This window comes from Arachis hypogaea, chromosome 16 (genome assembly GCF_003086295.3).
Source record: "Arachis hypogaea cultivar Tifrunner chromosome 16, arahy.Tifrunner.gnm2.J5K5, whole genome shotgun sequence".
Lineage (NCBI taxonomy): Eukaryota > Viridiplantae > Streptophyta > Magnoliopsida > Fabales > Fabaceae > Arachis > Arachis hypogaea.
This window is the reverse complement of record NC_092051.1, coordinates 113387328-113459416: the sequence shown is the minus strand read 5'-3', so window position 1 is coordinate 113459416 and position 72089 is coordinate 113387328. Positions and strand designations below refer to the sequence as shown.

General features: G+C 36.2%; 4 protein-coding genes across 7 annotated transcripts in view; 2 read left to right on the top strand and 2 right to left on the bottom strand.

Annotated features, from left to right (window-relative positions):
* Window positions 1-1300: 1300 nt before the first annotated feature.
* On the bottom strand, window positions 1301-5164 carry LOC112754678 (uncharacterized). Of its 3 annotated transcripts, none has more exons than XM_025802388.2 (7): window positions 4826-5164; window positions 4648-4714; window positions 4193-4300; window positions 3961-4059; window positions 3205-3330; window positions 2383-2509; window positions 1301-1958 (listed from the first exon to the last, which is right to left on the bottom strand). In XM_025802388.2, the coding sequence occupies exons 1-7, from the start codon at window positions 4853-4855 to the stop codon at window positions 1955-1957; spliced, it is 561 nt and encodes a 186-aa protein (XP_025658173.1). In that variant the 5' UTR covers window positions 4856-5164; the 3' UTR covers window positions 1301-1954. The 3 variants fall into 3 exon arrangements, with proteins under 3 accessions (XP_025658173.1, XP_025658171.1, XP_025658172.1); XM_025802386.2 differs by having other exon boundaries at window positions 1301-2018; window positions 4826-5159; XM_025802387.3 differs by lacking the exon at window positions 1301-1958 and having other exon boundaries at window positions 2109-2509; window positions 4826-5159.
* A 6946-nt stretch (window positions 5165-12110) lies between these two features.
* Window positions 12111-15365, top strand: LOC140180185 (uncharacterized). The gene is made up of 5 exons (XM_072220611.1): window positions 12111-12155; window positions 12450-12613; window positions 13131-13522; window positions 13811-14803; window positions 14890-15365. The coding sequence occupies exons 1-5, from the start codon at window positions 12111-12113 to the stop codon at window positions 15363-15365; spliced, it is 2070 nt and encodes a 689-aa protein (XP_072076712.1).
* Window positions 15366-54416: 39051 nt separating this feature from the next.
* On the top strand, window positions 54417-57172 carry LOC112754676 (dihydrofolate reductase). 2 transcript variants are annotated; one of them, XM_072220950.1, is made up of 6 exons: window positions 54417-54719; window positions 54871-54963; window positions 55068-55166; window positions 55884-55925; window positions 56040-56266; window positions 56565-57172. In XM_072220950.1, exons 1-6 carry the CDS (start codon window positions 54597-54599, stop codon window positions 56566-56568), a joined length of 588 nt encoding a protein of 195 aa, XP_072077051.1. In that variant the 5' UTR covers window positions 54417-54596; the 3' UTR covers window positions 56569-57172. The 2 variants fall into 2 exon arrangements, with proteins under 2 accessions (XP_072077051.1, XP_025658169.1); XM_025802384.3 differs by having other exon boundaries at window positions 56040-56271.
* A 14318-nt stretch (window positions 57173-71490) lies between these two features.
* LOC112754674 (COP9 signalosome complex subunit 2) overlaps window positions 71491-72089 on the bottom strand; it is a 6315-nt gene continuing 5716 nt past the window's right edge. The window contains exons 12-13 of the mRNA XM_025802380.3: window positions 71994-72089; window positions 71491-71897 (exon numbers count right to left, since the gene is read on the bottom strand). The exon at window positions 71994-72089 is cut by the window's right edge and continues 17 nt beyond it. Coding sequence (XP_025658165.1) covers window positions 71810-71897; window positions 71994-72089 — 184 coding nt within the window. The 3' untranslated portion in view covers window positions 71491-71809. The remainder of the gene's footprint in view (window positions 71898-71993) is intronic.

The window sequence follows — 72089 nt, the reverse complement described above, 5'->3', positions numbered from 1 at the left end:
CCTTTTCTTCCTTCTTGATTTTGTCCTCAAATACTTCAGAAAAGAGTTGGATATGGGCCTCAATGAGCTCAGAAATCGCCCCCAGCGTGTTTCTTTAATGAGGTCACATGACAAGTGTCACGCGTACGTCACATGGTAGATTTCTAAAACTTTATTTCTTCATGAATTTTCCATTTTACATGCCTTTTTTTTTCACTTCTTCAATTTAATATTTGCCTTATAAACTGGAATCACTCAACAAACATATCATGGTATTGAATAGAATTAAAGTGAATTAAATTTAACAATTTAAAGGCCCAAAAAGCATACTTTTAACTCTTAAGAATAAATTAGGAGAAATTCACAAATCATGCTATTTCATTGAATAAATATAAGATAAGTTAATAAAATCTACTAAATTCAATACAAGATAAACCACAAAATTGGAATTTATCAATAACCTATAAACTGTGTTTATTGGGATACATATTTATATATTTCCATTTTCTTATTTGAATTTAGATCTTCTAAATTTTAGATTTTTACTTTAGAGGATAAAGTGAGATTTCTTACCATTGAATATTCTCTCTCTCATATTTTTTCTTGGTCCCATTTATAAAATAAATGGTGATAGATAATACTTTACTCTCTAAAGTGAGATTCAAAATTTAGAGGATCCAAATTCTTAGAATTTGGCCTCTTGTACCTAAAGAGGAGAGCATTCTATTTCATGTATGCAATCTTATGAAGCGTGTGTTGGTTGGGATACATATTTATATATTAAGGTGAGAAGAATTCTTTAAAAATTTAAAATTGGGGTGAGTTAACCTTCTTGCGGCATTACAGTCCAGACCACTATGTTTATATAAAGATGGAAGAGAAACCAAATTCGTGAGCAAAATGTGAAGCAATGAGTGATGATACTTCAAGAATTCATGTTCATCTGCACATTAATATTGTTATGGTGATGCCATGCATACGAATAACCAAGTAGGAAAAAAAAACAAGTTGTACAAATGTATTCGACTATTCATGTAAATTAGCTGATATACAAATATCAAATTGCTATAATTATCGTGCATATTGTTTGTTTATGTTGTGAATATTACGCACAATAATGATTGTTAAGGTAGGATTTTTGTGTTTCGGTGTCTCAATTTATTTTACAGCTATTCAAGCAAGTAGCTTTTTTATGGTCGCACCCGTGCAACTCTCAGATTCACACACTAGTTAATATATTATATGGTTGCAATGTTTATTTTATCAAGTTCATTACACCCCCCAAAAAATGATAATAAATTAAAAGCCAAAAGAACAAAACTTGTGGAGCTCCGGTTTCTTTCAAGATTTCATTGAAAGAAATTGGGAAATAAAAATAGAACTACCATCACTTTACATGAATCCTTAAAAGTAAAACATTAGCAACTTAAATAATTAGTATCTGTCGTATCTTATTGACCAATAACACTAAACATTTAGTAAAGAAGTGTATGGTAAAGTAACTATTCTGCTTAAATAAAATTTAAAATATTTATTTTAAATTTTTTAAAATATGCCTTCAAAATAAAAATTTCCCTTTTATTAAAAAAAAAATAGAAAGAAAAGACAAGAAAAGAAAAAAAAAGACGAGAATACCACTGATGATTCTGTTAAATGATGCACAAAGTTCATGTTCCCCACCATGCTAGAAATGTGCTTGGGCCTTTGCTATTGAAGAGGAATTCATGAGCCTGATCTAAATATATGATGTTTTTGTCCTGTATTAAGCATAGCCTCCAGTTCTTATGGAACTGATGATAATTATGTGGATGAGTAATTAATCTGGGAAATGGCTTGGTTACAAATAAAAGAGGAAACAGAGGCGCTCAGTTGTCCGGCGCTGTAGATTTGAGAGGGTTAATGGTGATGGCCATGTTGCATACTTTCTGATGTAACTTCACCAGGACCTTTCTCAGTTTCTTGGTCTGCAACTTCTTTAACTACCAAGCAAAAATATTTGCATCCAGTTCGAAATTCCGTCAATTTCTTCATACGAAACCCTTGTTTATTTAAAGGGTTGATCAAAACAAGAATGAAGCAATTTATTATTTATTTTTTTCTTAGCAAGAAAAAGAAAGCATACCAACAAAGAATAAAATATTTTTACAATTTATCAAGGTTGGCAACAAATAACAAGAGTCGCAAAATCACCAAAAAATTAAGTAATCCCAAAACAAAAATTTAATTGAACCATAATCCTATAAGATTTGGTCAAAAGATTTGAGATACAAGGCAATTTTCACTCTTCCTAAGGAAACTCCTTTGTGGCCAACTTACTTTCTCTCATACAATTATTTCAAGCTTTCAAGACAACAAAAGAAAAAGGCAAGCTCCTCAACTATAAATCATGAAGACAAATCATACCTCAGATCCTGGAACCTCTTCAACAAGCTCAACTTGAATTTCTCAACTTCTGCATCCTCAAGTGAATTTGGTGCAGACCTAATGATTGAAATGGCCCCAGCATTGTGCAGGGATGCAAGAACTTTATCTACAATGAAGTTTATTATCTCAATCAAATAATCAATGGAAAAATGAAAACAAAGTAGAAGACTAGTGAAGCAGAATTGATTTAGTTGTACTCTTGCATATCTTTCAACCTCAGCTGTAATACCCGTTACACTTGAGTTCATTCTTTTCCTTTTTTTAAGGTATTAAAAATGGGATTAATAATAATAAGTAGATTGACACAGAAAAATGAGATGTTATGCACTATGCTTATGACATTCCAATGTGTAACAAAGCCTTTTGGCTTCATTAAGTTCAAGTTTCATGCTACTGAAGAAATTGATATAGGATGCTTCTTCCCTCAAGGTTTAGAAAAAGGAAATTTTCATATTTCAGAACCTAACAACATTTAGGACAAGCATCCATTCCCAACAAAACCACATGAATGTACGAATATAAGCTTTTAATTAATCAATGGACAGATTGTCTTCCTCCCTACATACTCATATCAGTTGAATAACTTCAAACAAAATTAGTAGATGGCTGGAAATTGGTAGTTTAAGAGAGTTAAGACCACAAAAGTATGATTCATCTTTAATAAGATAGGAATACCTTTCCAATGGCATGGTCATAATATTTTTTTCCCTCAAAAATAACGTTAAAAAGAAATCCAGGTGATAACTAATGAACAAATGAACCCATGAATAACACATTTAGAATAAGACTTTAAAGTAGAACCTGATTGTGACAGTGCAGCAAGAGCCTCCAAAGCTGCTTTTCGTGTGCGGTCATCCTTAGCCGTGCTTAACATATTTAAGAGCTCTTCAGCTCCACCCATCTTGAGTATCTTCATCCTTCTTTCATCTTTCAGAAAATAGGAAGTGAAAATTTTTTTTGTATGAACTTATGCAGTAGGTAGTGAAGATCCAAGAAAATAATGCATCATAGGATACTATTCTAAATCAGTTTCATGAGCATCATTATTCACTGCCACATTGCAAACTATGGATAGATAATTGCAAACATAGAATACTCAATAAAGGTACAAACAAGCAAAAAGTGTCAACTGTTAAGACAATTTCTCAGTTATTGAGCAAAATTCAGTTTTGAATAACTGAAACATATGTCTTTACTCAAGAAAAATATACAAATAAAAATAGAGTAGCTCTTTCACCTATAAGACCAGCCACTGAAGATCGGTAAAAATCTTAGTAACTATGCATAATCAGTTCAAAAGAAATCCATAACACTGTTCTCAACCAATTCAAAGTCTCATAAACTCTTCCCCATAATACAAAGCACAAGGACAACAAAAGTATGCTAGTCGCGAGTTATAAGTCGTAAGAAATGGAATCTACTCGGCAAAAACATTTAACCCTATAGAAAAAAAGAAGGCAAATACACCACGAATAGCTTCCATTTATTTCCACATAAATGTGTCATAAAATATTAATCGCAAGCAATAGAGAGGTATATAGATAGTAGAAAAATTACCATCTATTGCGAATCGAGTCAACCTAGAAGCTCCCATCCTTTTATACAAGGGATCCCTGACGCGCAAAAGTGAAACTGACTGCTGCATCAAGTTCTCTCCTGATTTTCCATTTTCAAAATTTTAACCACAATGTCAGCAGGTTTGAACCACCACGAGTAAATGAATGCCTGATTACAATTTGAAAATAGTTGCAAGATAAAAAAAATGCTGGTAGTCTACTAAAAATGATACCCATATAAGGAAAGAACTGGTATCCTGCGGCTGCAGCTGTGGCGAAAAATATCGTCTTTAATAGCCATCCAACTTTTCTCTCAGCTTCTTGTTCAATAGATAGCTCATCTGGAAATCCAAATAGCAAGTGAAGAAGTTATGCAACATAATTGCAGCTAACAAAATGAAACTAAACCAGTCCGTGTATATTATACAATCTAGATTTGTTCCTCTCACTCTAATATGAAACCATTCCTCTCGGTGTATACATCCCTAGATACATAAGCCCAAAATCAGCAATTCAGCAGGAAAAGCATATATCTATCCAGATGTGATATATGCAAACCATTTTTTAAACTCTCAACCCTAAACCCTAAATCCAAAATCAACATGAAACCATATATCCGTTTCTACAAGAATTAGTACCTATAGCTTTCTCTATAAAGCAAAAATACCGATAAAATAGAAACTCATACCTTTGCCACTATATGATGAAAAATTACGAGATTGAACACTGATCACAGGTCTCCTCTTACATAAATACTACCAAACAAAAAAGAGAAATAAAATGAATTAGCTAATGAGTAGCTATTAAGCATTAAAAAGAATTGGAGAATAGAAATGGCAAAAATGAAGGTTAAGATTGGAGGTTACGTTAGAAAAGCGAGCAGCTACGGCGCGCATGGTTGCAAAACGTGGATAAGCTGAAGCTCAGAGGTTACAGTGTTCCCTTTCAAGGTAGCGAAGATTGCGTTAAAATCGCATCCTTCCGCATCGGCTGAAATCGCCGTCCAAGAATGGTGATGGCAGCGTGCGCCGGCGACCTTCAAAGGAGCAACAGAGCTTCGTCCAGATTCCAAAATTGAAAGCTTGAGACGAGAGTTTCGACTTCAGAGCTCAGCCTTCAGAGGCGGAGTCTGAAGGATCCATATCCGAGTTTGTTATCCGGTTCGGATCCAGTACCCATGCCCGAATAAAGCCCACGAACTGCACTAGAAAACATATCATTGTGAATTTAATAAGCCCACCTTCTCCCACAGCGGCCTTCTACAACGTGATTTGGTGACCAGGCCCAATATTATATGCCGAAAAAGGAAAGACAAGAACCAAAAATTTAATGTTCCAAAAAAAAAAAAGAATCTATAGTTGGATAGACATGCTAATTTGGAGGAATGTTATTTTCATATTATATATTTTAGGGTAGATTGTTATTTCAGTGTCAAATCTTTGTGTCAAGTCTTAATTTGATCTATAATATTTTAAATATTTTATTTCAATCCCAAAATAATTTAAACGAATTTAATATTGTCTCATAGTTAAATTTAACACTAACAATTAGTATATTAAAGAATTAATAACGTTTAATATTCAATACATAATCAATTTACTAATGATTATCTGTATAAAAGGTTTTTTTTTATTCTAGAGACCAATTGATGGATAGAATTTGAGATTTTGTATAAAAAAAACAAAAAAATAGAATGTTAAAAAAGATTTTGATATGTTTTTTTATAGAATAAGAAGAGATGACTTAACTAATAATATTAACGTTCCTGTCAATCATTTTATTAATTATTTGTGTCAAATTTATTAGTCGGATAATATTAATCTCGCTTGAAAATTTTTGAGATAAAAATAAGACATTAAAAAGGTTAAAAAATAAATTAGGATCTCACAAAAACGTAAAAATTAAAATAATATTTTATCTTATGTTTTAATTTAATATTTTTTCAGATTGGGCCAGGGTGAGTTATTCCTTTGGTCTCATGGCATCGGTTGTAACCGCAAAAAGGCATCAAATTAAATTAAAGCGAGCTTTTCAGTGTAGATATTAAGATTTCATCTACACATGTAGATAAGTGTTGGTAGTTTTTAAATGTGACAAGTGTTGATAGAGTTTAGACATTTTATGCACACTTGCAGGTTGTTGTAGTTGTTGCAGACATACTTAAAGGGTTTATACAGTAATTAATAACTTATCTGATAATAATTATGCCTTGGTAACATAGACTTCTTTTGTATTGTTTATTGTTTGAAATGCATAGTATTAGGCCCATTGAAAAAAGGATACAACTAATATTTTTAATTAAAAGTATTAGTGGTAGTATTTTTTTAATGGGCTTAATACTATGCATTTCAAACAATAAACAATACAAAAAAAATTCCATATTACCAAGGCATAATTATCATGAAGATAAATTATTAATTACTGTGTAAACTTTTTAAGTATGTACCTTGCAACAACCTGCAAGTGTGCAGAAAATGTCTAAACCTTATCAGCACTTGTCGCACTTAGAAACTGCCAACGCTTATCTACACATGTAGATGGAATCTTATTATCTACACAGGAGAACTCACCTTAAACTAAATGATACAAAACGTAACTATCTCTTTACCTTTCAAATGCAATGTCTTTGGAAATGAGGCTTGGAAAAGACCTAATAATCACTAATCAGCACAGAATTTTCATTCGGCAGATTTTGCACGTTGCAAGGAATTAAAGAGATACCATGAGACAAAACATGTGTCAATGTCCTATAATCTTTTTTTTTAGATTAAAGTGACAATTAGATCCTCAAAGATGTTGACTTTGGATTAATTTATTTTTGAAGAAAAAAAAGTATCAATTAAGTTCTCTAAGATAGCAAATGGTAGACATGTATCTCCTTCTATCAATAAATAGTACGAAATAAAACTGAATTATCCATGTATTTCGTTATTTATAACGGTAGACATTTTTTATTTCTTCTTCTTCTTTATTTGAGTTCTTTCTCTTCTTTTTTGTTTATATTCTTGTTAAGATGATGAAATAAGAAGAATTATGAAAGGGTGATGATGATGATGAAGAAGAAGAGGAGGAGAGTTTTTGAATTGTATATAATTTATCAGAAAAATAGCACCAAAATTTTTTAATTGTGATAAAAAAATTTCTTAATTTTGACACTAACTTTTTAACCATGACACATGTTCTTGTTAAGAGGGTAATACAAGATGATGATGATGATGATAAAAGAGGGTAAAACAAGATGGAGGAAAACTTTTTAATTGTGACATAAAAAATTTCTTAATTTTGATACCAAAATTTTTTAATTATGACACAGTAATTTCTTAATTGTGTTATTTCTAATTAAATAATATATTTTTCTTATCATTGAACTAATTGAGTGGCATTAAATTCATATATAAGAGGTCTAGTCATTTCTGTATTATTTGTAACAAATAAATATATTTTTTTTAATTCTAAAACTCATTTGAATAGTTGGTCTAGTGAGTTTATGTTTTGGACTTGTGATTCTTTAAAGATTTCTTATTTCATTTACTGAAAATTTCTGTATAAGTTTTAACTAAATAATTTGTTTTTATTACCACTGAATTGATTGAGTAGTATTAAATTAATATATAAAAGATTTAGCTATTTATGTGCCATTTGTAATAATTTAATGTGTCTTTTGATTCTAAAATGCATTTAAATGTATTTTGTTAGTTGAGTGAGTCAATTTTGAATTTGTGACGACCCTTTAAAGATTTTTTATGCCATTCAACAAATTTTTTATATCTACCAAAAATTCTTATGTCATTATAAAAAATTTTGGTGTCATTTATAACTAAATGATGTGCTTTTGTTATTATTAAACTAATTGTATGACGATGATGATGATGGAAAAGGATGAAAAATAAAGAAGAGAAAAAATTAAATGAGAACAGAAGAAAAAAGAGAAAAAAAAATCAAATAAAAAAAGAAGGAGGAGGATGGAAAAGAAGAGGAAGTGGTGGTGGTGGTGACAATGACGACGATAATAATGATGACGATAATGAAGAAAAAAAAAAGAAGAAAAAGAAGCAGGAGAAGAAAAAAAAGAAGAAGCAACAATAGCACATACACAATGAGTTGATTAAATTTGGTTTAAAAAATTATTTAATTATCTAACTTTTTTGCGTCCTTAAACCTTTAGAATTTATTAACAATTAATAAACTAAGTATAATAAAATAATAAATAAAATATAAATAAACACATTGAAACATAATTATAATCTAATATAAATTTTAAAATATCATCTAAATTAAAAGAATTAGATCAACCACAATATTATAATATCATTCAAATATAAACTCAAAAGTCAAATAACAAAAAAAAAAACAACTAAATATAAAATACCAACATCAAAATTTGCCATCAATCATCAAAATACCCAAATACATAATCTAAGATCAAACAGCAACCCAATGACAAGAAGTCAAGAACAATGAATTAGTCAAGAATAATGAATTACATTGATTGATACTATCGTCTAGCCAATAACAAAATTTAGTTAACAACAACCAATGACAAACAACAATAATAAGATCAAAATTAAGAACAACAATCCACAACAAAAATAATTTACCAAATTATCAAAATGTCAAGAACAGCACAACATCCTAACAATCACAAGTTATCAAATTAACAAGTGAATAAGATCAACAACATAACAAAACAAGTTAACAAATACAAGTTAATCCAATTGAAACAAGAACTGGAACTGCAACCTACTAATTAAAACAACAACCAGCTAAAATAAAAACTGCAACCTCCATCCAGTCATCCTTTCAAAGCATATATGGTTCTGTGCAATTATCCCAAATTTAACCAAATGCCCAACTAAGTGATTCCGCTGCACCAAAAAAACTAAGCAAGATCTTCAATGAATAAATTAAATCATACTAATCTAACCAAGCAAAGGAGGGAAGGAACGTCTCTGAATCTGAACAACAAATGAACAAAAGAAAAAGCAAGAAAACAACCATTACTTTTGGTATGAGACTCTGAGCAGTGAGCAATGAGCAGAGTTTGAGGGAGGCGAAGCAAGGTTCACAGATTATTCAACAATTATTCAACCCAGTAACAACAGCAAGGTTCACAGATTAACTAATAATAATTACCCAAATTATCCACAATCCTAAAAAAAAAATCACAGCTCACAGATTAACTAGCAAGAAGAAAAATTAATAGTTCACAGTTCACAAAATTAACAACATAAAAAATTAATAGTTCACAATTAACAAAATGAAAAATTATTCAATTATAGTTACAAAAAAAATTTTTGAATATCGGGGACTGGGAGTGCAGAACAGGGCAGAGCTGGCGCAAGAGGGGGACAGGGAGCAGTGGAGCACGATCGAAGGCTGAAGGTGGAACAGAGCTGGCGCCGGCGGGACGACTGCATGACGAAGGCTTCGACGTTGCGACTATGGCTGCACGATGGAAGGGAAGGAAGTTGCGACGGTTGCTGCGCGACAGAGGGGAAGGAAGATGCGACGCCGCGACGGTGGCTTCCAAGTTCGCAGTTGCGTCGGCAGTGATAACAGGCGGTGGCTGGACTGAAGTGACGTTGGAGCAGGAGCTCGATGGGAGGAGCTCGGACTGGCTGAGCGTCAGAGAGGCAGGAGCGCGTTTTCGTTAGGGGGCAGGGGCTTAGGGCTGGGGCTGGTAAGGGTTACCTACCTTGCCCTAATGTGCTACAAAACAGCGCCGTCTAAGCTTAATTCAAAAAACCGGCCAGTTCACGATTCAGTTCGACCAACCGGTTTTCAGCCAGTTTGACGGTTCAAGAGCGGTTTTTGAATTTTCCGGTTTTGGCATTTGACTGATTTGCTTTTCCCTTCGGTTTGCGGATTTGAAGATCTTGCTTAGTTTTTTTATTTGGTGCAGAATCACTTAGTTGGGCATTTGGTTAAATTGGAGATAATTGTGTAGAACCATATATGCTTGAAAGGATGATTGGATGGAGGTTGCAGTTCTTATTTTAGCTGGTTGTTGTTTTAATTAGTAGGTTGCAGTTCTAGTTCTTGTTTTGATTGGATTAACTTATTTTGTTATGTTGTTGATCTTATTAACTTGTTAATTTGATAACTTGTGATTGTAGGATGTTGTCCTGTTCTTAACATTTTGATAATTTGTTAATTTGGTAAATTGTTTTTGTTATGGATTGTTGTTCTTAATCTTGATCTTATTATTGTTGTTTGTCATTGGTTGTTGTTAACTAAATTTTGTTATTGGCTAAATGATAGTATCAATCAATTTAATTCATTATTCTTGACTAATTCATTGTTCTTGACTTCTTGTCATTGGGTTGCTGTTTGATCTTAGATTATGTATTTGGAAATTTTGATGATTGATGGCAAATTGAGGTTGGTATTTTTTATTTGGTTTTTTTTTTTTGTTATTTGACTTTTGAGTTTATATTTGAATGATATTATAACATTGTGGTTGATCTAATATTTTTAATTTAGATGATATTTTAAAATTTATATTAGATTACAATTATGTTTTAATGTGTTTATTTATATTTTATTTATTATTTTATTATAAAACAGTTATTTCAGTTGAACCATCGGTTGAACTGATTGAAGCAATAAACTAGTGAACCAATAACTAGAACGGTTTGATGACAAGTTAGGTTTTCAGAACCTTTGGATATCACAAAGATTAAAGAGCTCCAACTGAATTTAATCAAACTTAATTAGACGTTGTGTTTTCACCTCATAAAGAGAGGCAAAAATCCAAGGTTCTGAGAACCGGACCAGTTATCGAACCGCTCTAGTCACTAGTTCACTAGTCTAATCGGTCCAACCGTGATTTAACCAGAAAATCGTTTTAGAATAAAATAATAAATAAATTATCAATAAACATTCTAAAATAAAATTATAGTCTAAATATAAATCTTAAAATATCTTCCAAATTTAAAACACTACATGAAATGTTATCTTCCAAATTAATAATTTACAAATTTGTTATCAAACTTTACACAAAGTGTATTCCAGAAGATCACTGACTTCAATACTAAAGAATGATATTAGAGGCTAAAAAAACATCATAAATACAGTTTCATACCCTCTAATATATGCATGCATTATTGCATTTACGCAGTTTTCCTATCATCTTTGTTTCTTTTTATTATGGCAGTCATTTCTTTTTGCTTGTTATTTGTGATTTGTTAGAAAACTCAAGTTACAAGTGTATTGAATACATTAATATAATTAGGGGTGGTAAAGCTGGGCTTTCTCATTGTCAAATAGATATGACAACTCGAACCGGAGAGGAAAGCATATATATAATACACAATATTTTATTATTAAATCAGAGCAGCAGCAGCATAGCAGAGCCAAATATCAAATAATCATTCAACAAATAATAATCTGTAATTGAAATCAATAAATCAACGTCACAGTAAAAAACAGCAGCTCTCGTTAACACAATCAAAAATACCAGCCGCACAACAGAACCAGAAATCAAATAAATCATCAACAAAAATTCAAAAACAGCAACAAATAATCAACAAAAACCATGAAATCAATAAATCATCAGCAAAAAATTAAAAACAACAGAGCCACAAATTCAAAAACAGCAGCAGCACAGCAAAGCCATTTTTTATCAATAATTTTAACAAAAACACAAAACTCCTGTAATCTTATCCATTATTTCAATTTCAGAAACAGAGTTAATCAACTAAGAACAAGAACAAGCCAGTAATTGAGTTAAAATTCATTATCAAGCAGTGAACAAACCTAATCAACCAAGAACATGCCAGTAACAGAGTTAAAATTCATTATCAACCAGTGAGCAAAGCCAATCATCCAAGAACAAGAGCTGAACAATTCTAGTGCATCCGAGGCATTACCGTCGGCGAGGGCAGGGAGCTGAGATTTGACGGAGATCGACGGACGACAGGAAGCTGGCAACGAACACTGGCGAGCTGGCGACAGATGACGGGAGCTGGCGACGAACTCTGGCGAGCTGACGAACCCGACGGACAGACGACGAGCGAAGAGCTACGGAACAGGACCTGGAGACGCTAGCGTTGGACGAACGCGAGGAGGGCCTTCGAGCACGACAAACCAGGAGGATTGGCAAACGACCACCACGAACCAAGCAGCGACGGTGAGACGAGCGGTAGCGCTATGGAGGCTAGGGTTTTCAAGGAAGACTTGGATGGAACTATGGAGGTTAGTGGGTGGACGGAGCAAGTGATGCGATTCTGAGGGAGTGAGGGAGGACTGAGGAGCTCGAGAGGAAGGAAATGCTGCTGAAGAGGAGGCTAGGGTTAGGCTTAGTTTGGTAAAGCTTTTACTTTTCAAAAGTAGCTTATAAAAGTTAACTTTTAAAAGATGGTTTTTTAAAAGTTGTAGCATTTATGTTTGGTAAATCAAATCAAAAATAGCTTTTAATAAACATAAGCAGGTTGATTTTTTTAGATATGATTTGGGGGTGTGAGTTATGCTGGGATATGATTATTACAGGTGATTTACACTGTTATGACGGCGTTGGTTTTTTGGAATTTTGGGGGAAGAAATCGGAGCCACCGATTTCAAGAGGGAGGAATCGGTCCCACCGATTTGTGTGAGGGAGAGGTTGATGGATATGAAATCGGTGCCACCGATTTGTGTTTGAGAGAGGCTGACGGGTATGAAATCGGTGCCACCGATTTGTGGTGCAAGAAAACGTTAGCTAAGAGTGCAATAATCGGTCCCACCGATTACTGGAGGCAGAGAATTTTATTTTAATACGGGGTGCACCAATCGGACCCACCGATTTGGGGGTGCAACGGTCGGTCCGTCCGATTTGCCATTAGTCCATACAAAAAGCGGATGGTGGAAGCCCCATTTTTTCCTCGCCAGTCTCAGCTAATGTTCATCCTCTCTTCCTCCTCTCTGTTCTCTTCTCTGATTCTTCTCCTTCATTTTTGTAAAAAAAATTCGTGTGAGGTTGAGAATAGTTAGTGTTATGGATGATAGAGTTGTATTGAAGATTTATTATTACGGGTAGATTTTATTGCAAACATATGAGGGAGTTCAATTTGTGTGTGAAAATCTATTAGATGTTGTTATTCCGTTCACGTTGTCATTTGAGGAATTGAAAGGTGTGATTTGTGAGAAGATAGATTCTCAAAGTTGTAGGAGAGTATCGTGTATTTTGTACAGGTATCCTTTACCTGTGTTTGGTGGGTTTGTTCAATTTCAGACCAAGTATGTGATGGACGAAGCGAGTATGCATGAAATGTTTTCAATGTACATGGAAAATCGCGACCGAATGTCGTGCATCGAGTTATATATTGAGTTTGAGCAATCTGAAGCGGACCGTAACATTGAATTGGAAGATTATAACAGTGAAAGCGAAGATGAATTTGAAAGTAACTATGAGATCATCGGTCAAGGTGAGGACAAAGAAGAAGCTGGCGGCGCCATGAACGCAGATGTGGCGGAAGTTGCAAATGCACTAGCAAACCCGCATCCATTTCAGGAGCCTTCTTTCATGCGGTCGTTGGATTTGGAGGCTATGCACGCACCGGAGTTTCCGCAATATATGAATGCAGGTGCGTAAACCTAGGTAGCTATGTGAATCTCTGAAGTAGCAGATCGATAAGTCGGATGAGTAATGTATGTGATATGTGACCAGGCATTTGTCACCATAGCGTTTGATTTCTTTATTAATTAATAGTTCTTTGTTGTGAATGATATTTAGTTGTTGTTTACGTAGATGGAATAACGAAAAATAAGACTATAACGATCTTACATAGTATAGTGTGATTGTTAATTGAGTTGTAATGAAAGACTTCTTACTGAGTACATAATGAAGCATTTATTACTTTTGATGTATGCAGCCCCTGCTGTTGTGGCGGATGGTGAGTTCATAGTGGGGATAGAATTCAGTTCAAGGGAGGCAGTAATTAAGGCAATGAAAGATTATACCATCCGGAGAGGTGTGGACTATCGGGTATATGAGTCGGAATCGACGACATTCTATGCCAAATGTACAGAATATGGGAATGGTTGTGACTGGTTGATAAGGGTAACGAAAATGCAGAAGAAGTACTGTTGGGAGATAAGGAGGTACAATGGAAGTCATACTTGTACCAGGTCTACTATTTCTCAAGACCATTCGAAGCTGGATTCTAAGACAGTTGCAGAAGCAATCAAGCCGTTGGTAGAGGTTGACTCGTCTATAAAGGTGAAATCAGTAATTGCTGATATCCAGTCAAAGTTTAACTACACCATCAGTTATCGCAAGGCTTGGTTAGCAAAGCAGCAGGCGGTCAAATCAATTTTCGGAAGTTGGGAGGCATCGTATGAAGCTTTGCCGATATGGTTTGAGGCAATGTGCCACAAAGAGCCATCAGCAGTGGTTCACTTTGAAACAATGCCAGCTTACCAGGAGGATGATTTGGTTCCTGATATACGTGTTCTACATAGAGTCTTTTGGAGTTATTACCCCTGTATAAGGGCCTTCAGACATTGCAAGCCAGTGGTGCAGGTGGACGGGACTCATTTGTATGGAAAATACAAGGGTTGTTTATTGGTTGCAGTCTCACAAGATGGTAATAACAACATCGTGCCTATTGCATTTGCCATAGTGGAGGGAGAGACTTCTGATGCATGGCACTTTTTTCTGAGCAACCTGCGTCAACATGTGGTGAAACGTGATGGTGTCGGACTTATCTCTGATCGACATGATTCGATTAGATCAGCTATTGAACGAAGTAATGGGGCGTGGTCTCCTCCTAGAGCTTTCCATATGTTTTGTATCCGGCATATTGAGTCCAACTTCTTGAGGAAGTTCAAGGCACCTTACCTGCAGAAGCTTATCGTCAACATTGGTAAGTTTGAATAGAATGAACTTTGAATTTATTGTAAGTACGATCAAATAGAATGGTGTTCATAGTTGACTGAATGTTTTTCATAGGATACTCGAGGACGACCAAGGAGTACCAGATGTGCTATGAACGATTAAAGGAACGGGGTGAGGCTTACACCAACTGGCTTGATCGGATCCCTCGTGAGCAGTATGCTTTGGCCTTTGATGGTGGTTACCGATGGGGTCATATGACCACCAATCTTGTGGAATGTATCAACTCCGTCTTAAAGGGTGCACGCAATCTTCCAGTCACTGCACTTGTTAAGGCTACATTTTACAGACTGAATGAGTTGTTCACTAGGAAAAGAGCCGAGGCTGAAGCTCGAATCAGTGCTGGACTTGTGTTCTCTGAGATGGTAACAACCAAGCTGCATGCAAATCAACGAGCATCAGGTAACATACAGGTTAGCTGTTTTGATAGAGAAAATGAAGTCTTCGAAGTACGCGAGATGCCTAGTGGGGTTGAGTATGCAGTTGACCTACGCCACCATCGGTGTGACTGTGGTGAATTCCAGGTTGACTGAATTCCGTGTCGATACGTGTTTGCGTGTTGTGCAAATCAGAGGTTGGATTGGCAAGTGTACGTTAATGACGTTTACAAGATGGACCAAGTTTGACGAGTATACAGAGCTAGATTTCGACCACTGGGAAATCCGACAACGCGGCCTGCTTATCATGGACCTAGATTCATTGGAAACCCGTTCCTCAGACGGGTAGCCAAAGGCCGGCCAAAGATGACCCGCTTCTTGAATGAGATGGACACTCGAATGTTGCGTCGCCCGAGGCGATGCAAGCAATGCGGGGCCGAGGGCCATAGTCGCAGTAGATGTCATCAAAGTGGTGGACCGAGTGCAGGTCCAGCCGAAGAGTAATTGTTACCTTTTTTTACATTTCGTTTGGATTTACATTTATGTACGACATTGACATTTGAATTGACCAACCGGTGCTTTTATTCATTTCAAATCTGATTAACATACACGATAGAGAGTGGGCTTAACAACCTAATTAACATATTAGATAGGCAAAAAGTAATAACAACGTACGTAACATACTCAATAAGTAACTACTAATAACCAAATTAACATAGTCAACGATAACAACCTAGTTAACATACTCAATAAGTAAATAGTACACATTATTTCTTAAATAGTAGTAAGAACCTAATAAACATTCTCAACAATTAAATAGTTACAACGTCACTTCCTCGGTGCCCACCTCATATCTTTGTATAACTTTCTGCACTTCTTTGCAATCCTGTTAAAGGCGGATGGTGTATACCGGTTTGCACTCCGACGTGGAGGATCAGCTCTGAGGTTGTAACCTTTACCTTTTTCACTTGTGGCCGTACCTATGAAAACACAACAAATACAAATACAAGTTCATTGTCGAATACAAATACGAATATAAATATAAATACAACAAATACAAATACAAGTTCATTGTGGAATACAAATACAAATATAAATAGAAGTTCACCATGAAGCTACTAATAGAAATTCAAGCCCTAAATCATTACTAACAGTTTATTTTACCTGCACTAGGCGCTGGATCCTCGTTAGCGGCATCGTCATCCTCATCATCACCCTCATCCTCTTCCTCATCCTCATCCTCATCCTCATCATCATCCTCATCCTCATCCTCAGCCTCATCCTCTGGATGGTCGACTAAGTAGTTATCAGTTTCCTCATGAGGAAGAGTAATCGGAATACGTCTAGGGTTTCCACTTTGTATGATCCCTCCCGCCGCTTCAGTACTTCTACTCGAGTCAACAGACATTCTGACACCAGAATTATCAGATGAAGTGCGAACCCGAGATCTCAAATCGAATGACCTCCTAGCTGGAGTAATACCACCCAAATGTGCTTGATGGTCGGTGGGAATGTCAACATAATTACCTGAATATGTGTGGTGCGACCCTGATGCCATGAAACCAAGCAGCTGATTGAATGAAGGTTGCTCTCCATACTCAAAATGTGGACCACCCCAAAATTGTTGATGTGACGGGACTGGCACTGAGTAATAATCAGACGGATGCGTGTTAGGAACATATGGTGCAAAATACTCAACCCCTTGTTGAGGCGGTTCCGGTGGCGGTGGTGGTGGAGGTACGGCTGCCGGTTCCGGTTCCGGTTCTGGTGCCGGTGGTGGTGGTGGAGGACCTTCTGGATTCTCTTCAAAAACAAGGTTCGACAATTGCAAGGGGTCACCATATGCATCTCGGTACCAATGCATGTAAATTTCCAACGGATAATGTAAATGCTCCAAGTCTTCAGATAGAATGTGACTATATCGATTGGTCCATTGCATCACCCAACGCGAGTGGGTATTGGCCCAATCTTGATTCTTAGGCCCAGTTAGAACTTCGCCGTGTGATGCACCTAGATCCCGCTCTTCACTAGGAACACCCTGTGTCAATCCAAATTGCCTCCTGACTCTATCAGTTGCATGCCACTCGATGCATTCAAAAGATATAAGTGGCACTGTGGCACTCCACATAACCGAATTATGACGGATGGCTAAAGGAATTACGTCCGGGTCGATGTACCCAATGCCATAAGCCTGCCAAACTAACTGGACACATCGAACCAGTCAGATGATTACACAACAACTACTTCACTTAAGAAGTTACATAAGGTACTTGTATTTTACACAATACCTGTCCTTCTTGTAGATCATCCAACAACCTCCTGTAGTGCGCAAGCGTTTTATATCGGTAGGCATAGTTTTGACGGTCCCAGTTATGCCACCTGCAGACGGACAATCCATTTGTTAACTTATCTTACCATAAACAGAATACAATTTCTATCAATTCTTTCAATGCATACTTTAATCAAAATGACCTGTTTGCAATTGGGAACACTCGGGGATTGCCAGGAATCGGCGCTAGAAATGGTAGCCGGATCCAAGCCCAACTGACCAACAGTGTCAGTGGACCGTCCATCTCCTTGCAGTCGACACGAGTTGCCCTACACAATGATCTATACAAGTGTGCCAGGCATGCCGAACCCCAACTAAACTGTATGATCCCACCGAAGTTACGGAGCAAAGGTAAAAATTTTCAGTGCACCGTTGCACCTGACTTATCTGCAAACAGAATTTTCCCAAATAACAACATTATGTGACACTTTACATACATCTGCATGTGCACATCATCATTCAACACTATACGATCTCTCACACCCCTAAACCACGTTAATTTTATAAAGCTCCCTCTACAGTCATTTTTGCTGGGTGCAACTCCAAATTGGTGCAAGCACTCGGCTTCCAATGCCTCGAAGCTACTCATGGTCGGACCTGTAACCGGAAGACCATTTGTTGGCAGGCCGAGAATTACCGCCACATCCTCCAAGGTCACGGCACACTCACCAACCGGAAAATGAAAAGTATGAGTCTCGGGCCGCCATCTCTCAATCAGAGCATTAATCATTGCTGACTGGCCTTTAATAACTCCAATTTGGGATACATAATAAAATCCAGTCTCGCATAACTGTGCCTCAACAATTTGGTTATATGGATCCGGCGAGTGTAAATGATCGCACATCAACATCCTCAAAGCCTACAATACCACATTTTCCAATATAAGAACAAGTATAATATAACTATATTATTCAAAAACACAATTATGATTAACATGTCCATTAAAACTAATTCCCAGCATAATCGCAATTCAAACATACACATTAAATCTGTTATACAAAAATTCTTCAATCATATGCATTACCTTATAACAGAAATCAATTAACCTTACACAGTAAATCAGCCTCTATTATTATTATTATTATTATTATTATTATTATTATTATTATTATTATTATTATTATTATTATTATTATAAACAAACAGCATACTAATCTTTCATTATTATTAGTATCATTATTATTATTATTATTATTATTATTAATTATTATTATTATTATTGTTATTATTATTATTATTCATATAAACAAACAGCATACTAATCTTTTATTATTATTATTATTATTATTATTATTATTATTATTATTATTATTATTATTGTTATTGTTATTATTATTATTATTATTCATATAAACAAACAGCATATTATTATTATTATTATTATTATTATTATTATTATTGTTATTATTATTTTTATTCATATAAAAAAACCTACTAATTAATTATTATTATTATTATTATTATTATTAATTATTATTATTATTATTGTTATTATTGTTATTATTCATATAAAAAACCAGGATACTAATTTTTCATTATTATTATTATTACTATTATTATTATTATTATTATTATTATTATTCAAATAGCATTCTAATTCTAACTAACTTTTCTGTTATTATTATTATTATTCAAACAGCATATATACTAAATTTTTCTATTATTATTATTAGTATTATTATTATTGTTATTATTATTATTATTCATATAAACAAACAGCATACTAATTTTTTATTATTATTATTATTATTATTATTATTGTTATTATTATTATTAATTATTATTATTATTATTGTCATTATTATTATTATTCATATAAAAAAACAGCATACTAATTTACTATTATTATTATTTTTATTATCATTATTATTATTATTATTATTATTATTATTCAAATAGCATACATACTAATTTTTCTATTATTATTATTATTATTATTATTATTATTATTATTATTATTATTATTATAAACCAAACAACATACTAATTTATTATTATTATTATTATTCAAACAGCATACACTAATTTTATTATTAATCATAATAATTAACGATCATAACTAAAATAATTAATAAAATTTTTATTATTAATCATAATAATTAATTTAATTCAATTACTAATACTGATAATAACAACAACAATATATCAATATCTCCCTATTCCAATCTAATATGTACAGATCTTATTTTTTTTTTCTCTTTCATTCATTATTTTTTACAAACACTTATTTTTTCTTTTTTTTTTAAATAATATACATAAAAAAAAAACCCAGTTCATCCTCCCACACCGGTACAAACATTCATCTTCATCTTCATACATACATACAAGGTTTATTCCTATTTTTATTTCTATTTCTAACCACCTAATAATAAAATTATACATACATACATGTTTAATTTCTAATTTCTACTTAGTGCCATTATAATATATATAGTTAATAAAATCTAAAATTATCACTATTATTATCATTAAATAAAATTATTAAAAAAAAAACTTACATAATTTGGATCTCCAAGATAATTAACAATATGAAGTTTCGATTGATTTACTTCCTTGGTTTTCCTTTTTTTTGGCATTTTTATTGAAATTTTTCACTGAGATAAAGGTGGTCCAACAATGGTGAAATGGTGGGGTTGAGAGTAAGCAGAAAGGGAAAGTTATTGTGAGGAGTGAAAGAGATAGTGTTGGAGGGTGAAAGAGATAGGGGTATCCGGTTTTGAGTGGGTGAAACGCATAAGGAGTCACGGGCCACCCAAGAGCTACCTGCATGCGCGACGCGTGGCAAGGGGGTCACTAATCGGTGCCACCGATTTGCGCACCTCTCCCTCCCTGAAATCAGTCCCACCGATTTCCTTACCCCCGTCGGTGCCACCGATTTCTTCAACAACGCCGTCACATCTCCGTCAAACACCCCAAAAGCCCATAACGCTGCCAAACACCAGCACCTTCCCCATATCAAAATTAAAAAACTCACATAAGCAACATCAATTGTATTTGGTAAAATAGTTTTTAAAATTTAGAAATACTATAATAGACATAAACGCAAACATTAAATTTGAAAATTAGTTAACATATGAGGTTATATTAGACTTTTAAATTTTGAAAAGCACAAGCCAACTTTGAAAAGCTCTATCCTAGGTGCTTTCAAAAGTACCCCGATCTTTTAAAAGCTACAAGCACAAGCACATAATCTTTTTTATTTACCAAATACAAAATGAGGAGCTTGAGCTTTTAAAAAGCACAAGCACCTCTCCAAAAAGCTTTACTAAACCAAGTCTTAGTGGGTTACCGTTTCTCCTTCCTTTTTTTCTTTTTAAGAACGAAACAGCGTCGTTTCCATTCAAAAGGTGAAAACCGGTCTTATTGCGGTTCGGTTCGACCGACCAATTTTCAGCCGGTTCAATTGTTCAAAAACGGTTTTTAAATTTGGCGATTATAACTTCTAACCGAACCGTAATTCTTGTCCTCCCGGTTTTCATAACCTGAACTAATCCATCAATAGAAATTTTAAAATTGAACTCATCCATATTCTTAACAAATCAAGTCAATAATATTCAATAAGAATAAATTTCTACCTCAAAGTCATAACTCTAACCAAGTCTAACCAAGTATTTTAAATTTACGTGCACATGTTCACTGTCGTCGCTTCTATTTTAAATTCATGCGCGCACGTTCACTACGGTCGCTTCGCGCACGCATGTTCTTCTTCTTCCCGATGTTGCTTCTTCTTATTTTCCCTTTTTGTTATCTTTCTCTTTTATTATCGTCATCACTAACAACACCAACATTTTGCTATCATCTTTATTGGTTCTGATTTTCTCTAGTGTCATTATTAAATAATTTCGGTTCATTTTTTAGTTTATTTGAGGTTCATTTGGATCCGGAAATGAATTGGATGTGTTTTTATCAATGATTGAGTCTTTTGATTGCTTGTTCAAAGCTGAACTAATTTCGATTCATTTGTGTGTTAATTGAGGTTCATTTGATACTGCTGATAAGTATTGACCAAATTTTTTATTCCTTAAGAAATTTCGGTTCATTTCATAGTTTAACTTAGGTTCATTTTGTTTCGTCTCACTTGAATTTGTTGAACTTGTTCATGTGTGGTTGTTTAGTTAGTTTTTGTTCAAATCTGAACTAATTTCGGTTCATTTGTGAATTACCTGAGGTTCACTTGATGTTGTTGTTAAGTATTGATTAAATTTTTTATTCCTTAAGAATTTTCGGTTCATTTTTTAATTTAATTTAGGTACATTTGGTTTCGTTTCGCTTGAATTTGATGAACTTGTTCATGTGTGGTTATTTAGTTGGTTTTTGTTCAAATATGAACTAATTTTGGTTAATTTATGAATTAACTGAGGTTCACTCAATACTGTTGTTAAGTATTGACCAAAGTTTTTATTCCTTAAAAAATTTCGGTTCATTTCTTAGTTTAATTTAGATTCATTTGGTTTTGTTTGGCTTGAATTTCTCCTCCTCATCTTCCGCTTCGTCTTCTTCTTTTTCATTTTTTTTTCTTCATCTTATCCTTCTTCTTTCATTTTCTCAAAATTTTTCTTGATTTACTCTTTTGAGAGGAATAAAACCAAGAAGAAAGACCGCGAAGAAGAAGGAGGAGGAACATGAAGAAGAAGGAAGATGAATGCGAAGAATGAGGAGGAGAATGAGGAGGAGAAGGAGGAAGAGGAGAGAAATGTGGAAATGTTTACATAGTTAGAGCATGTATTCACGCTCCACTGATAAAATTGATTTTTGTTGGGTTTTGGCAAACTTGGTTGGATTTGAGTGCCAAAAAAACTTAGATGGGTAGCAGCTCTCTCACATGTTGCAGCCTTGCCGACATTACATAGCTACGGAGACGGTAGAGAGAGAACAGATAGCACCAGCCACATTGAAGAGGTGAGAGTGATGCAGGACAAAAAACGGGCTGTCGTTCTCGTCTATCGGCAGGTAAGTGAATAGAGATTGGGCTGTGGCCCATACTTATCAGTACCGAACCGGTAATTAACGGATATATGACTGGACACCGATCACTAATTCAACCGATAGATGACTGATTCATTCAATTAATTCGGTCATAATTAAATAAAAATATAAAATTATAAAAAAAATTAAAAGTGAAATTCTTGGAAACTAATAATTTTTAGTATTTTTGATAATCATTTGATTAGTATAAACACTAAATTATCTTTAACAAATAAATTTTACTAATTTATGTGTGCAAACTATAAAAAAATGTGAGTACAAACTATATTTATTACTCTGATAAATATAGGTACACATTATATACTTTTTGTATATAAAATTTTTATAAATATGAGTAAAAGTTATTATCAAATACTGACAAAAAATAATAATATTTACTGATTATATAGTATTACTCAAATTAAAATACATATCTTCACATATATATTAATAACTATCAGGAATCAAAAGTTAAAATGTTTATAGACGATAAAAATCTAACAATTTTCTCTGTGAATAAACAAAAAATCTGAATCACAAATTATTATGTTAATAAGATTCACCTCCTTGTTTTAGGTGGAAATGAAAAAGAGAGCAAATTACAGGTGTCTCGAGAAGTCCCCAATGAAATCATGGATTAACCGTCTGAGAGATGTAAATCCATAACTATTGGTTCATGCTTTCCGGCCAAGTATTCACATGAACCCAAATAGACGCGGGTGTTTGTTAGGCACGTTCGTCTTGGTGTGATGAACAGATCTGATTTGTCAGATCATCCTGTTCGTCACGATGAAGATCGGGATATACATCTTAGAGATAGATCAGACACGGATCGAAGAAGAAGAAATAGTACTTTTATTAATTCATAGGACTCAGCAGGGCTCCTCCCCTCAACCTAGGAGGTTTAGAAACTCATACTGAGGTGTACAACAATGGTGAAAACGAAAATAAAGAGAAAAGTGATGATAAAGTGTTGATGATGCCATTAAAAGTCTCTTAAATACTAAACTAGTAACTAGTAGGGGTATAACAGTCTTTTCAGTGCTAAAATCTACTTCTAAGGCCCACTTGGTAAGTGTTTGGGCTGAATTTGATGAGATCCACATGCTATGAGATCTTTTGGATGTGAAACGCCAGCTAGGGAGTCACTTCTGGGCTTTTGGATAATGGGCTTTGCTTCCTTGGGCGCTGATGCTAGAAAGGGCAGGAAGCTAGTGTTGGATACCAGTTTTGGGCCTTCTAATCAGAAATAACATATGAACTATTATATATTACTGGAAAGCTCTAGAAGTCATCTTTCCATAGTCGTTGAGAACGCTCGATTTGGACTTCTGTAGCTCTAGAAAATCTCTTCCGAATGCGAGCCAGTCAGATTTGGACAGCATCTGCAGTGCTTTCTCTGTCTCTGAATCAGACTTCTGCTCCATCTCCTCAAATTCAGCCAGAAAATACCTAAAAAGGTACAAAAACACACAAACTCAAAGTGGAATCCAAAAATGTGAATTTAACACTAAAACCTGTAAAAAATTAATAAAAATTAAATAAAACATATTAAAAACTATATGAAAACTAAGCCAAAAAGCGTATAAAATATCCGCTCATCACAACACCAAACTTAAACTGTTGCTTGTCCTCAAGAAAATAAAAATAAAATAGGATGAAAAAGAAGAGTAGGATGCAATAAATTTCTAAGTTTCAATGAAGATCAGTCAATTAAATGAGCGGGTTTAGCAGCTTTTTGTTTCTGAATAGTCTTGGCATCTCACTATCCATTGAAGATCAGAATGGCTGGCATCTTTAGGAACTTAGAATCCAGATGATATTATTGACTCTCCTAGTTCAGCTTATTTTGATTCTTAAACAAAGCTTTTTGAGTCTTGGCCGTGACCCTAAGCACCTTGTTTTCCAGTATTACCACCGGATACAATAATGCCACAGACACTTTAACTGGGTGAACCTTTTCAGATTGTGACTTAACTTTGCTAGAGTCCCCAGATAGAGGTGTCCAGAGTTCTTAAGTACACTCTTTTTGCTTTGGACCACGACTTTAACCGCTCAGTCTCAAGCTTTTCACTTGACATCTTCACGCCACAATCACAGGATTAAGGACAAATTAGTTGTGCTGCTTAGGCCAGGATTTTATTCCTTTAGGCCCTCCTAACCACTGATGCTCAAAGCCTTGGGCCCTTTCACCCTTGCCTTTTGGTTTAAAGGATTATTGGTTTTTTCTACTTCTTTTGCTTTTTCTGTATACTCTTTTTTTTTTGCTGCTTTTTCTTGCGTCAAGAATTAATTTTTTTTTAGATTTTTTAGATTATCAATAATATTTTTCCTTTTTTCTTATTCTTTCAAGAGCCAGCATCCTAAAATTCAACTTCAAATATGCACTGTTTATTCTTTCATTCAGAAAATTTAAAGTAATGTAACCTAATCAAATTAATGTAACTATTCTTTATTGGAAAGCTCAAAAATCTATACATCTTTATTTCTTCTAAAAAAATCTACTATTTTATTCATGTTCAATGATGATAAGGGGAATAATTTATAGCTAATTGAAAAAATTAAAATTAATTAATTACTACTGATGCTTATGTAATCCTAAAAATTAAAAAAACATAAAATTTAAATAAAATTAAAAACTTAATTACTACTAGTGATCATGCAACTCTAAATTAGGATAGAAATACGTGAGACAGAAAAACAAGAATTAGATTAACCACAGAGTTGAAACTCAACAACTTTCAGCTTAGGGGATGTTGTTTTCTTCAGGCTGTGGGACACCTGGCTCTTCAACTTGAAAGGCGCATGGTTCTTGAGCTGGAGGGGCGCTGGGCTCTTTAGGGGAAAGCTTCTGTCGCTTCAGCCCCTCAAGATCACGCCCTTGCATCTCTTGCTCTTTGATCAGTTTGCAAATCATGCTAGTTTGATCTTGCTGCTCCTCTCTGAGTTGATCTAGTGTGCTCTGTAAGTGAATTACAGATGCCTTCAGATGGTCCCAGTACTCCATTGGAGGGATCTCTTGGGATGCCTCTGGTGCCTTCCTTTTTAGGTTATCATCTTCTAGTTGGGAGCTCTCCATCACCTGCTTGGTGATTGGTTTTTCCACTCCCTGCTGTCACCATGGGCGTTCAGACGCCCAACAGTCTACCTTTACTGGCATTTAAACGCCAGTAAGCTTCTTACTCCAGGGTATTCTGTTTACTGTTCTATATCATTTTGTCTTTGTTTAAGCACTGTACAAGATCACTGACACTAAAATTAATTGAAAACATAATTAAAACAAATTAAAAAGAAAATTAATGAGAATGAAAATAACTAGATAAATTAATAAAGTATGAGTATTTATTGGGTTACCTCCCAACAAGCGCTTCTTTAATGTCTTTAGCTGGACTTCACTGTACTTAACTTAGTAACAGTGTTGAGCCTCCTGACTCTATATCTCCTTCAAGGTAATGCTTAACCCTCTGTCCATTGATAGTGAACCTAGTTTCTTTACCTTGAAGTTCTACATACCCGTATGGTGATACCTTAGTAATCACAAACGGTCCTGTCCAACGGGATTTGAGTTTTCCAGGGAACAGTTTGAGTCTTGAATTGAACAGCAGGATTTTCTGTCCTGGTTCAAAGACTCTGGAAGCTAGCTTCCTGTCATGCCACCTCTTTGCCTTTTCCTTATAGATTTTTTCATTTTCAAATGCTTCTAAGCGGAATTCATCCAACTCATTTAGTTGGAGCAGCCGTTTCTCCCCTGCTGCTTTAGCATTAAGGTTGAGGAACCTAGTAGCCCAATAGGCTTTGTGTTCTAGTTGCACTGGCAAATGACAGGACTTCCCATATACTAACTGATATGGTGAAGTTCCAATGGGGGTTTTGAAAGCTGTTCTATATGCTCACAGAGCATCATCAAGCTTTCTAGCCCAATCCTTTCTAGAGGCACTTACTGTCCTCTCTAAGATTTGCTTCAGTTCTCTATTTGAGACTTCAGCTTGCCCATTAGTTTGGGGATGATACGGTGTTTCTATTTTATGGCGAACTCCGTATCGGCTTAAGACAGAATCTAGCTGTCTATTGCAGAAATGAGTTCCTCCATCACTGATTAGTGTCCTGGGGATACCAAACCTGCTGAAAATATTCTTCTAGAGGAACTTCATTACTACCTTATTGTCATTAGTCGGGGTTGCTATTGCTTCAACCCATTTAGACACGTAATCTACTGCCACAAGGATGTAGGTGTTTGAGTATAAGGGCGGGAATGGTCCCATGAAATCTATGCCCCATACGTCAAACAACTCAATCTCTAGGATTCCTTGTTGAGGCATGCTGTGACTATGAGAGGAAGTTTGCCAACCCGCTAGCAACTATCACAGTTATGGACGAACTCTCTAAAATCTTTAAAGATAGTAGGCCAGTAAAAGCCACTTTGGAGTACTTTAGTGGCTGTCCGCTCACCTCCAAAGTGTCCTCCATAGTCAGAGCTATGACAATGCCATAGAATTCTCTGTGCCTCTTCTTCAGATACACAGCATCGGATTATTCCATCCAAACATCTCTTAAAGAGATATGGTTCATCCCAAAGGTAGTATTTTGTATCATGCATAAGTTTCCGGGCTTGCTACCTGGAAAACTCTTTGGGAATGAACCGTATAGCCTTGTAGTTTGCAATGTCTGCAAACCAAGGTACTGTCTAGATGGCATAAAGTTGCTCATCTGGAAAGGATTCAGATATGTTAGTAGAGGAAGAAGAAGCCCCTGCTACTGGCTCAATCCGGGACAAGTGATCAGCTACCTTGTTCTCTGTCCTTTTTTCTGTCTCTAATTTCTATATCAAACTCTTGCAGGAGTAATACCCATCTTATAAGTCTGGGTTTAGAATTCTGCTTAGTGAGCAGATATTTTAGAGCAGGATGGTCAGTATAAATAATGACCTTAGATCCTACTCTGAACTTGTCAATGGCATAAACCACTGCAAGTAGCTCCTTTTCTGTAGTAGTGTAATTTTTTGTGCATCATTCAATACGCGACTAGCATAGTAAATGACATGCATAAGCTTGTCATGTCTCTGACCTAGGACTGCGCCAATTTTATCTTTTTTGCTTGTGAATAATCTTCTTCTATGGCAGGCTATAAGTGATCAAAGCTACACCATTGGTCTTTGATCTCCTCTGCTACAGAATGAACGTTAGGTACCTTGATCATTCAATCCAATGGAGGGTGAAGCACTTAGCAAGTCATTCTCCTGGCGATCCTACTCAAAACTCCACAGACAAGGTAGAATCTTTCGGATCAGAGAACGTTGCTTTTTGGATCTAGCCTATAGCACGGAGTCCTTAATCTCCCTGGAGATCAGTTGAACTGGTGTCCCGAGAAGTCCCCAACAAAATCGTGGATTAACTGTCTGAGAGATGTAAATCCATAGCTATTGGTTCATACTTTCTAGCCAAGTATTCACATGAACCCAAATAGACGTGGGTGTTTGTCAGGCACGTTCGTCTTGGTGTGATGAACAGATCTAATTTGTCAGATTATCCTGTTCATCACGATGAAGATTGGGATATACATCTTAGAGATAGATCAGACACGGATCGAAGAAGAAGAAATAGTACTTTTATTAATTCATAGGACTCAACAGGGTTCCTCCCCTCAACCTAGGAGGTTTAGAAACTCATACTGAGGTGTAAAACAATAGTGAAAATGAAAATAAAGAGAAAAGTGATGATAAAGTGTTGATGATGTCCTTAAAAGTCTCTTAAATACTAAACTAGTAACTAGTAGGGGTACAACAGTATTTTTAGTGCTAAAATCTACTTCTAAGGCCCACTTGGTAAGTGTTTGGGCTGAGATTTATGGGATCCACATGCTATGAGGTCTTCTGGATGTGAAACGCCAGCTAGGGAGTCATCTCTGGGCTTTTGGATAATGGGCTTTGCTTCCTTGGGCGCTGGATTCTAGAAAGGGTAGGAAGCTGGTGTTGGACGCCAGTTTTGGGCCTTCTAATCTGAAACAACATATAAACTATTATATATTTCTGGAAAGCTCTAGAAGTCAGATTTCCATAGCCATTGAGAATGCTCCATTTGGACTTTTGTAGCTCCAGAAAATCTCTTCCTAATGTGAGTAGGTCAGATTTGGACAGCATCTGCAGTGCTTTCTCTGTCTCTGAATCAGACTTCTGCTCCATCTTCTCAAATTCAGCCAGAAAATATCTGAAAAGGTACAAAAATACACAAACTCAAAGTGGAATCCAAAAATGTAAATTTAACACTAAAACCTGTAAAAACTTAATAAAAATTAAATAAAACCTATTAAAAACTATATGAAAACTAAGCCAAAAAGTGTATAAAATATCCGCTCATCAGGCAACGAAAAGGAATAATACATGATGCTCATGGATTATGCTGATCAGATCCTCAGTAGCAATCCAGGTTCAACAGTCAAATTGGAGCTCATGCCAATTCCATAAGCTCCTCCTGTATTTGATAAACTATATATATACTTAGATGCTTGTAAGCAAGGATTCAAATCTGGATGTAGGCTTTTGTTACATTTAGATGGTTGTTTTCTTAAAACATATGATGGGGGTTGGCTTCTAGCAGCAATGGCACAGGATGCAAATAACCAGTTTTACGTTGTTGCATATAGGGTTGTAAGGGCTGAAACCAAGGATGCCTGGAAGTGGTTCCTCACAAATATTCAAGAGGACTTAGGAGATATTGCAAATCATGGTTGAAACTTTATGTCGGGCCAACAAAAGGTAGAGTTTAATCTTGCATATGTTATGTTTACTTTACACATGATATTTTTGCTTTATATTCTGATTGCTTTGTGAGTGGCTGGCTGAAATTTTTTCCTGCTCCTCTTCAACGTAAGGTTTATTGCCTACTCTGAAGGAGGTCATGTCATATGCAAAGTTACGCAATTATGTGATGCTCATTTGAAAAAATTTCATCAACCGGTTCAAAGACTTATACATCAAAGAGGTTGTTCGGGAGTGTGCTAGGTACACTACTGTACCGAAATTCAAGAAATTCATGAAAAAATTGAAGGAAGTTAATCAAGGTGCTTGGAAATACCTCAGTAAGTTTGAGCCAGAAACATGGGTAAAGGCTTACTTCTCGCATGGGTCAAAGGTAGATAACCTCACAAATAATATGTGTGAGGAGTTTAATGCAAAAATTGTGAACTACAGATGTAAGTCTATCCTAACTATGTGTGAAAAAACCAAGTGTTACCTAATGAGGAGGATGGTGAACCACAAACAAGTACAAAACCATCCTGGAAAGCTAGCACTAGTTCAGCAAAAGAGGATGGAGAGGCTGCTCAATATTAGCACTAAGTGGATGGCGGAATAGGTTAGTGACAACAAATGGAAGAGGTTTGAGATGAGCCGCAAAGCTACCAAGGTGGATGTAAATCTCATTAAGCATACTTCTCATGCAACAGATGACAATTGACTGGTACCTACTTTACTCACTTTATCAAATGTAAACCATTTCATTATTTTCTTTTGTTACTATTATTTGATTTTTCTTCATTACTTCAAGCATGCCTTGCATACATGCACTTGCTGTCATTAGGAAAAGACGTGATTTGCCACAAGATTATGTGCACCCCTGGCTATGTATGGAGTCAATCAAAAGGACGTATACACATTGCATTAAACCTTACCAAGTGCAAAATCTCACAGCCAGATCTGAACTCTTACAGCTAAATCCATCCATCATCAAAAGACCAATTGGATAGCCTAAGGTGCACAATAGGCAGAAGGATCCTGCTGAGTCGTTGATGCAAGGAAAAAAATTGAAGAAATCATTCTTTGTGTCTTGCAGCAAGTGTAGTAAAAAGGGTCACAACTACAAAACTTGTAAAGGAGCTCCTTCCAATCCCAATTGGAAGCCAAAGACAAAGAGGCTTAAGAAAAAAGGGAGCTAGCACCTCCTAATCACTGGTGGTACTTCCATTGTCACAATTATCTCCCCTACTAGATGTAAGTTTACTTTAATGATTATAGGTTTTTTGTGTCTATATCATAAATACTTAGGAATTAAATTGCCTTAGGACAATATTCATGAGGGATTAAATTGTCTTAGTACAATATTCATTAGGGATTAATCTGTCTTAGTATAGTATTCATTAGGGATTATATTGTCTAAATTCAATATACAATAGGTAATAATCTGTTACACTTCTATGCCCAGGATACTTCTAACAGCTAACTAGGCAGCTCAACAAGACAGCAATAATAGCCTACTATAATGATACATTTGTTTGTCATTGTCATTGTTTGATAAATTTATTGATTAACTTATTGTGACATGAATTGTTTTATCATATTTTGGTGTTTGTAATTTTGGTTTTGAATGTGGCAGCCCCAAGTCCTCCAAATATTACACCAAGTCCAAGAAAAACAACAACGACCACACTTGTGATAGCACCACCAGAGCCAACAGTTACTCAATCCAGGCCATTGGTGCAGAGAATTGTGATCACACTTTTCACAACTCCGGTACAACTAACCAACAAGTGCACTGGGTCGTCCAAGTAATAAAACCTTACGCGAGTAAGGGTCGATTCCACAGAGATTGCCAGCTTGAAGCAAGCTATCGTCATCCTGTAAATCTTAGTCAGGCGGATTCAATTGGTTATGAGTTTTGATAATTGATAAGTAAAACGTAAATTAAAATAAAGGTACTTATATAATTCATTGATGGGAATTTCAAATAAGCGTTTGGAGATGCTTTATTGCTTCTGAACCTCTGCTTTCCTATTGTCTTCATCCAATCATGTGTGCTCCCTTCCATGGCAAGCTGTATGTTGGTGGATCACCGTTGTCAATCGCTACCATCCGTCCTCTAAGGGAAAATGGTCCAGGCACGGCTTCTGTACGGCTAATCATCTGTCAGATCTCTTGTCTCGGATGAAAAATACCAGGCACAGCTACCGCACGGCTAATCATCTATCGGTTCTCACTTGTGTCGGAATAGGATCTCTCTATCCTTTTGCACACTATCACTGCGTCCAACATTCGTGAGTTTGAAGCTCGTTTATTCTAGCCTTTACCACGAAGGTTCTGATCTCTGTGAGTTCGACTGCTCTGTTGTCAGGAGATGCAAGTCAAATTCACGAACCAGAGGCCTAAGAGATTATACTCTAGCTATCATCCAATGACTACGTTGAACATCATGTAGACCACTTGTGGTTGTCAGGCACGCGGATCTTGGCTAAGCAAGTAATGAAGATAGTGGGTGATTGTCACGGGTCACCCCTTCATTCGGACTTAACTGAATTAAGAACGAGAGTATATCTTGGAGAAGAGACATGCGTGAATTGAAAGAGAAACAATAGTACTTTCATTAATTCATGAAGAACAGCAGAGCTCCGCACCTTAATCTATGAGGTGTAAAAACTCCATCGTAGAAAATACATAAGAGAAAAATGTCTTGGCATGGCCGTGTGGCCAGCCTCCAAATGTGAAAAGTGGCATAAGCCTTGAATACAATAGTAAAAAGTGCTATTTATACTAAACTAGTTACTAAGGATTACAGAAAATAAGTAACTAAGTGCAGATAGTGCAGAAATCTACTTTTGGGGCCCACTTGGTGTGTGCTTGGGCTGAGCATTGAGCTTTACACGTGCATAGGCCTTTTCTAGAGTTAAACGCCAGCTTGGATGCTAGTTTGGGCATTTAACTCCAGTTCTGGTGCCATTTTTGGCGTTTTACGCCAGAAAAGGGTCTCTGACTGGTGTTGAACACCAGTTTGGGCCATCAAATCTCGGCCAAAATATGGACTATTAGACATCGTTGGAAAGCCCAAGATGTTTAATTTTCAACGCAATTGAGAGCACGCTAATTGGGCTTCTGTAGCTCCAGAAAATCTACTTCGAGTGCAAGAGAGTCAGAATCCAACAGCATCTGCAGTCCTTTCTCAGCCTCTGAATCAGACTTTTGCTCAGATCCCTCAATTTCAGCCAGAAAATACCTGAAATTACAGAAAAACACACAAACTCATAGTAGAATTCAAAAATGTGAATTTTTTCATAAAAACTATAAAAATATACTAAAAAGTAACTAAAACATATTAAAAACTATGTAAAAATAATGCCAAAAAATGTATAAATTATCCGCTTATCACAACACCAAACTTAAATTGTTGCTTGTCCTCAAGCAACTAAAAAAAATAGGATAAAAAGAAGAAAAAATACAATAAATTTCAAAATATCAATGAAGCTTAGTTCCAATTAGATGAGCGGGACTAGTAGCTTTTTGCTTCTGAACAGTTTTGGCATCTCACTTTATCCTTTGAAATTTAGAATGATTGGCATCCATAGGAACTCAGAATTCGGATAGTGTTATTGATTCTCCTAGTTTAGTATGTTGACTCTTGAACACAGCTACTTTATGAGTCTTGGCCGTGACCCTTAGTATTTTGTTTTCCAGTATTACCACCGGATACATAAATGTCACGGACATATAACTGGGTGAATCTTTTCAGATTGTGACTCAGCTTTGCTAGAGTCCCCAGTTAGAGGTGCCCAGAGTTCTTAAGCACACTCTTTTTGCTTTGGATCACGACTTTTACCACTCAGTCTCAAGCTTTTCACTTGGACCTTCGTGACACAAGCACATGGTTAGGGACAGCTTGATTTAGCCGCTTAGGCTAGGATTTTATTCCTTTGGGCCCTCCTATCCATTAATGCTCAAAGTCTTGGATCCTTTTTACCCTTGCCTTTTAGTTTAAAGGGTTATTGGCTTTTTGCTCTTGCCTTTTGGTTTAAAGAGCTATTGGCTTTTTCTGCTTGCTTTTTTCTTTTTCTTTCTTTTTCTTTATTTTTTGCCATTTTTTTCGCAAGCTTTGTGTTTTTCACTGCTTTTTCTTGCTTCAAGAATCAATTTTATGATTTTTCAGATCATCAATAACATTTCTCTTTTTTCATTATTCTTTCAAGAGCCAACAATTTTAGCATTCATAAACTTCACTATAAAAAATATGCACTGTTCAAGCATTCATTCAGAAAACAAAAAAGTATTGCCACCACATCAAAATAATTAAACTATTTTCAAGATAGAATTTGAAATTCATGTACTTCTTTTTCTTTTTCAGAAAACATTTTTCATTTAAGAAAGGTGAAAGATTCATGGAACATTCATAGCTTTAAGACATAGACACTAAACACTAATAAAATAAGATTGGGTTGCCTCCCAATAAGCGCTTCTTTAATGTCAATAGCTTGACAGTAAGCTCTTATAGAGCTTCACAGACACTCAGAGCATGATGATGACCTCCCAACACCAAACTTAGAGTTTGAATGTGGGGGCTCTGCTTGACTCTGTATGGAGAGAATTGGATGAAGCTTTTCATGCTTCTTCTCCATGTTTACAGAAGAAGATCCTTGAGCCTTAAACACAAGGTAGTCCTCATTCAATTGAAGGACTAACTCTCCTCTGTCCACATCAATCACAGCCCTTGCTGTGGCTAGGAAGGGTCTTCCAAGGATGATGGAGTCATCCTCATCCTTTCCAGTGTCTAGGATTATGAAGTCAGCAGGGATGTAAAGGCCTTCAACCTTCAGTAAGACATCCTCTACAAGTCCATAAGCCTGTTTCATTGATTTGTCTGCCATCTCTACTGAGATTCTTACAACTTGTACCTCAAGGATCCCTAGTTTCTCCATTACAGAGAGTGGCATGAGGTTTATACCTGAACCTAGGTCACACAGAGCCTTCTCAAAGGTCATGGTGCCTATGGTACAAGGTATTAAGAACCTTCTGGGATCCGGTTTCTGCTGAGGTAATTTTTGCTGAACCAAGGCATTCAGTTTATTGATGAGCAATGGAGGTTCATCCTCCCAAGTCTCATTACCAAATAACTTGGCATTCAGCTTCATGATTGCTCCTAGATACCGAATAACTTGCTCTTCAACAATATCTTCATCCTCTTCAAAGGAAGAATACTCATTAGAGCTCATGAATGGCAGCAGTAAGTTCAGTGGAATCTCTATGGTCTCTGTATGAGCCTCAGATTCCTTTGGTTCCTCATTAGGAAACTCCTTAGTGGTCAGTGGGCGTCCATTGAGGTCTTCCTCACTGGAAATCACTGCCTCTTCCTCCTCTATAGGTTCGGCCACTTTGGATATATTGATGGCCTTGCACTCTCTCTTTGGATTCTCTTCTGTATTGCTTGGGAGAGTACTATGAGGGATTTCAGTAACTCTTTTACTCAGCTGACCCACTTGTGCCTCAAAATTTCTGATGGAGAACCTTGTTTCAGTCATGAAACTGAGAGTGGTCTTAGGTAGATCAGAGACTATGATTGCTAAGTTATAGAGGCTCTACTTAGAATTCTCTGTCTGTTGCTGAGAAGATGATGGAAGAGGCTTGCTATTGCCAAACTTATTTCTCCCACCATTATTATTATTGAAGCCTTGATGATGCTTCTGTTGATCCTTCCATGAGAAATTTGGATGATTTCTCCATGAAGGATTATAGGTGTTTCCATGAGATTCTCCCATGTAATTCACCTCTTCCATTGCAGGATTCTCAGGGTCATAAGCTTCTCCTTCAGAGGAGGCTTCTTTAGTACTGCCGAATGCAGCTTGCATTCCAATCAGATTCTGAGAAATTATATTGACTTGCTGAGTCAATATTTTATTCTGAGCCTATATGGCATTCAGAGTATCAATTTCAAGAACTCCTTTCTTCTGAGTCATCCCATTATTCACAGGATTTCTTTCAGAAGTATACATCAACTGGTTATTTGCAACCATTTCAATGAGTTCCTAGGCTTCTGCAGATGTTTTTTTCAGATGAAGAGATCCACCAGCAGAGTGGTCCAATGACATCTTGGACAATTCAGACAGACCATCATAGAATATACCTAAGATGCTCCATTCTGAAAGCATGTCAGAAGGACACCTTCTGATCAATTGCTTGTATCTTTCCCAAGCTTCATAGGGGATTCACCTTCCTTTTGTCTGAAGGTTTGGACTTCCACTCAAAGCTTGCTCATATTTTGAGGTGGAAAGAATTTGGCCAAGAAAGCATTGACCAACTTTTCCCAAGAGTTCAGGCTTTCTCTAGGTTGTGAGTCCAACCATATCCTAGCTCTGTCTCTTACAGCAAAGGGGAAAAGCATAAGTCTGTAGACCTCGGGATCAATCCCATTGGTCTTAACAGTGTCACAGATTTGCAAGAATTCAGCTAAGAACTGATGAGGATCTTTCGATGGAAGTCCATGAAACTTGCAATTCTGCTGCATTAGAGAAACTAATTGAGGCTTAAGCTCAAAGTTGTTTGCTCCAATTGCAGAAATTGAGATGCTTCTTCCATAGAAGTTGGAAGTTAGTGCAGTAAAGTCACCAAGCATCTTCCTTGCATCTCCACCATTGTTCTCAGGTTTGGCTGCCATGTCTGCCTCTTTTTCAAAATTTGCTGTAAGGTCCTCTCTGGAGTGTTGTGCTTTAGCTTCTCTTAGCTTCCTTTTCAGAGTCTTTCAAGTTCAGGATCAGTTTCAACAAGAATGTCTTTATCCCTGTTCCTGCTCATATGAAAAAGAAGAGAACAAAGAGAGAATGGGAATTCTCTATGTCATAGTATAGAGATTCCTTTATGTGTCAGAGGAAAAGAAGAATAGAAGAATGAGATAGAGAGCGAATAAGAAGAATTCGAACACAGAGAGAGGGAGATGGTTCGAATTATTAGATGAGAAGTGTTAGTAAATAAATAAAATAAATAGAAAGAGATGAGAGAGAGTATTCAAATTTTTTTAAGTAAAATAAAAGAAAAATATTTTTGTTTTATTTTAATTATTTAGTTAGTGTTCGAAAATATTAAAAGAAATAAAATAAAATTAGAATTTAAAATAATTAGTTAATTAAAAAGAATTTTAAAAAAGTGGTTAGTTGTTTTCGAAAATGAGAAGTGAAAAAGTAATTAGGTGGTTTTGAAAAAAGATAAGAAATAGTAAATTTGTAAAATTAAAACAAACAAGTCAAGTAGTTAGTTGAAAGAGATTTGAAAATAAATTTTGAAAAGATAAGAAGTTAGAAAAAGATTTTGAAATTAAAATTTTCAAAAGATATGATTGAAATTTATTTTGAAAAAGAATTAAAAAAGAAATTAAAAAGATTTTATTTTTAAAATTAAAGTTGATGACTTGACTAACAAGAAACTAAAAGATATGATTCTAGAATTTAAAGATTGAATTTTTCTTAACAAGAAAGTAACAAACTTGAATTTTTTTAATCAAAACATTAATTGTTAGCAAGGATTTTCGAAAATATGAAATAAAATTAAGAAAAAGATTTTGAAAAATTAGTTTTAAAATTTTTGAAAACATTAAAAGAAAAATAAAAAAGATTTTGAAAAATTTTAAGAATGAAATTCGAAAAATGAAAAAGAATTGATTTTGAAAAAGATTTGAAAAGATAAAGTTTTTAAATTGAAATTTTGACTTGACTAACAAGAAATAACTAAATTTTAAAAATTTTTGACCACGTCAACTCAAAATTTCGAAAATTATGAGAAGAATAAGGAAAATATATTTTTTTTTTTACTTTTGAATTTTTAATGAGGAGAGAGAAAAACAACAAAATGAAACAAAACATAAAAATTTAAGGTCAAAACAAGTAATGCATGCAAGAACACTTTGAATGTCAAGATGAATACCAAGAACACTTTGAAGATCATGATGAACATCAAGAACATATTTTTGAAAATTTTTTAAGAAAAGAAAGACATGCAAGACACCAAATTTAAGAACTTTTGTACTAGGGACACTAACAATTTGAAAATTCATATGAAAAATAAGAAAAGACACAAAACAAGAAAATGTAAAGATCAAACAATGAAAATCATCAAGAACAACTTGAAGATCATGAAAGACATAATGCATGAATTTACGAAAATTTTAAGAAAATTAAAAAAATACAATTGACACCAAACTTAAAATTTGACACAAGACTCAAACAAGAAACACAAAATTTTTTGGTTTTTATGATTTTATTAAATTTTTTTGTATTTTTTTCGAAATTATTTTGAAAAAAGAAAATAAAAAAATTCAAAATTTTTAATAAGAATTATATGATTCATGCAATGTTAGTATAAAGCTTCGGTCCAAAAGAATTAGATATGGCCAAATGGTCAGCCAAGCTTTAGCACAGAATTATAAATGAGAATCCAAAGGCTCCTCTAATAGCTGCAATGATAAGTGGAAGCTTTAGTCCAAAAGATTAGACATGGCTTAATAGCCAGCCAAGCTTCAACATATCATCATTGAGCTCTAAGGTGGAATTCATTCTTAAAAATTTCGAAGAACATTTTTTTCGAAATTTTTTTTTTGAAATATTTTTAAAAACTTTTTGAAAAGAAAATAAAGGCTGAAACAAGAAAGAAGGTTACCTAATCTAAGCAAAAAGATGAACCGTCAGTTGTCCAACTCGAACAATCTCCGGCAACGGCGCCAAAAACTTGGTGCACGGAATTGTGATCACACTTTTCACAACTCCGGTACAACTAACCAGCAAGTGCACTGGGTCGTCCAAGTAATAAAACCTTACGCAAGTAAGGGTCGATCCCACGGAGATTGCCTGCTTAAAGCAAGCTATGGTCATCCTGTAAATCTTAGTCAGGCGGATTCAATTGGTTATGAGTTTTGATAATTGATAAATAAAACGTAAATTAAAATAAAGGTACTTATGTAATTCATTGATGGGAATATCAGATAAGCGTTTGGAGATGCTTTGTTGCTTCTGAACCTCTGCTTTTCTATTGTCTTCATCCAATCATGCGTGCTCCCTTCCATGGCAAGTTGTATGTTGGTGGATCACTGTTGTCAATGGCTACCATCCGTCCTCTCAGTGAAAATGGTCCAGGCACAGCTTCTGTACAGCTAATCATCTATCGGATCTCTCGTCTCGGATGAAAAATACCAGGCACAGCTACCGCACGACTAATCATCTGTTGGTTCTCACTTGTGTCGGAATAGGATCTCTCTATCCTTTTACACACTGTCACTGCGCCCAACATTCGTGAGTTTGAAGCTCGTTTGTTCTAGCCTTTACCACGAAGGTTCTGATCTCTGTGAGTTCGACTGCTCTGTTGTCAGGAGATGCAAGTCAAATTCACGAACCAGAGGCCTAAGAGATTATACTCCAGCTATCGTCCAATGACTACGTTGAACATCATGTAGACCGCTTGTGGTTGTTAGGCATGCAGATCTTGGCTAAGCGAGTAATGAAGATAGTGAGTGATTGTCACGGGTCACCCCTTCATTCTGACTTAACTAAATTAAGAACGAGAGTATATCTTGGAGAAGACACATGCATGAATTGAAAGAGAAACAATAATACTTTCATTAATTCATGAAGAACAGCAGAGCTCCGCACCTTAATCTATGAGGTGTAGAAACTCCACCGTAGAAAATACATAAGAGAAAAATGTTTTGGCATGGCCGTGTGGCCAGCCTTAAAATTTGAAAAGTGGCATAAGCCTTGAATACAATAGTAAAAATTGCTATTTATACTAAACTAGTTACTATAGATTACAGAAAATAAGTAACTAAGTGCAGATAGTGGAGAAATCCACTTCTGGGGCCCACTTGGTGTGTGCTTGGGCTGAGAATTGAGCTTTACACGTGCATAGGCCTTTTTCTAGAGTTAAATGCCAGCTTGGATGCCAGTTCCGGCGTTTAACTCCAGTTCTGGTGCTAGTTCCGGCGTTTTACGCCAGAAAAGGGTCTCTGACTGGCGTTGAACGCCAGTTTGGGCCATCAAATCTCGGCCAAAGTATGGACTATTATACATCGTTAGAAAGCCCAAGATGTCTACTTTCTAACTCAATTGAGAGCGTGCCAATTAGACTTCTGTAGCTCCAGAAAATCCACTTTGAGTGCAGGAGGGTCAAAATCCAACAGCATCTGCAGTCCTTTCTCAGCCTCTGAATCAGACTTTTGCTCAGATCCCTCAATTTTAGCCAGAAAATACCTGAAATTGCAGAAAAATACACAAACTCATAGTAAAATCTAGAAATGTAAATTTTTTCATAAAAACTATAAAAATATACTAAAAAGTAACTAAAATATATTAAAAATTATGTAAAAATAATGCCAAAAAGCGTATAAATTATCCGCTCATCAGCCACCAGCCCCCACATCAACCCGTCCATTTAAACCTCCAAGAAAAACTCCATCCGTGGTCAATGACAACACTCGACCAAAATAATCAAAGTTTAGACCAAAGTAGAAAGAGCCATCAGCTCCACTTGCCGTCTGACACAACATGCATCACAGAGTCAGGATGCTTCACCAACAACATTACCAAGTGCATCAACATCCAAAAATACAAAGGAATAAAGAGTTGTGCCATTATGTTGTTTTGGGCTAAATGTGTGCTTGTTGTAATAGTTTATGGCAAATTCCAGATACAATTGCCCTTTTTTGTTACTTGTTTTGTGATATTGGTTTTTCATCAGAGTAAACTTGATAATGGTAACATGCCATATAGTCGTATACATTACTGGCAAACTGGTTTCCTTTTTCTTTGTATCAGTTCTAGACTTTGATGTTTAATTTCAAAACTTTAATGTCAGTTCATGAATGTTTGTTTAGTTGTTGTTTTTCCAACTTTAATTTCATACATACATTGCAATATACAGGCTATCACTGATATAGGGTATTCAAATCATTTATACAAACGGCATGTTTCATTTGTCTTGCAAGAAATTAGCACATTTATCTTGTTCAATCATTGATCAATTACTACACTTTAAAATAGCTACACTCAAGACAATTAAAACAACACAGATACACCATCCTATTAGGTTTTTTTTCTCTCTAAAGCTACCATCCTCTTCTCCAAACATATGATTCTGTTTTTCATGTCTTTCTTCTCGTGATGCTCTACAACATCCTCAGTATCCTTCTCTCCCAGATACTTTGTATCAATGATCCCAAGTCTTGCAATGTGCTCATCAAGCCACAAAAAAATTTGCAATATAGTTGTCTTATTTACACATCAGTCCACACAACTCAAAAATAATCTGGTATTTGAAGATAAACCCTAATACAAACACATATAGTTGCTATACTTACCTTATAAAATGGACACCCAGAAATAATCTGTTAGGGTTGCTACTTGTCTTCGACATGAACATGATTGCATATATTCCACAAAAGCACTTTGGTGAGATGCCATCTTTCTCATCTCTTGCGTTAAGTCCCGAGCTCACATCGGACTGGTCTTGTCTTCCTTCACATCCACTTCTTCTTGAGCTTGATGATACTTCGTCGGATGCCATGGGACGAAATGCTGCCCCCTCTTCGTTCACCCACTTCCCCGTTTCTATACATTCGAATGATTAGGGCTGGTAAATTTAAAAGATTGAGGCTCTTGGTGAAACGGCGTCGTTTTGGAGCGGGAGGACGAATATGTCCTATTTAGAAAGGTCAATGCCACGTATGCTCCTGTAACGGCCAGCTCAGTGCAACGGGAGCCACGTCAGATTTTTTCGTCAGGTCCAATGGATTCACTTCAACGGAGAGGTAAATTTGTTCAGGTTTTAGAGGGGTCAGAGACAGAAATGTATTTTCCAATCCTTAGAGACAAAAATATCCACGGAAAAAAAGGTTAGGAACCTATTTGTCCTTTTCTCATAACTTAATATATATACTGATACGGTTAGGTTTTCTTTTTTTACTATATTTTTCGTTCACAAAATAATATTTAAACTCTTCAACAGTTGTTTAAAATTTTAAATAGATGAATGAGCTGGTCACTCTATCATTATTTTTTTTTGGACAGGACAACTCGACCAACCTAAATTTCAAATATCACAATGATCAAGCATGGACTAAAAGTCCAAAACTAGCAACGGACCAAGTTTTTTTTTTTTGGACTTGGCCTACCCAGCCCACACAACTAAAACCGAACCCGACCCACATCTGTACCCCCAAATTAACCCGCCAACCCACCTAGATCTCAATTCTTCTCTTCCACATTCTTAGTCTCTGAAAAAACCAATGCTACCGAAGCTTCTTCACATGAATCAAGAAGACTATTGCATGGAGCTGAGACCTAGTTCCTCCACTCTCGCCGATGGCCTAAACCCGAGTTTGATGAAACAGCCTGTATAGGTCTGCTATTGTCGCCGATCGCAGCTGCCGTAACTCCCCCGATTTGAATAGCTTGTTTCTTGTTCTCAATGGATGCCCCTTGTGATTCCTCGAATTGAATCCGACCTATCGCCCATTTGCATGTGGTTGTATTCTTCTTGGACCGTATTGGCCGATGCATTGAAGAAGATCCTACTCGAGTGTTATGACGGCTCCGATCCTCTCCTCCTGCGGTGCTTCATAGCATGTGTGTTGAAGCTCTCGGTGACCGCCTCCATATCCCCTCCTCCCTTCCTCTTTTGGCTTCTCATTGTTCCCAATTGTACTCCCCTGCGTTGCTGATGGATGACCCTATGTCTCAACTCTAGTTTCATCTTTATCCCCTGTTTCTGCTTTCCCTCTTCCCGATAAATCCTCTTCTCTTTGATGTCTTTGTTGGTTGGTTGAAATTAAACCCATATTGATATGATTCAGTATATTATGACTTTGCTTAATTGATGCGAACCCTGCTTCTGCTCTGATTGTTTTCAAAATTTGAACCGGCGGATTAACTGTCCCCTGCCTCTGTAGTCCATTCTCCACTGCCATCGCTACCAGTTGGTGAGCTAAATTGTTGCCGTCTTTTGGAGTCCAAGTAGCTCCCATGTCCGAAGTATCATCCAACAATTGGAGAATGTATCTAATAACTGCATCTACTTCTGCCACTGGTACCTTTGCCTTAATTGCTTGAACTAGAGGTAAGCAATCTGATTCAATTATGCATTTCATTAGTTGAAGAGCCTCTCTGTATGCTTGAGCTTTTGCTACTAATGCTGACACTATCTTGAATATTGTTGTTGACCCAGTGATAATTTTTCTTTGTCAATCTCTGACAACCACTGTTGCAGCTGCCGTGCGTGTTTCCTTTTGGAAAGCCGCATCTGTATTCACCTTCAACCACTCTTTGGGCGGAGGCCTCCAGGTAACTCTCTTTCTCACACCGCTCTTGCCTACTCCTAATCTATTATCATTAGAACCGCCTTCTGTTGCATTATAGGATTCTGTTGTTAGGCACTCTGAATTGACTATTACTTTTTGTGGTTTCATGTTTGATTGCTGAAATATGTGTTGATTCCTTTCTTTCCATATGCACCAGCACACACATCCCAATTTACACAAAATTATTGACTGATCCATCCCGGTCTCCCTCTTGATCTTTTCTGTTGTATCCATCATCCATCTCCCAAAAAAACTCACATTATAGATCATAGGCAAAATTTGTAGACTAGATCCGAACCACACCGTTCTAGTCCACGGACACAACAATAAAGCATGTTCGATAGTTTCATCTGCTTGTTGGCATATGCTGCATGTGGGTGTTTTTGCTATCCTCCTTTGATATAAGTTTGCATTTGTTGGTAGAATTCCTTACATTGCTTTCTATAAAAATATTTTTTTTTCCTTTTATGGCATCGGTAGCTTCTACAGTGTTTCCCAAACCTCCCTCAAATTCTGACTTGTTGAGACTTTGCTGAGATTTCTCTCCTCCCTGGCATCCTTCTCCCCTTTCGCGAAGTGGTAACCCATTCTCACTGAGTACTGTCCATCACTCTTATATGGCCAAATGAAATGATCCCTTTTATTGATCAAACTGATTGGTGTTTTGAGTATTAATTCAGCTATGTTACCAGGAAATATATCATGAATTTTATCCGCCTCCCAACCCTCCCAATCTCTTATCAAATCGCTCACTTTTCGAAATCTACAATCTCCACATCTTTCTGGTTTTCCTTTTTTTGCCACCCCGTTATCCTACTAAATTTCTATCTCCAATCCATTCTCTACACTCCAGTTGCCCTTCCTTTTGAGGAAGTCTCTTCCCTCCAACATACTTTTCCACATCCAAGATGTATTTTTTTCTTCTATTGCCTCCCATAGGCTGCAATTAGGATAATAAATGGCCTTTAAAATCCGCATCCATATAACATCTTCCTCTTTTAGTAGCCTCCAAACTTGTTTAGGCAAGTATGCTAAGTTTTGACATTCTAGGTCTTTAAAACCAAGTCTCTGCTCTTTTTGTTCCTTGTCATTTTTACCCAACTCTTCCAATGAATGCTTCTTTCCTTTCCATTATTCGACCACCAAAATTTGGCAATCGCTGCTTTGATTCTTTTGCAGAAAGATTTTGATAAAAATTTGATAACATTCATGGCATAGACCGGAATCGCCTGTATGACTGCCTTTATCAATACCTCTTTTCCAGCTTGATTTAATAATTTTTCCTTCCATCATTGTATTTTGTTGAGCATCTTATTCTCTATCCACTCCAATGCTCTTTTCTTTGATCTTGCCCAACTCGCTAGCAACCCTAGATATCTTCCGGGATCCTCCCACGTCGCCATGCCAGTGATCTCTTCTATGTTCACCCTACTCTAGATAGATACTTTACTTCCAAAAATCAGCCCAAATTTCTTAGTGTTGATTCTTTGACATGATGCCTCTGTATATTTGTTAATTATCTGAATGAGTTGATAAACATCATCTTCTTGCACCCCGACAAAAACAATACAATCATCAGGAAATAATAAATGAGTAATAACCGGGGCTGTGGGAGCTAATCTAATTCCTAAAATTATATTATCCCTTGCTGCCTTTTCCATGAGAATAGTAAAGCTCTCAGCAGCCAAAATAAAGAGATAGGGTGATAGATGATCTCCCTGTCTAAGTCCTCTTGGGAATTGATCTTGTTGGACAACTTTTCATTTATTTTGAACCTATAACTAGCACTTTCACACAACTCATCATCAACTTCACCCACTCATTACTAAAATCGAACTCTTCCAGAATCCTTTCCAAAAAATTCCATTCCAGTCTTTCATACGCTTTATTCATGTCTAATTTAATGGCTATGTCATTGCTTCCAAGACTTTTTTTTGTTTAATTTGTGAAAAGCTTCTTGTACTATTACTATATTATCCTGTATGAGTCTTCCTTTTACAAAAGCACTTTGAACTGGAGATATGATAACATCTAGCACTCTCCTTAACCTCCCCACCAAAGCCCTCGTTATAATATTTTACACAAAATTATAACAGCTTATGGGTCTAAGATGATTAAGCTTTCCGGTTGACTAATTTTGGGAATCAACACAACATTTAACAATTCCACACACTTCCTTACTCAAAATATCCCAGTGTTTCTGAAAAAATAACCCATTTAATCCATCTGGATCCGGAGCCTTTAAGTCACCCATACTAAAGGCCGCTTTCTTAATTTCCTCCTCATTGATCCTTGCCATAAGCTCCTCATTCGTCTCCCTATTGACTCTCCTAGGTATTTCTCTTATGCAGTCCTCCAAATTTCTAACCCCAGTAGAGATAAACAACTTGGTGAAATATATTTCCACTAATCTCATCATATTTTTCTCTCCTTGTATCCACTGTCCTGACTCATTTCTTAATTTTTCTATTCTATTCCTAATCCTTCTCTGAATTATTGTTGCATGAAAAAAGTTGTATTTACCATTTCAGCCTTGATCTTTGTCCACAATACTTCTCTTCCTGCTTCTATAGTTCTGAGATTTTCCTTTTCAGTTCATACTCTCTCCTCTTATCTCTTTCTGACATATCATATTTCTGAATGTGTTGCAACTCTATTTTCTTTCTTTCAAGTTCTTTGTCTACTCTCTTAAACTTCCTTCTACTCCACTCTATCAACTCCCTCTTGCATCTATTTCTCTTTCTCATGAACTAATTCCAACAAATTCTATTTCTGTCATCCAAAAGCCAACTCCACTTGATCACCTCTTTGCATTCTTCATGTTCTACCCAAAAAGTCTCAAACCTAAAATCCTTTCTTGTTCGAATCAACGGCTGTGTTTCAAGAATTAAAGCACAGTGATCTGAACTTACAGCTGGAGAAGCTTTTAAAATAGCATTCTGGAATATTTGCATCCATTTCTAGTTTACTAACACCCTATCTAATTTTTTCCTAGTGATAAAGTTATTTCTTGGATTACTGAACCATGAAAACTTGTTACCTTTGAGATCAACATCCATTAAACTATTCTCATTTACAAACATTCTAAAAGTTTCTAAATAAATCCTTGGTTGTGGATGAATGCCCACCTTTTCCTCTTGACTTAAGATATCATTGAAGTAACCCAAATAAGCCTGAGGTTCTTCCTTATTCTTATTACTTACCGTTAGCTTCTGCCATAGTTTCCTTCTCTTTTGGAAAATCGGATTTCCATACACAAAAATACCCTGCCATCTCAGTCCATTATTAATATTAATACTAGCCTTAATGTAGTTATCACACCACTCATAAACATTAATATTAGCATTAGCTTTCCATAACAAACATAGCCCACCGGACAAGCCCCGGAGTTCTACACAAAATATATTATCAAAATAGAGCCTTCTTTTTATCCTAAACATCTTTTCTTATTTAGCCCTAGTTTCCATCAGAAATACTATGAGCGACTTTACTTTTTTACATAGATCAAACAACTCGGATATTGTCGGGGTAGTCGCTATTTCCCGACGATTCCAGCTAATTATACTCATGGCTGAGGGTGGGGCATGTTATGACTCCCCTCCTCAGCCATTAGTATTCCCTTATACTGACTAGAAGCATACAGAGTTAAGTCATACTCTCCTGTATCCAGAGCATAACTGTTGTCCTTTAATTTCTTAGGCACCATGTCCTCTTGTTCCCCCTTCCATTCCTCATTAGTTAGCATTAGCAATTGTCTGTTTTCTCTTTTTCTTTTCAAGTTCAACTCCAATTCCATCTCCTTTGCTTGTTGTGCTTCCCATTTAGTAGGCTCTTTCCTTCCCACCTCTTTATCTTCATCTTCTTCGTTACTAATTCTGCATAGTAAACGTTCTCATCTGAGTCTTTCTTTTGCTCCCCCAATGCATTTTCTCTGCCCTGTACCTCCATGGATAGCTTCTTGAATTTTTCTTCCGTTCCTCTCTTCACCATTCCTTGATGCTCATTTATCCTTTCTCTTTCAACAATCTCGTAATCTTCCTTCCTCTTAGCTGTCATGAGCCTTTTTAGTTCCTGGCCAGTAGTTTTCTTCTATGCTTTATCTCCTTGGGCAGCCTTCCAGACCTCTTTTTTGTTGCTGTTCACCTCTCCTTCTTCTATTGTGTACAGATTCATTCCATCTTCTAATTTTTGTGTGTTTTTTCTAGGCCTTCCACCTATCTTGTATTTATCCTCCCTTCCAATCCCAACTTGTAATTGATCTGCCAGAATATTGGACCTACCATTCTTATTTGGCCTGTATATACTCACCTGCTGTGCATCTTTACCGTTTTCTCCCTTTTGGGCTTGTTTGATGTAAGTCCATTCATTGTTCCTTTCTCTTATCTCCCTTATAAGGCTTTTAAATTTATAGGCTGCCTTTAGGTCAAGCAGCATATCCTCATCTCCCTGAAAATCATGGATTTCTTGTACTTCTCCCAACTGCTCTCCTGCTTCAGCCATCACATTCTCTCTTCTTGTTTGGTTTTTCCGTACACTTTTCTCCCTTATTTCCTACTGCAAATTTTGTTTAGCCCTAATTCTGCTTTCTTTAGTGCTTTGTTCCTCCCTACTCTCTCTTCCAAGGTTTTGTTGATCACGCACCTGCTCTTCCTCTTCTTCTCTCCATCTATGTTGCTTTGACCCTCCTCCTCCTATGGCTAAAATTGGACGAACTTGGCTAACTCCTAGTCCTGGTGAGTACTTCTTCTTGGTTGGATCCCAGCATGTCATGGCTGTTGGATTCTTGCATGTTTTCTTCTCGTGTCCCAATATTTCACAGTTAAAGCAGTAGTTGTCTGGCAGCCTTTCATATTTAAAGAAAACTCATAATGGTGGCATCTCCTCTCTTTCTAACCAGAAACCTGTAGACAGAGTCTTGGTAATATTGATGCTAACTCTAATCCTTAAAAAAGATCTCCTAAGAACGCCATCCACTTTTGGGTCTTCAGCCTCTGCCAAAACTTTCAACATTCCTCCTATAAGAATTTCGGTCTCCTTATTCATGTGATCAAGTGGAATGCCATGAACTTGAATCCAGAACTCCATGAAGTCATGATCAACCTTAAAAATTAATTCACCCTCCATCCATAATGTGAGATTGACCAGATTTCCTCTGACATTCTAAGGACCATTTTGAATAATCTGAAGTCCTCTTTTCCTATCTTTAAAGCTGAATAACATCTTCTTTAACCTAATGTTAGTAACTGCAACTCCTTGTGGGTTTTTTCACATTTTCAATAATGCATTTTTGCTTGTTTCATCTCTTTATCACTTATTATCTTTCCCATCACATTCAAGCAATCCTTTTTGTTTCCCAGCTCTCTGAACTTGTTGAGTTTGATGACTTTTTCTTCTATGTTATTCATATTGTTAGTTGCTAATCTTTTAGTCTTTGTATATTTCAGGTTTCATAGTGATTTTGGTAGATTAGATGGAAAGAAAATAGTGTGAGAATACGAGTTATAAAATTTAAACAGGTTGAAAAAAACTCCCTATTGAAGAAGAACCAATGTTGACTAAATCCCCATAGTGGTCCTCCAGATTCAGCCCGTGCACCAATTTTGTCCCTGAGATTCCAATTGCACTGTTTATGTCCCTCAGATTCCAATTCGAGCACCATAATGGTCCTTCGAAGATTTTCCGGCGTGACTCAGCGACGGCGTTGCTTATGTGGCACAGCCACTGCCACGTTGGAGAGTCAGAACGACGTCGTTTCATGGGGCAAAATGATTGAAAGCCCACACGTCGCCGTTTTGATCACAGTGAGAGTAGTAGTAACTTGGGCAAAGGGTTTGGTATTCGTTACGTCTTCTCCTCCATATTTTCTCACCTCTCTCAACGCTTGGTCTCCTCCTCCATAAGCAGTAGCGACAGGCAAGGGCACTGCTGCCTGGTTTCTTAACATTGCTGTACTGAACTTGGGGGAAGGTTCGTGGTTCACCATTGAAGCATCGACTGAAGAACCGTTTAAGCTAGCTTCAAGGTACAAATTTTATTATATTTTTTTGAATTTTTTGGATCATGTTTCATTCCTGATATGGCCGATTGTTAAAGTTACTTGAACATGATGCATGTAGTTTGTGTTAGAATCCACTGCCTGTTAGGATTTTAGTGTTTTCCTTCTTCAAACCAGTAATGCATGCTCTGTTTCTTGTGAAAAGAACAGGGGTTAATCTCTGGTGGTGTGTAATATCTAAGTTAATTGTTGTTTATGTGTTGCATGCGTGGTGAATTTTAAGCATTTCCTCTGTTATGTTGCAGATGAACGCCGAATTGTTAGACATAATGTTTCATCATGGGAAAAATTTTGAGAGGGGGAAGGATGGGAAATGGACATACACACCTGACAATAGGCATTGTTTGGGTGATCTGGATGTGGACAGGTTGGATGTATTCTACCTGAGAAATTACTTTAAAGAGCTAGGCTATGAGACCATGAAGGAGGTTTGGTGGCAGGTCCCTGGGATGAGCCTGGAAGTAGGTTTGAGGCGTTTAGACTCTGATAATGAGTTGAGAGAGCTGTGTTCTCATGGTGGAAAGAACAATGGGGTAGTGGATGTCTACATTGAACATGGCATTTCAGAACCTGAAATAGTACAAGGAGAGGATGTTGTTGTGCATGTTGATGACGAGGTGAAGGATCTTGGAGAGCAAGCCAAGTCAAATGCCAGGATGGTGAAAGACCCCCTGTCAAACCTACCACCGAGAAGGACCCTCCTAGGAGTTTAAGCATGGTAACATACAAGCCCCAAGCTAAAGAGGCGTTACTGAAGAAGAGCAATGTGAATTCTAACATGGAGTCCCAGCCTAAGCCTAACTCAAAGTGTAAGCCTAAGACAGTTCCCAAATCCAAATCCATGCCCAGACAGAACAATGTAACTAGGACTAGGAGATATTGTCTAAGGTCTGTAGGGAAAGGTATTTCAAAAGCAAAGGAAAATGCTAGTGATCATGTTCTTTTATCCTCTGACTCAAACTCTCATGACAGCTACGAGAGTGCTGAGGATGAGGCCTATAAGCCACAAGAGCCGGATGATAGCTCAGATGAATCGGGCATTGGATATACTGTTCCTTCACAGAAGAAGAAAGTCAAGAAACCCAATGCAAGGAAGAAGGTCCAGGCTGAGAGTGGAAAGGAAAAAGGGAAGGCCAAGGTCTGTGTTGATGATGATGGATTTGTGGAAGACGTTTCTGATGAAGATGTGGACATTGAATTTGTGGGGGGAGGTATAAAGGGGGATAACCATGATGCTTTTGATCCGGGGTCAGAATCGGATGGTGGCAATTCGTGGCACTCTTTGGAGATGAAAACACCACCTAATTCAGAGGATGAGCTGGTTGGAGAAGAAAGTTCAGATGAGGTATTTCCGGTGTTTAGACAGGGTGCTAGGTTCGGGGAACTACATTTAGAAGTCGGGATGAAGTTCAATACTAAGTGGGAGTTCAAGGAGGCAGTGAGGGAGTTCACTATACAAGAAGGGAGACGGATGAGGTTTAGGAAGAACGATGGTAAAAGGGTGAGGGCAGTATGTAAGGTGAAGGATTGCAAGTGGGTTGTATACGCATCAAGGGACCACGAAGACAGTTGCTGGCAAGTTAAGACTTTCTTCAATGACCACACTTGTCCACGAGAGGATAAAAACAGGGCAACAAATAGAAATTGGGTTGCAGGTAAGTTGGTAAAAAAACTAAGGAAATATCCCAATTTCAAGAACTGTGAGGCTACAACATATTTCAAGACGAAATATGACTTGTCACTCAATAGGAACTCTATATCACGGGCACTGTGTGATGCTAGAAATATAGTCTATGGGGATGCCAAGGAGCAATATGCTATGCTTAGGGACTATGGTGAAACACTATTGAAAACAAACCCGGGATCAACTGTTCAGATATGCACAAAGCCACAGCCTAGTGGTGAGGTCATATTTGAGAGGATGTATGTCTGCTTGAGTGGCTGCAAGTCAGGTTTCAAGGCTGGCTGTCGTCCGTTAATTGGACTTGATGGGGCTTTTCTAAAAACTGTTTTCGGGGGGCAAATTCTATCGGCTGTTGGACAAGATGCTAATCATCATGTCTATGTCATTGCCTGGGCAGTTGTGGAAGTGGAGAACTTTGAGAATTGGAAGTGGTTTCTAGAGTTGCTACATGAGGATCTTGGAGACTACAAGACCCATGGGTGGAACTTCATCTCTGATATGCAAAAGGTAATTTCTTACTGAAACCTTAATCAAAGTTAGGGACTATTATGGTGAAGGATTGGCAAAGTTAGGGACTATTATGGTTATCGTTATTCAAAGTTAGGGACTATTATGGTGATCGATTTTCAAAGTTAGGGACTATTATGGTAACATAATGCTTGATATCTTCAGGGATTACTGCCTGCTATGAAAGCCGTGATGCCTAATGTGGGACACCAATTCTGTGTCTGGCACTTGTGGCAAAATTTCAATAAGCAGTGGAAGGACCTGGAGCTTAGGGGACTGTTATGGGAGTGTGCTAGAGCTACAACATTTCAAGAGTTTAAGGTACATAAAGCCACTTTTGTTGAAACTGGAGTTAGCTTACATGGACTTCTTTCCCAACTATTAACTGTTGAATTTCAGGAATACATGGATATGATAAAGTGGCTGAACGAGGACGCATGGAAGTATCTTGACAAGTGGCCAAGGGAGGCATGGACGAGGTCACAGTTCAGGCACAACCCGAAATTGGACTCAATTTGCAACAACACCTGTGAGGTTTTCAATTCAAAGATCAAAGAAGCAAGGGAAAAGCCTATACTTACTCTTCTAGAAGAGGTGAGAATGTTTGTCATGCGGACTATGGCTAAGAACAAGGTTAAGTTGGACAATCACCTGGGGCTGTTACCACCGTAATCAAAAGTAGGTTAGAAAAGGTGAGGAAAGAGTCCAGACATTGGCATGCTATATGGTCTGGAGATACTGGATATGAGAAGTTTGAGGTTCATGGGCGTCCAACAAACCATGTGGTAGACCTGGGGAAAAGATTATGTACCTGCCAGTTCTGGATGTTAACAGGTTATTCTCTCCCATCCACTTACCTTTGCTCATTTAATTTTACACTAGTGTTATAAATAATTTTTGATTTAACCTAAGCTGGAAGTAAATGGGACTTGTAGGGATTCCATGCGTTCATGCTTGTGCAGCACTGGCCAGAGTCAACAAACACCCAGAGGATTTCTGCCATAAGTTGATAACCATGGAGTCTTACAAGGAAACATACAAGTACCACATCAATCCTATACCTGGCCAAGCCTTCTGGGAACAAAGTCAGTTTAACAAGCCATTGGCACCACCAATCAAGAGGAAGCCAGGGAATCTTCAAACAAAGAGGAGGAAGGACTCAGATGAAGTCTCAAGTTCTAGCAAGAAATCTAAGCCAGTAACAGCCTTGAAAAGACAGCTTCGGCCTTTCACATGTAAGTACTGCTTGCAAAAGGGTCACACCAAGAGAGGATGTGAAAAGAAAAGAGCAGCTGATGCTGCTCAAGCTGCAGCTGATGCTGCGGCTGCTGCAAAGGCAGCAGAGGCTGCTAAAGACCCTAAAAATGCTAGTGCACAAGCAACTGCAACTGCCCAGGCCACCACAACTGACACTGCAATTGCCTCTGCATCTGCCAGTGCCACTGCAACTGCTACTCCAAATGCAACTACTACTGCTACAGCTACGGCTAATGCTAATATTACCATCAATTCTGCTCCTATTGGTCAAGCATCAGAAATTGATCTGTCACAGCCAATTTGTTCTGAACCAGAAGACTCTCAAAAGGTACAATTTTAATTCTATAATAAGCCTTTGTAATTCATGGAGTAAAAACTCTGAAAAAGGTTTACTGAGTGGCAATGTTTGGTATTTATTTCTGGTTTGAAATTTGTGTAGTTCACTGAAGTAACCGGAGAACCAGCCACAAGACCTGCCAAATTGCCTACTAGAAGAAGGTCACCTCCAACAACCCCTTCTACAGCACTGGACCCAATGAAGGGTGCGAGTTCTGCCACTGCTTCACGATTCACAAATTTTCTGAAGTTTGTGCCGACTCCTGGATTTAAGCACCCCCAAAAGAAGTGAACTTTCATATTAGGACATTAGGACATTTTGCTTGTCAAGTGTTTGTTTTTTGTTAAAAGATACAGTGACTGCGCTCACTCTAAACAATGGTTCATTTTGTTGATTACTAATCAAGTATGTCATGCTACTTGTTCAATTACTTATGGTTGTAATGTGTTAAAACTATGAATGGTTTGCCATATTTTGGTATTGATCAATTAATACTGTCCATGGTTTGTATCAATCTTGCTGTTACTTATTTACAAGTTCTTTTACTTCATCCAACAGGATATTATATTATATCAAAGTAAGATGATTTACACAAACCTTGTTATGTTACCACATAACAGTTTCATTCATTAATTTGGGAACTGCATTACATTGACATGTTCTCAACCCTTTAATAGCACCAATCCTACAAAAACAACAATTACTAAGAACCCAAATCCAAGAACATGAGTTATGAATTTTAGATTCCTAATGTCTGCCTCCATCTTGCCCATCCGCCATGCAAAGTTCATCTTCCTGTCACCATCATCATCTCCTGCAACAGCTCCTTCAGACAACTCCTCTTGCACAGAATCAGCCCAGACGAATAACCCACACCATGTTTTTCAATCTGCTATAAATTATTAAACTTTACTCACATTATAGTTGGGGCAACCAAAGAAGGGCTTGTTAGGATGCGACTCCGTCCCAGACCACCTTAGCACCGGGCGACAACCACAGCCGCACCAGTCCGGAACCCGTCCATGCCTGCTTCACGTCGTGCTTCTTCTCCAGTTCTCCGTCGACGATGACCGGTTGGAACTTCCTGCAACATGGCTCCCACTTCCTCTCATGGGGGACAGCTATCGGTGTACAGAAGAGATGCAGAAGAAGACGTTGATGGAGAGAACCTCAATGGGAAGGCCAACGAAATTTTAGGGTTTAAAAATGAGGACAGGGACTACATTAGGAAATTTTATCACACATTCCACGTCATATGTACACTACGGCGTCTAACGTGGCAGTGGCTGTGCCACATAAGCAACGCCGTCGCTGAGTCACGCCGGAAAATCTTCGAAGGACCATTAAGGTGTTCGAATCGGAATCTGGGGGACATAAACAGTGCAATTGAAATCTCAGGGGCAAAATTAGTGCACGGGCTGAATCTGGGGGACCCTATGGGAATTTAGTCAACCAATGTTCTTAGAGTACTTTCCTGTTGAGAGGAGAAGAGTTCCCTATTGGAGAAGAAGTTACAAATCAATTCATATTTCTCTTTTCAGCAAGGGACCAAGTTTAAATGATTTTGGTTAACAATTGATGGACTATGTTCTTTTTTGTAAGTGTTTTGATGGACCATAAGAATGCAAAACGAAGGCCCCATGAAAATCAAGATTCTTGGAGCAGCCCATAAGCGCAAAGCTTGTAAGTTTGCACGTGCAACACCAACCTGCCACCGTTAAGTAGATGGAGAAATCATAAACAAAAACAAAAATAAAGGTAGGTAGAGAAATTCAGTAAGTTTAAGCGTTGAACACTAGCCAAAATTCCAAAAAGGACGAAGCTTCGGTTTAACAATCTTGTCCATTTAATAATAATAATAATAATAATAATAATAATAATAATAATAATAATAACTATTACATATAATTATTATTATAGCCACAATTTATATAAGAGTACAATTAGATGATAATTTAATATATTAAAATTGAATCCATTTATTTATATTTTGTTACAAAAACAAAATGATAATATATGTTGCATAACCAACCAACCTCCCGCTGTGTGATGCAATGGGCTGTTGGAAGTTGACTTCATTGAATGTGAAGTAGGTAGGTACCAAGTACCAACGTGCACACTTCTCAGTCCTTACAAATAGCATCTTGTGGTGGTGGTGAAAGTGAAATAGCCATGGAAGGAGAAAATGGAAAGAAGATGAAGATCCTGTGCCTCCATGGGTTCAGAACTAGTGGGAGTTTCTTGAAAAAACAAATAAGCAAATGGGACCCTTCTCTATTTTCAAAATTTGACATGGTAAATTGGTAAACATGCTTCTTTCATGCTGTTCAAGTAGCAAGAGATTAGGCTCTCATCAAAAGAGTTTTGTAATTTAATTTTTTTATATAATTCTTTAATTAAAAAAATGATATGAAATAAAGCTGTTTATATATGCATTTTGTGACAGGATTTCCTAGATGGTAAATATCCTGCTGGAGGGAAGTCAGATATAGAAGGAATCTTCCCTCCACCCTACTTTGAATGGTTTCAATTCAACAAGGTAATGTAAGGATACTGTCTCTGTATCCTTTTAATTGTTTCATTTGAGATAATATGTAGCTGAAAAGAAAAATGATTATTATGCACAACACAATTCTTGTTCAGGAATTTACGGAGTATACTAATTTGGAAGAGTGTATATCATACTTATGTGAATACATCACAGCCAATGGCCCCTTTGATGGCTTCCTTGGCTTCTCACAGGTACAATTACATTCATATTCACAACTTGTGGACTCTATATATGATTAAATAATCTGAATGCATGCCAAAGAGGTGAATAAAGGACCTCAATAGGGATTAGGGAGGTTCTGAGTTCGGGTCAAGAAATAACATGCTTTTTTCACTCTATAAACCGTTGCTCACGTTATTCAATATTTATACTATTTACCTATACTTTTTTATAAACAAAATATTATGTGCATATTAAAAATCAGTTATCAAATTAACTATTATATGTTTGTGTATAAATAGATATGTTATTTAATTTATTTTCAATGTGTATTTTATACTAATAATTAATTTATTTGTTAATTTTTTATATATACATAACATAATTAAAAAGTATTAAATTTAGCTAACATATATTTTAAAGAGATATGATAAAATTACCCATTAGCAAAATTTTATAAAACAATATGTAAAATTTAGATATTTATTTATTTATTGTGTATTTATATAAGAGTTTAATTTTGAGTACTGACAGTGTAAAATGTTCAATCTTATCCATCTTTAAGGATGATCATTCATGCAGTCAATAAAAATAATAGTTATTTTTTTATGATATGGTATTACGTAACTAATACCCATGACAGTACATCAAAATTAAATTTTATATAATAAATATAAAATCTTCTATTAATAATAACCTTAAGATGTGTCCTACTGTCTCACTCGGATTGACTCCTTTTCTGTTATTAGGGCGCAACGCTTTCAGCACTTCTAATAGGTTACCAAGCACAGGTAAGCTACAACTAGTAATTTGATTTATAAATAAAAACTAAAACTAAACCAATCTCTTTTTCAAACGAAGAATATAAAGGTAGAATATTTGATTAATGAACATGAAATCCACAGGGGAAGTTGTTGAAGGAACATCCACCGATAAAGTTGTTTGTATCAATATCTGGATGCAAATTTAGAGATCCAAGCATATGTGATGTAGCCTACAAGGAACCCATAAAAGCAAAATCTGTTCATTTCATTGGTGACAAAGATTGGCTTAAATTGCCTTCTGAGGAGCTCGCCTCTGCTTTTCAAAATCCCCTCATAATAAGGCACCCTCAAGGTCATACCGTCCCACGGTTAGGTAGCCTCTCACCAAATGTTTTTCTTCAATACCCTTTATTGTATGTACATTTTTTTTAAATATCTTTATCATATATATATTTACAAAAACATCTTTTGTTATCTGTAGAACTTAAATCCAGAACTTTTGGAATAGAGTTATAGTATAAAGTAGTTATTATCTTGACTAATTTTATATTTTTTGTTAATAAATACAATTAATAAATAAGAAGGATGAATTAGTACTAATTAATATATTAGTTTATGTAATGTTTTACTATTGTGATTGAACTTTCCTTTAACTATCACAAACAGATGAAATGGCCACCAGCCAGCTACAAAATTGGGTTGAAGAGGTACTAAGCCACAGAAAAGTTGGTATCTCGGAATATGACAAGAAATTAGAAAGTGAAGTAAATAAGTCAGATGCAAAGGTGCTAGAGGCATGTAACGGGGTGGCTCAAGCCTAAATGTTAGAGCTTATAAGAGGAAGCAGAAGCACCTGAATTTAATACAGATTATATTATTACTATGTATTGAAATTCATCCACTATTGAATGCCTTATATGTGTTGTCTTTATATCAACGAAATTGTGACAAATACAGCACACATATTTAGCACGGAAATGGTTAGTCTTTCAGTGTTTTGGTCCTGCTAGTTCTGTATTCAACTAGTGGTTAGCAGAGCCAAATAAGAATGAGAGTGAGCATGACGAGTGCTTTGTGCTTCCCTTGCCAACCATCTTTAACCGCGACCTTAAGTGCTGCTAGGTAGGCTATTTGTGATTCTGTTTTCTTTCTCTTTTATTTGATGTTCACTTGTATTTTAACTTTTGAATGTTTAATGGGAGAATACTGAACAATTATTCGTGTAATTCTGTTATTGTTGATGGTCCTCAATAAAAAAACAATGGTTTAAATCATGTTTGAGCATCAGTGGATCACGGATTTTAGTTGGAGACAACTTTGGCAATAAAAAGCTTAACAAGTTAATAATCATGCAGTAAAATGGAAATGCAATGAACATTAACAGGGGTGTGGAGCCTTCGTGTTATAGAAGGGGGCTGTTTGTATCTTAGATGTGGTTATCATGTATTGTTTGCTTTTCCTGTAAACTTGTCACCTAGTCCATTATATATTTAATATTTATCTTATTAATTTTACAACTAAAATATATCATATAGCACTCTAATTATAACTAAAATATATTTCACAACTGACGATTGACTAGCAACTATTGACTTACCAATCGACTGCCCCATCACCGATGCCAGTTAACCGATCAATAGACCGACTCTCCTACCAACCTACCCTTACAAACCAACTATCCATTGACATAAACACTATAGGTCGAGATCACCTTGTGATCAATGCTAATTAACAGAACAATCGTCTGCGGACCTAACCTAACCAGCCGAACAAATCGACCGATTACCCTGTGACTAGATGTTGGCTAGCAGAACGACTGCTTGATTGACTCGCATACCAACCTCAAAAATGCTGAAAAAACTTTGCTTTGAAACCATTTTTTCCTAGAGCAATTGACGCATTAGTAGAAACATTTCTCTTTTTTGGTCTACGAACGGCAAAGATACCCGTGAAAGCAGGTACCCACGGGGATTACTCACGATAGGAGACTAACTGTAAAATTTTCACAGGGGCAAGGACCCGCCCTCGCGAATAAATGGGACAGGAACATGAGTAGCTCTACCTGTCCCATGAAGATCTTTGAAATCTCCAAGAAGAGGGAATTTACTAAAATGCCCTCACTAATATATAAAAGTTATATATTACCATCTTGGTATTTATAAAGAAAAATTCTACTCCCACCCTTAACCATTTTATGAACTCCCACTCCGCACCTCAGTAATTAGAAAATGATATTGCGATTTCTAACCACTAATTTTGACCTTCCGCCTCCTTCGTTAGTGTCTCTATCCAAAGCTAACCGATCTTGTCTACATAGATCGTTAAGTCAACACATGTCAAGCAACAATTTAAAGAGACAAATCACCCCTCGACCTTCTTCTTCTCTTTTTTCCTCTCCTCCTCTTCACGAACCAGAACAGCACTAGGTCAACTCCTTTTTCTTTTTCTTTTCTCCATCATTTTTTGTCACCATCATCACCAACATCCAGCACTATTCTCTGCATTCTCTCATTCTCCTCTCCACCATTTTTGGCCACCATCATTCTCTGTTTCCGCTGCACTGTTCCACTACCATGATTCTTCTTCTTCTTCTGACCGCACCAAAAACACAAAGCTATATCTCTCTCCTTACTTCTCTATTCACTGCTGGCAACCACAGCGCAATCACAGCTACCCTCTCACCCTTTTTCTTCTCCTTATCTTTACAATCTCTCTCTCTTACTAGTTTGTCCCTGTCTTTATTTGGTTTTACACTAAATCCCAAGTAAAGAACCTTACATAAAATAAGATAGTGATTTTTCATGGACCAACAACTACTTGACTGCAAATATCACTAATACACCAATTCAAATACTGACACATTCTATAATCACCAAATTACTCTTTCACATAAAAATTGATACTTTAAATAGATATACGTATCCAATAATCAAAATCCAAAAAAGGACAACTCGTAAGACCATATCCCAAACTAAATTTAAATATTTAAACAGATAAAATTACTCAACTGAAAAAGAAGAATAAGAAGAAAAAAAAGGAGGAGGTGACAGTAGGGTTGTGCAGTGAGAACAGAGAATGGTGGTGCCGTGAATGTGAATGATGATGGTGGCCAAAAATGGTGAAGAGGAGACGGAGAGAAGAGAGTTGGTTCGGTAGTGATCTGGTCGTGAAGAGGATGAGAGGAGAAAAGAAATATGGCATTAAGTTATGGTTGAACAACGAAAGAAAGAAGAAGAAGTAAAGTGTTCTTGAGCTCTCCAAAACGACGACGTTTTGTTAATTGTATAGGGGGCGATTTGTCCCTTTAAATTATTGCTTAACATGTGTTAACTTAACGGTCCACGTAAGTAAGATTCGTTAGCTCTGGACGGAGATATTAACGGAGGAGGTGGAAGGTTTGATAGAGTTAGTGATTAGGGACTGCAATGTCATTTTCTAATTGATGAGGAATGGAATGGGGTTCATGAAATGGTTAAGGCCCAGGGTGGGATTTTCCTCTATTTAATATGTGTATTAGATTATGTCAAATTGAGTTTGAAACTTTAGATTGTATTATCTTATGTTAAATTTTGTTGAACTTTTGAATCACTGTGTTATGAATTTTTTTTTTAACTTTTTAAAATGAAATACCAGCAGATACCTACGAGTATCTGTCATGGACAATTAAATGAAAATCTATAACAGAAATAACAGAAATTCTTTGCATACAAGCGATTAGGGCTTGTAAGCCTTACAAGTCAATTAACCACTAACGCCCAAAAATGCGCTCCTAGTGTTACGTAGCTTACACGCGCTATATAACAGATCCCGCGAATATATAACTACCAATTTTAAAAGATTTATTTCCTTCTTCATTCTCCTTCTTTCCAAATTTCTTCGTTCTTCTTCTCGCACGTCTTCCCCTGCCTTTTCGATCGTTCTTTTTCCCTCCTTTCTCACTGGTTTGTTCTTCGTCATTGACGTGAGTTTCTCTCTCTGTAGCTCCAGCTTCATTTTTTTTCGATTTTCTGGTTTCTGAAATCAAAGTTTGAACTCGTTTTGAAGATAATGGATGATTCAACCTCAGATTGTCAGCTGAATCAGGGTGAAGTAGATTTTGAATTTGAATCTAACGAAGTTCCTGAGGTTTGATTTACATTCAGCTAATTACGATTACTCTGAATTTTGTTGCAGTTATTCGTATATCATTGTCTAGCTGAATAATTCATGAACATTGACTGTGAAATTAACGTGTGAACATAAATTTGTGGATTGAATCTAATGTATTAGTTTTGAATAATTATCTGCAATTTATAGCAGACGCTCGGGTGTAGATCAGAATTTTTTGGGTGTATTTTAGGGAGAAGTGTGGGTGTATTTACAATTTATGGATTTTTTTGTTATTTTAGTTGAGTTGTTGTCGTTTGGGTGTATTAGATCATACATGATTGGGTGTATTTTTAGTTTTTGACATGGTGTATTCTGCAGCCTCTCTCTGTTGTTGATGACCAGTTTGTTCCCAAGGTTGGAATGACCTTTACCACCCTTGAAGATGCTGGAAAATTTTACAGGAACTACGCCAAGGCTGCAGGTTTTTCTACAAGAGTTCGGAGTACAAATAGGAAGGGAAACGAGATTAAGAATTAATTGATTACATGTAGCAGAGAGGAAAAATGGAAATCTAAAATATCTCCGACCGAGAAGACAAATCTGACAGCCGATTTAAACTATCCTGCAAGAATTTATATACACACATTGAAGGATGTTGGTGCTTGGATCATTTCAAAGGTTGTGCTGGATCATTCACACCCTTGCTGTCCAAGTAAAGCAAAGATGCTCAAACAGCATAGGGAACTAAGCATGTTGTCGTACAATAGAGAATAACGAGAAGGCTGGTATTAGACCGAGCAAAACTTACCAATCATTTGTTGCGCCTGCCGGGGGTCATCGCGAGTTAAATTTTATTGAAAAGGATGTGAGGAATTACATTACGAGAGAAGTGCGGAATGTTTCTGAACAAGAAGATACAAAGGAATTCGGGAAATATTTGTTAAGAATGAAAGAGAAGAATCAGAATTTCTTTTTTGAGCTTGAACTCGAGGAGGATCAATCGATTAAGCTGGCTTTTTGGGCCGATGCAAGAAGTAGAGCTGCCTTTGATTATTTCGGAGATGTTATTTCATTTGACACCACCTACAATACAAACAGGTAATAAACTGCCCCTGTTTATGATGCTAAATTAATATTTTTTTATGAATCTGCCGCAGAGGTGTATATTGGGTGTTTTTGGGTGTATACAAAGTATTTGTTGGGTGTACGTAATGATTTTTCATTCTGCACTATGGTAATTTATTTCAGGTATAATTTGGTTTGTAGTTCTTTTGTCGGGGTGAATCATCACGGTCAGTCAACACTTCTTGTATGCTCTTTGATGAAAAACGAAGAAATTGAATCATTCAAATGGTTATTTCAATGTTGGCTTCGTTGCATGGGAGGAAATGCTCCGAAAGGGTTTCTCACCGATCAATACGCATCAATGAAAAGGGCTTTAGAGGCTTGTATGCCAACAACAATTCACCGTTGGTGTATTTGGCACATCATGAAGAAGATTCTAAGCAAATTAAACGGGTACAAGGGACATGCAAAAATTGAACAAGAAATGAGCCAAGTTGTTTGGAACTCTCATAGTAAAGATTCATTTGATAGAAATTGGAATGATTTTCTGCTGAATTTTGGTCTTGTGAACAAAAAGTGGCTTTCAGGTAAGGTTTGTTTAAAATCTGCAGCAGAGGTGTAAATTAAATTTTTTTTGGGTGTATTTATAGTCTGTTTTTGGGTGTATTCTGCAAATCTCTATGAAGACCGTCATATATGGGTTCCAATATATCTGGATCACCACTTCTGAGCAGGGATGAGAAGCACACAAAGGATCGAGAGCATGCATTCATTTTTTAACAAGTTTATTACCCGGAACAGCTCGCTTATTCAATTTGTCAAACAATATGATAATTGCCTCGGAAGCAGGGAGCAAGCAGAGAGAGAATCAGATGCTGCAAATTTTCATACGGTCATACCGTGTGCAACCAAATCCTCCATTGAAGCTCAGTTTCAAGATGTGTACACTCATCAAAAGTTTAGGAAAGTCCAAACACAATTTAGAGGAAAGGAGAATTGCATCACTAGATTAACGAATTCCGCTCTAGGCTATTCAGTATACGAAGTTGGAGAACAAGTTTCCAGCTCAATATTCAACAAGTTTGTGGTTACTTACGACTCAGTAGCAGCCGAGGTAAAATGTAAATGCTTATTATTTGAGTCAAGAGGGATATTGTGCCGTCACGCACTAAGCGTGTTAAGCTTTGAACGAGTAAGCCAAGTGTCACCTAGATATATACTGGAACGATGGAGCAAGAAGGTAAAGAGGCGATACACACACATCAAGAGCAGTCACGACGAGCCACTGTTGGAGCCAAGAAGCAAGAGGTTTGACCAATTGGTTTTTCGTTCGCAAAATATTTGTGAATTTGCATCAGAATCGGAGGAGCTGACTGCAATTCTGCATCGTGCGTACGATAACGTCATGGTTGAGATGGAATCATTGAAAGCCAAAAGGAAGGGGACATCTTCTTTATCTCACGAAGACACCAACTTGGAATCCGTTAACGAGCTTCAAAGCCCTCCAAGGATTCGAACAAGAGAACGTCCAAAAAATAGGCTAGGTTCAAAGTTGGACAAACAGATTGCAAATACCACAAAAAAGAAGAAAACGAAAGCTTTAAACGAGGTAAAAGTGATGTTCTCTAAATATGTGGTGATTGAGTTTAATTTTCTCGTTAATAGTTTAGCTAATATGTGAGTTTGTTATATTCAGTTAAACCTCTTTGATGCTACATCAGTGGTGCATTCAAATTCTAGCCAATATCAAGGACATATTATGAATTATCAGTTCAGGGTACCAGCAGCAGCGGATAACTCTTTGGGTGTATAGTTACAGAATATAGGTGTAAAAGCACTGTTCTTTTGGGTGTATTTTTGTGAATTTTCTTGTGTTTCACATTTTACATATATATACATATATATATTTCACAATATGATGTTTATGTTATAAAATATTGTTTGTTTTTTTTTATTACGGTTTAAGGGTTTAAGGGTTTAGGGTTTTAGGGGTTAGGGTTTTAGGTTTTAGGGTTTAGGGTTTAGGGTTTAATGGTTTTGGGGTTTACGGTTTAGGTTTTAGTGTTTAGGATTTAGTGTTTAGGGTTTAGGTTTTAGTGTTTAGGATTTAGGGTTTAGGATTCAGGGTTTTAGGGATAAAGCATCAGGGGGATAGATGTTTGGGTGTATATTCAACTTTCTTTGGGTGTAAACAATGTGAGGTTATGGGTGTATATTTGGTTTGATATTTTTCTTCATATTATAGTATCTGTAATTTAGACATTTTGAATACAGCAGAGAGAGTTTAATTATTTAAAGAAATTTTACAATAAACTGGATTATAATTGGCAATTTTTTACAGCATGTGTTCAATTTGTTACAAGACTATATAACATTTACATTAATCAGTGTCAATATCCTTAGAATCTATCTGACAATATGGACTCAATAACAATGAGGATGGTTTGGACAGTCTTATTGCATTACTTCCCCTAATGGCTTCAGCTTTGTCTTGATTTATTTCATGGAATAGAATCCGGAAAGCATATTCTACTCTAAAGTGGTCCACCTCGTCCTACAGTTAAAAAGAATATTCTGTTTAATCAACCATGTTAATTGAGTAATGTAATACAGAGTTATTTAGTTTTAAACACATTTACCTGGGTCCAATTGTCCCACTCATACTTCTGCCTTTTAATGTTTTCGGGCTGAAATATCTCAAGCCACTTCATTACGTAGATAGCACAGTCATAGCTGAAAACAAAGAAAATAAATTACAAATTATATATAAGAAAGTTTAATTTTCAGAGTGAAAGATTTATACCTTGTCTTTTGGCCCAAGATGTTAAGGTATGGTGGTTCAATTTTCTTGTCCTTGTCCCTTGTCTTCAGAGGTGCCCCCAGCATATACTTTAATTCGTGAAATTACATATCCCTTAAAACACAAAACAAATCAGTAATACATGAATAATTTCAATAAAGGGATACACCCAAAGGAGCACAAAGTTACACCTTATATTGAACAGAAATACACCCAACTATTAAAATACAGAACACAGAACCAACTTACAATGAATGTATTCAGGGCAGTTCTCTCATCGGATGGAGATTTCATGTGATATGGGTCGACTATATAAAATTTCCGCTTTCTTGTATCAGCCAACCATAACCACCAATGTTGTGAATGGCAAACAGGTGCAAAAATCTGAAATATGTTCAGATTGAACACTGTTTTAGTTTATTTGGCACATAACTAAAAAATGGTAATAAGAAGTTCTAGAAATGAAAACTTACATAACGATGTGATGCTAATTTTTTAAGGTCCAAGAAGGGTATAAACATTGGGTAGTCTTCCACCATGAATGGCTTATTATTTTTAGACTGTAAGAATACCCCTTGTGGATGATTTCCAAGGGCCATGTTCTGCAAAAATTGCGAACCACAAAATAAATACAGAAAATACACCCAAACGAATCCAGAAAATACACCCAAATGAATAAACAACTTACACCTAATTTAACACAAAAAATATACCCAAATGAACACATAAAATACACCCGATTTAAGACAGAAAATACACCCGAATGTATGCAGAAAATACACCCAAAATTCGTTGAAGCAACTCATACCACAATATCAGGGGGAGACAGTATACTTCTTCTTGAAACCTTTTAATCTTTTGCTGGTTTAGGATGAAGCACATGGCAGAGACAATCTAGAAAAAGATGCCGAAATCAATTTTACATCAATCAGGATTGCAGTTAATTTTGGTGATAAAAACATTAATGTTAATGTAATATTACCTCAGCTTCTATATGCGTTTCAGGTGCGAGTGATGCAAGGTGGAGTTTTGACAAAATATATCTATCTTGGGCTTGGAGTGTGCAGACGGTGTCAAACTCATTAGTTAGTCCATTTGCGTATTTCTTCACTCGTATGGCCCAGAGGTAGCATTTCTTTTTCATGTCATAAGTACGTTGATTTGTCCTCGCAGGAGTTTCAAACTTCTCGAAACTCTCTGCGCCACTCTCCTTTGGAATCTGTGGACTTTTTTCTTTTGTTGTCATCCCACCACTTGCAATTTTTTGTACCAGATCCCCTAATTGTTCTAGCAGTTTTGGGATTTCTGGAGTTTTTGCCCTCCCTCCATCTTGCGTTGACGCCCCCTCCTGTGTTGCTGCTTCTTCTTGGCTTGAATCAGTCAAGCCAATGCTGAATGATGGCATCGGATCTGTTTTAGGAACATACGATGCTGTCCGTGCCATCATCATCAGCGCAGCAGTGTCTTCTGGGGCTGGATTACTGCGTGATCATGTATAACGTATTATAAGAATAAGAATATACAAATGATAACCAAACATTGATTTTACTCTAATGAACTTACATTTTAGATGGAGCTGGGGGAAGTGTGGGTGTGCTTTCTTCAAGTTGTTGGGGGGTTCAGGAGTGCTGCACGGTTACATAAAATTAATCATGTTATAAAAAAACTAGTCAGGGATCAATCGTGAAAATATACACCCCAACAGGTGCAATATACACCCAAACTGTAACCAAATACACACCCAAGACTATTTCTTACCCTTTTGTAGTTCCTTCAATTTGTAGCACAGGGGTTGGTTCATTTTCTGTCTCAGGTGTTTCTTCAATTTCCGGCATAATGGTTGTTTGGGACAGTGGTAGACAAACTTGAATCGGAACTCTAAACAAGATGAAAAATAAAAGGTTAACAAAGCCTCCGAAAATAAAAAGGTTATAAGGTTGAAATTTTCTTGAAAAATTCACATTGCAAGCGCTTCAGACTGTGTCTCTTCCCTCACAACCATCATATTCTCTTCAGCCAGCTCACTGGCTGACTCTTCAACCAGACTCAACCTAAAATACACCCTAAGAAAGTCAAAAATACACCCGAAGCATTCAAAAAAAAAAGACAGGCTTTGTTTTTTGAGAACTTACATACTTGCAGTTTTTGCTTTTTTTTTCCTGCCTTTTTTTTCTCGAATAAAACAATAAAGAGTTTTTTTCTAAAAAAAATATATACAAAATTAGAAGTAGAAGGTAATAAAAGAACAGAAGCAACGGTTATTTGAAATAGAAATTACATGCTCTCTGCCGGTTTGTTTGCACTACTTTGGTCTGTGTGTCCTTGAGAGGAAGGATCATCACTTCCCAAGTTTACGTCCGGTATTCTAAACATAATAGATTACATGTTATTCCCAAAAAATACCATACTGTTAAATCAAGATAATAAGATTTTATTAAATAAAGCTTCTTACGTTTCAGATGAGACATAGTGACCTTCCGTGATCGCAGGTCAGCTTCCTTCTCCCTGCGAAACAAGAAACAATTATTAGCAAAGAAAACACCCTAAAATCTGAAATATACACCCCAACAAGACATACCCCTGTGCAGCAGATTTTTCATTATTTTCCCTTAAGAATTCATCTAAATCTTCAGTTCCAATTTCAGATCTGATAGTACATGCATAAAAGAACACGTTAACAAATATAATTTTGATGATAGACGGTGATATAGCTTAGAGAGTACTGTACCCATGATAGGATTGAGCTTGCTCAGGAGATGAATCCTCAACAATGACCTTTTTCTTTTTGGATTGTGTTCTAGGGGAAAAAAACAAGTATGAATCAGAAATACAAAATTAATTTAATCACAAAATACTATCCAAAGAAGTGCTTACTTTTTCTTTATTTTTTGCTTCTCCACTGGTGATGATTCTTCGCTTCTATAAGTTAATAAGAGACACTCTGTTAATACATGAAATCTTGATAATAAACCCAAAGGAAAGGAGTAATAATTTCAGAACATTACTCATCAGTTGATTCAGATTCTGAATCAGAATCCTCCGGAATCTTCTTTCTTTTTTTGGACTCAATTCTGGAAGGCAAACAATCATTATTTAAAAATATACTAAAAGGGATAAAATACACCCAAATGAATGTACAAAATACACCCAAATAAATGCACAAAACACACCAACTTGATAAACAAAATACACCCAACCGGATAAACAAAATACACCCAACTTGATAAACAAAATACACCCAACTGGATAAACAAAATACATCCAAGTATGTTACTTACTTTTTGGCTTTTTGGCTGGGTTATTTTCTTGGTAAATCCTCTGAGTCTTCTTCTGTCTCAGACTCAGAGGTAGAATGGTCACTATCAGTTGTTTCAGTCTCAGATGATGATGTTGAACTTGCCTTCCTTTTTTTTGTTTCTTTTTTTTCTTTTTTCTTTATTTTTTTCATTTTTTCCTTTGTTTCCGCCATCTTTACAATCCCCTGAAATATTAGAAATTTTAGTTTGCAGTATTCAGGTAAATAAAATACACCCAAGATATTTTGTTCACTTACCATATGTTCCTCCATTTCTGCCCTCATTCTTTCGACCAACTGCTCTCTAGTCCAGTTGGCAATCCAGGGTTCTGGAGGACTTTCTGCCCTCTTCTTGTCTTTATTTTTGGATAGATAAAAGTAAACTATCATCAGGGCAAACAAGCAACCGTCAATTGACTTTTTCTTTTTCAGATTGTAATCTGTTATGCCCTTGATGATAAAATTCAAAACATGTGCTCCCCAATTCCGCTCTGTTATTGTGTCCATTTTGAAAATTGGTGCCAGGTGCACAGGTGAGATTTTGTTTATTGTTGTTGGTAACAGGAATGCCATCTGTATATAGAGGATGAAAATCCTCTTGAACATGAGGCGATCCTGTTCATTATCAATGCCAATAGTCATCATCTCATCCGTCAGATTTTTGAGGGTCTTACCCTGAAATCTTCTAAAAATTTGTTTGTCGTCTTCAGAAAGATCCTTATAATTGACTTTCTGAGGAGACAGATCTCATACAAAAATGAAAACAACATAGTATGAAAATCAGTTCAAATACACCCAAGCATCAATTGAAATACACCTGAATATGGTTCATATACACCCATGTTTGTAGCAAGTTACCTGACGCGTTGATGCCAAGCGCAGCCCCTATTGTTTTTTGTCTTACTTTAAAAGAACCGTAGTCAGTTTCAAGTCTGTTTTCTCCTAATTTAAAGGAGTTAGCCAACTCCCTTAATATTTGGTGATGCACCCTTAGCGGCGGGATGTGCATCAGGCCACCAAATCTCAAATCCCTAACAATTTCTTTCTTCTCCTCGCTCATATTTCTGAATTTATCACTCAACAAATGGGTTGCACATTTAAGGTCTTTGGTTTGCTGTAAACAAAGCAAAATTAGAGTCAGAGATATTTCTATTATGAAAAACTGATTTCATCTAAGACATATATTTGTTCTTACATTTTTTCCAGCTTGATTTTTGCCTGCCATTTTTTCTTAAATGAAAAATACACCCATAGATATCAGTAATATACACCCATAGATATCAGTCAGATACACTCATAGATATCAGTCAGATATCACTCAAACATGCATAAATATACAAGGTCAAGCAACATTACAAGGTCAAACAATATACACCTATGGACAAGCAAATATTAGAACAGTTGCAACTGTTGACTATATTACAGTATATCAGTTCAGAAATATACACCCAACAAAGTATGCCATATACTCCCAACAAATTACTCCATATACACCCACCAAATTACGCAATATACTTCCAAAAATCAGTTACAAGAAGAACTAGAACAAGAAGAACAGTTGCACCTAGAACCACTAAGAAGAACAGTAAAACTTAGAAACAAGAAGAACAGTAAAACCTAGAACAAGTAGAACATTAAAAACAGTAAAATGAGACCTAGAACAAGAAGAATAGCAAAACCTAGAAGAACGTAGAAGAACAGTAAAAGCTAGTTCTTCGATTTCGAAATGTGGAAAATATACAAGATGAGTAAAATAGTAACGTACCTTGAGTAATATATATTCGTTTTTTCTGGAGATTGTTGATCGAGAGTTCTATCTTGTGTTGATGGAGAGTTCTAATCTTCGCGACGAGTTCTATCTCTGCAGTTTGCAATGTTGCTCGAAAATGGACGGTTTGTGTTTTCTTCGAAGAAGGAGAAGTGGAAAAGTGCGCCATGACGAACGCTTTTTGCGAAACGCAACCGTTGAGTTGCGCGCGTGTAAATGACGCTCCTTCAAAGTGAGTGAGTGCGCATGTATTTTTGATGGGCTGGGCCAACTTGTAACACTTGTAGGCCGTTTTTGTTTGTATGTGTAGCAGGCCCGCAAAAATAAAATGAAAACGACGAGCATTTCATAAATGAGGATGGGGCGAGAGGGGTACTTGCCCTGCGAGTATCCATTGTCATTCCTATACCCATCTAATTCATTTGGGGGATTGAAATAAGAGAATAACCCGTTGCAAATTTTTTTTTTTAAATCACTGATATTTTGTAAAGAAGAGACTCAAACACCTTGTTTGTTGTCTATAACCTATATTTTATTTGAGTATTGCTATGGTGAAAAAAAAAAGTTTTGGTAAATAATAAAAAAAAAATTAAAATAAAAGAAAGCCTATTAAAAAATTACCATGTGTATGCACATTATATTCTATCTAAATTAAGTAAAAATTTCACTCTTAAACAAATTTTACTCTTTATTAAAGGAATTTTCATTTTATTTTTTCTATTTTCGTTTAGAACTTGGTACGAAAAAGAAAACGTGTATTCTGATCACCACTCTTGAGCCAATTAACGCTGGATTTATCATTGCAATATAGCTTTCTTCCATTTGTAGTTCCTATAGTAATGGTCTCTCTAATTGTATGATGATTTCTAACCATCATTGTTATTTTGACCTTTAAGTTCTTCTATATTTGCTTACAACGCTACTTTTTTTCTTCAATTCTGATTTCATTTCTTTGCCAATCACAATAGTATGTCTGACACGCTTTTGCTTTCGTGTCAATTTATACATGACTGAACAATCAATGTTGAGTTAATATTTAAATTCTTAAAAAAATAACTTATTTTTGAAAAATAAGTTAATATTTTGTTTCGTTTTTTTGGGATTATAAATTTCTGTTTATATAAAGAGTAAACCACTTAAAATGTACCTGAATAATTTTATCGTTGACAAAAATGTACTCAAATTTTGTTATTAACAAAAATATTCTCAAATAATTTAAAAATGCGATAAAAATATCCAACATTAAATACATATTCTCAAAAAATATTTTAGAGATTAAATTTTGATGCGATTTTTTGCAAACATGATTAAAAAAATGAGATATTTTTATGCTTAAAATTTGGTGATTTTTTACTAAGTATATATATATTTTTGTGATTTTTTTGTTAACAACCAATAATACTTTAAAAATAAAAAAAATATTATCAATTTTTTTGCTAAATATTTCTATAAAATTTTGGATCAAATGCATAAGGAGTTTGTCAAATACAAAAGTCATTTGTCACTTATAAAAAAATAATATTCTTTTTAAATATTTTTAGTCAAATTTTTAAATTATTTGAGAGTACTTTTATCAATAACAATTTAGATGCATTTTTGTCAATGACAAAATTATTCACGTGCATTTTTAGTAGTAGCCTCGGATGAATTATGATAGGAGTCAAGTTTTCGATCCAATCCTCTTTTTTTTCTTCAAATCTTGACCACCCATTTTGTATGATTGATTAAAGATATTCAGCGGCTTTTTTTTCTTCAAATCTTGACCACCCATTTTGTATGATTGATTAAAGATATTCAGTGGGCTTGTTATGGACTTCAGCTATTTAAGTTTTTCAAATAGAGCAGGTTAAGATACTTGTCACGGTCTTGGACACACTCCAACGCTATCGTGCCGGCACTCAGATTCACTCAACCTCTTGAGCTAAGACCAAGTCAACCTAACCCTCAATACTTAGCAAGAAAGCTAAGAATACTTCCACCAAAGCTTTCTTTCTCTTGTGTTCTCTTGTATTCTTAGCTTTCTTGCTAAGTATTGAGGGTTAGGCTGACTTGGTCTTAACTCAAGAGGTTGAGTAAGTCCGAGTGCCGGCACGGTAGCGTTGGAGTGTGTCCAAGGCCGTGACATACTGCTGAGCAAAAAAAGAAAAAAAGAAAAATAGAAACACACCCCCACAAACAATAAGGAGAAAGCAGAGGTTTGGTCGTAGTGAAGCTGTGAAGGTTTAATACTTCTTTTTTCGCCAACTGAAAGAATTTTAAAATGCCTTTTTCTTTCTTTCTTTGTCCCCACCCCCCAAAAATTAGTTCAATTTACAATCTGAAATCCTTTTAGCATGCTTGCTTGCTAAGGCAAGGCATCAGTGTTCTTAGTCACGGTGAAACCTAGAAAGGCCATCACTCATCAGGAGGGTATTATGTTTGTGGCCAGTCCAACATTGATGGGAGTTTACCTTCAACAATATTTTAAGCGGCACCAATCTCTTAAAAGATTCACCTCACAAGTAACACAAACGATACGATAAGAATAGTAACTCCTTGTCTCTATCGCTGATTGCCAAAAGAAAGCTATAACAAATCTAAAAAACCATCCACATTTTATTTTCATATAATATATAATTATATATCGACACCGGTTGCAGCATTATACTTTACTAAACGACGAATAAATTGGAACAGCGCTCAGGGAGCATCAAACCCTTCTACACAACCTTGAACACCTTTAAAATTGTTACCAAATAAAGTAAAACATGAATCACAAGTTGCATTTTCACTTTGGTTCCCACTATTTGTAACACTTTCCTAACTCTGCATATTAGAAGCTAAGTTAAATTCACATGACAAAACTGCATGCTGAAGCAACAATACAGATATCCCTTTCCACCACACACCAAGGTCTAACCTCTATTGCTGATTGTTTGATAGAGAGATTTTAGCTGTGTGTTCCATTTGTCTATGGCAGTGTATTTTTTCATTCCTTTCGACCTGAACCGTGTATATTCAATTAATACCATAAAATAGCAGATTATAAACAGAATAAAGTTGAAAAAATTGAAATAATTACAATATATATAAACAGACCTATCAGAACGTTCCAAGAGCCTGTTCACTTGATCAATGTGTCCTTGAATTCTATTATCCAGAATCAGTGACACAAGCAGCTGCTCAACATCATGT

What these genes read in the sequence shown, in the direction of transcription:
- LOC112754678 (XM_025802386.2), bottom strand. Translation starts at nt 4,855, where the DNA reads ATGCGCGCCGTAGCTGCTCGCTTTTCTAAC. An exon ending in TGCTGCACTGTCACAATCAG is followed by an intron (nt 2,510 to 3,204) that starts GTTCTACTTTAA and finishes ACTTCATTGTAG; the next exon opens with ATAAAGTTCTTGCATCCCTG. An exon ending in AAGAGGTTCCAGGATCTGAG is followed by an intron (nt 2,019 to 2,382) that starts GTATGATTTGTC and finishes TAAATAAACAAG; the next exon opens with GGTTTCGTATGAAGAAATTG.
- LOC140180185 (XM_072220611.1), top strand. Translation starts at nt 12,111, where the DNA reads ATGGAGGCTAGGGTTTTCAAGGAAGACTTGGATGGAACTATGGAG. An exon ending in TCCGCAATATATGAATGCAG is followed by an intron (nt 13,523 to 13,810) that starts GTGCGTAAACCT and finishes TGATGTATGCAG; the next exon opens with CCCCTGCTGTTGTGGCGGAT. An exon ending in GAAGCTTATCGTCAACATTG is followed by an intron (nt 14,804 to 14,889) that starts GTAAGTTTGAAT and finishes TGTTTTTCATAG; the next exon opens with GATACTCGAGGACGACCAAG.
- LOC112754676 (XM_025802384.3), top strand. Translation starts at nt 54,597, where the DNA reads ATGGAAGGAGAAAATGGAAAGAAGATGAAGATCCTGTGCCTCCATGGG. An exon ending in TAATAGGTTACCAAGCACAG is followed by an intron (nt 55,926 to 56,039) that starts GTAAGCTACAAC and finishes TGAAATCCACAG; the next exon opens with GGGAAGTTGTTGAAGGAACA. An exon ending in TCATACCGTCCCACGGTTAG is followed by an intron (nt 56,272 to 56,564) that starts GTAGCCTCTCAC and finishes TATCACAAACAG; the next exon opens with ATGAAATGGCCACCAGCCAG.